The sequence below is a fragment of the Bidens hawaiensis genome, unplaced genomic scaffold, assembly GCF_021521415.1.
Source record: "Bidens hawaiensis isolate Kalapana, Puna unplaced genomic scaffold, B.hawaiensis_p1.1 tig00011791_1, whole genome shotgun sequence".
Classification (NCBI taxonomy): Eukaryota; Viridiplantae; Streptophyta; class Magnoliopsida; order Asterales; family Asteraceae; genus Bidens; species Bidens hawaiensis.
This window is the reverse complement of record NW_027491936.1, coordinates 7641-79729: the sequence shown is the minus strand read 5'-3', so window position 1 is coordinate 79729 and position 72089 is coordinate 7641. Positions and strand designations below refer to the sequence as shown.

Sequence of the window (72089 nt, the reverse complement as noted above, 5' to 3'; positions counted from 1 at the left end):
ATTTAAATAAAAAGCATACTAAGTATGCCTACCATAAATGAGTCTTTCTTATTATTTATGGAAAAGATTCGTACTTGACAAAAATTATTTTTTTTCATTAATGTCATCCAAAGGCTTTGTCTTAATCAATGGGTCACCAGCCCTATTAATGAAAATTATCCACTCATCTGTTTAAAATAAATAATTATAATGTGTAACAATTAAATTTGGATGCATTTGAACAACTTTCTTACATTTACATAATTACAACAACAGCCAAAAATCTATCAAATTTGATGAAAGTTATCTTCATTTTTTGTTTTTGGTTATTAAAAAAAATTATAGCATTTAAAAAATAAAGATTTTTTTTTAAAAACTAGAAAAGAAAACTTGTCTTCAAAAATAACAAGGATAACAAAAGATAACAAAATGATAAAATAAAAAGAAAAAAAAAAGTTTGAATCATGGTAGTGTAAATTTGAAGGTGATGCTACGTTGAGTAAAATTAAAAATAAAGGAGAATCGATACGTTTAACAACACCCTTTTTGATTCATTTAAAGAAAAAAGCATACTAACTATACATACAATAAACCAAACGTTTTTATTATTTATGAAAAAAGATTCATTTTTTTAAAAGTCATAATCGTTTACCACTAAACTAAGCCAGTGGTTACAGAAAAAGATTCATACTTGATGAAAATTATCTTCATTCTTTTTCTAAGGCTGAGGGGTGTGGGGGGCTCTAACGGGGGCGCGAGTGGGGGCTCCAGCCAATAATATTGTGACGTGTGGCAGAGAGAGAAACTGGATAAGATGGGTGATGGAGCCCCCGCTGGAGCCCCTGGCCCTGGTGTGGAGGGGCTCCAGCGGATTTTTTTTTTATTTTTTTATAAATATATTCAAAAAACGTATTATTAAAAAAACTCATAAATTATTAAAAAAAACACACATTAAAAAAAAACACATTAATATCTAAAAATAAAAAAAAATTAAAGTACTAAAAAACATTATTCTTATTCTTCGGCTTGGTCTTCTTCGATCAACCTCTTTCGGATACGTTCCTTTTGCTTTTCCATCAGCATTTGATCGACCGGATTTAGGTTGATTTTGGGTTTTTTTTTGAAGTTGTGGTAATTGTTTTATGTGATTTTAGGTGTGGTAATTGTTTTAGGTGATATTGGGTTTATATATAGGAAGAATAATTTTTTTTTTTATTAAATTAAAGAGCCCAACGGCTCATTTGTGTACTCCCAACGGTTATGTCACGTCTCCCAATGCTCCTTTACGCCACCTTTCTCCCGCGACCCACCTTGCGCCTGCTTTGAATTCCGTGCTCGCGCCCCTCTCGCGCCCCGGTGGTGCCAGGCGCGAGCGGAGGGGCTCTCGCGCCCCCGCTGAAGCCCCACACCCCTCAGCCTAATGTCATCTAAAACACTTAAAGTCTTGAACCCAAGACTTTAATAAATATAAAGATTTTGTCTTTATTAATAAGCCACCAACCGTTTAAAAATTATATACTAACTTCTTTAAAACAAATAATCATAATGTGTAATCATTAAATTTAGATACATTTAAACAACTTTACATCTACATAATTGCAACAACAACCAAAAATCCATCATTTTTCATTCCAAATAAATTAATCACCCAAAACAATATTATTTTAAAACAAATAAATAAATGCCCAAAAGACTAAAAATAAATAAATAATAATAATATTAATTATTATTATTATTATTATTATTATTATTATGAGTTAAGTGCCATTTTAGTACCCGTGGTTTGTCCAATTACGCAGCTTTAGTACCGTTTTTGAATTTATTGCAAATGACTACCTCACTTTTTTAAAACTTGCAATTTTAGTACTTTTTTCTAACCCCGTCTATTTTGTCCGTTAAGTCTGGGGCAAATTAGAAATTTCGATTATTTTATTTATTTTCTCTTCTGAGCTAAGTGTCATTTTCGTACCCGTGGTTTGTTCAATTATGCAACTTTGGTACCTTTTTTTGAAATTTTTGCAACTGGATACTTTGATTAGTTTTGGATATATAGATAAACCAAAAGAGATATTACATATTACAATTAATAAATCATCTCTAACCCTAAATGAACAAAATAACCCACCCCCCCGCGCGGCCGCGCTCATTGATCCTTCAAACCTTAACCGTTGTTCATCTTCAAGTTCAATGAATTACGATATGGTGTTTTGCCTATGTGATTCGTCAACCGTCGTTCATCCATAAGTTCAATTGATGTTATACAAAAAGGTGCGAAGTTGTGTTATTGTTATTTGGCTTGATTATCCGATGTATTAAAGAGCTACTGTTATCATGCCTGAACTTTCGAAAACAAATTAATGCACATAAAAATATGCAAGAAAAATGACTAAGATGAACTTGGATCTTGAGCTACTAGAAGTAAATTGACAATCAAGAATAAAAGGCTAAAACATATGTTATACATTTCATGGTTGTTTTTCATATTCTATCATGTATTTTAATTACCTTTTAATTGTAATACGTAATATGTAATCTCTTTTGGTTTGTCTATCTATCAAAAACTAATCAAAGTATCCAGTTGCAATAAATTAAAAAAAAAGGTACTAAAGTTGTATAATTGAGTAAACTACAGGTATGAAAATGACATTTAGCTCAAAAGAGAAAATAAATAAAATAATCAAAATTACTAATTTGGCCTTAACTTAACGGACAAAATAGACAGGGTCAGAAAAAAGTACTAAAATTGCAAGTTTTAGAAAAATGAGGTAGTCATTTACAATAAAATTTAAAAACGGTACTTAAGTTAAATTAGTTGGAAAAACCACGTTTTACTAAAATGGCAATTATTATTATAAATGCCTAAATAACTTGTCTTCTATCTTTCAATCTTTGACCATAAAGATCGAACACCTTTGTTGAGCTCATCTAATCTAATCTAATCTAATCAATCACCGTCTCCCATTTCATTTCATTTTCTATCTTCACGACCAAACCAAAACACCTAGGGTTTCAAATCACACCATGAGAGACTCCAATTTGGACCTGTTTGATCCACGAACAGCCGTGATGGACTCTTCAGACTACACTACGAAGCCGGCAGTGACTTCGGGTTTGCGTTCAACGACAGCAACTTCTCCGATCGGATACTTCGAATTGAGGTGGTTTCTGAGTCCACGGAGAGTACGGCCGATGGCGAAGGCTCGATTAGCTTAGCCGAGTGGGCGAGGAACCGGAAACGAAGGAGAGAAGATATTAAACGAGAAAATGGTATAATAATTATTATTAATGTTATAAGATATCAAAATTTTGTTGCTTATATTATAATAATTATTATTAATGTTATAATTGTTAATGTTATTAATGGTAAGATATCAGGGATTTGATAATTGTTTTGACTTACGAGAGCTGGAGCTGAAGCTCGGCTTGTTTGGAGCTCTTTTTCTAAAGTTTGAGCCGCTCATGAGTTGTTTTTTCAAGCTCGGGATTGGTTCGGGTTTATGTTAGGGAAATCCTTTGGATATATTTGTTATTCCTAGGGGTATAATGTAGAGGTGGCAAATAAACTGGTTAACCGAATCAACCCGAAAACCAAACCGAAACCGATCATGTAGAAACCGGTTTGGAACCGATTGAAACCGTAGGTTCAGAACCAGTTTGTATTTTTCTCCACCAAAACCGGTTTCAAACCGATTAACCGAGCCGAAACCGGCCAAAACCGAGCAAAAACCGGCCAAAACCCGAACCGAAACCGATCGTAACATGGTAAGAAACCGGTAACCGAAACCGATCATAAACCGGTTTTGACTTTTGTTGACCAAACCGAACAGGGTTTGAGTTTTAAACCGGTTTGTGCACCTCTAGTGTAATGTAAATGAGCCGAGCTGGAGGTCAAGCTCGACTCATACTGACTTGCGAGAGCTGGAGCTAGAGTTCAGCTCATTTCGATCTCTTTTTGTAAAGCCTGAGCTCGGCTTGTGAACTATTTCATCAAGCATGGGATCGGCTTGTTTATAATTTATTAATTAGTTTATATACGTTTTTAGTTTTTTTTTTTCTGGGAAAAACCTTCTCAGATCTAGCTTGTGTAGTACCTTAAACGAGCCAAAGCTCGGCTCGTTTCTAGTTTTTTTTATTGATTCGAACTCGAGTAACTTGCGAGCGGCTCAGCTTGTTTGCAACCCTAGTTAATCAAGTTTTGGTCTATGTGATTTAGTTAAGTTGTTATGACATGTCCGAAGTAAAGTAATATGATGATGATAGATTGAACCTGCATGTTAATTGTATGAGTGTTGGTTTATTGTAGACAATAATTATTTTTTCCATACGTGGTTGTTGATGTGTTATTAGAAATGTTAACTGACACAAAGGAAGTACTGTTTTACACTTGTGAGTGTAATTCTTGGTGCACTGGCGGTCTGCTGGCATTTGATGAACTGAATAAACTTGATAGATACTTAGTTGTTTGAAGTTTTACAAACTAGTAGGTTATCATTCATACAAGATCTGTTAGCCTGAGCAGCATTATGCAAATTTGGTTACTTTTAGAGAAAGCGTGTATCTGTTGTTATTGATAATGATATTTAAGCGTTTACAGCTGTAGACATGGCTGCTGCGGGTGCAGAGGAACAAATTCTGAATCAGCCTGATAGCATTCCCGATGACGTGGACACTGAAAATCAGGATGAGGAGCCTGCAGCAATGATTGAAGAAGCACCATCAGGTATGGTGATTTTTCCTACACATTTTGTAAATACTTCTTGATGTTTTATTCATGTCAAAGTTATTATTGCACTAAAATCTGTTGGATGTGCTACATTCTAAAGTCTATTCAATAACTCCTACCTTTTTTAATAAAGAGAAAATGTTGAGCGGTAGCCGACTTGAGATATTTTATTGAACAATAGTATCATATTAGATGCCTACATCATTTGATAATTTTTTGTAAATACATCTTGTCTTGTTTTGTTTGCTTGAGTGAAAAATCCAAAAAAGTTGTTGCTTGTCTTCTTATAGATACCGGAAAATCAAAATTTTATTAAAGAAGTAACATAGTTGGCCCAATTTCGAGAGGGGTTAATCTCCAACACAACAACCACTTGATAATCAAGACAAAACAAGACAAAGAAAACTAGAACGTGAAATGGAATACCTTTTAACATGATTTTGGCAGTTAATGCCTCCTAACAGTCAACCCCTAACAGTCAACCCCCCATTAGTTTAGCCCTAAACCTTTGCTCGTGATTGACCCGGTCAAGGTAACTGAACCGAGACCTGTTGGACCCAGATAGGTCGACCCGCTGATAGGGTGGAGTCGTATAAGGTGAATGGATAAATTTGAAAATACGTGTAGTGGTCAAACAAACAGCTATATTTTTTGCATATGAAACATGTAATCCATTATAGATTATATTATTATAATATTGTTTGGTCTACACTCTTCATAGATGAAATATGGAATCAAACTGTTAATTCCATTTTATCTCTTATTATACGATTTTAATCTTTCCTTTGGTAAGACCAAATGATGTTGCTTTGATTCTAATTCAAACAAGTTTTTATTGGTTTAATTAATTTCTCCACTCTTCATTTTGCGGTCCCATTTTCTTAATCCAAACTTCAAGTAACTATAACCCACTATTACATATTCTTTCTTATTACATCACATAAATGCAGTTATGGACCCCACAAATCAATCTCAAGTTACCAAAACAAGTTTTTATCTGTTTATATTTACTGTTTCTTTCATTTCACTTTACAGGAGATGAAGGCGCAAACGATGCTGATTCAAACTGGAGCATGGAGTGTTCAACCGTCGTGAGAGTAAAAACCCTACACATTAGTTCTCCAATTTTGGCTGCAAAAAGTCCCTTTTTCTACAAGGTGAATTATAATATCCAAACAAGTGTATTTTTCTATCACTGAATATCTTAATTTAATAAAATGCACTTCGATTTATCTTCAATCTAGCTCTTTTCCAATGGTATGCGGGAGTCAGAGCAACGGCATGTAACTTTACGGATCAATGCGTCAGGTACTTTTTTTTTCTACTTACTATAAGTCATTATGAGGAATGCTTTTAGATAAACCGTCATGTTTTCTTTATGGAACAGAGGAAGCTGCACTTATGGAACTCCTTAACTTCATGTATAGCAATACCTTAACAGTGACATCCGCACTTGGTTTATTGGATGTGTTAATGGCTGCTGATAAGTTTGAGGTGGCTTCATGCATGAGATATTGCAGCCGTGCATTGAGAAATTTGTCTCTGACACCTGAATCTGCACTATTGTATCTTGATCTTCCATCCAGTGTTTTAATGGCTGAAGCAGTTCAACCATTGACCGATGCAGCAAAACAGTTCCTTGCTGTTCGTTACAAAGATATAACCAAGTAAGCTCATTTTCCTTTATTAAAATTTCAGTTTCTGGTATCGAGTTATTAATCATGTAATCATCAGGTTTCAAGAAGAGGTTCTTAACTTACCTCTTGCGGGAGTGGAAGCAGTTTTAGCAAGCGATGATCTCCAGGTGGCATCAGAAGACGCAGTTTACGATTTTGTTCTCAAATGGTCAAGAATTCAGTACCCTAAAATAGAAGAACGCCGAGAAATCCTAACCACACGTCTTGCTCAGTACATTCGGTTCCCTTACATGACCTGCAGAAAGCTCAGAAAAGTTATGGCCTGCGATGATTTCGACCACGACTTTGCACAAAAAGTCGTGGTCGAAGCCCTCTTCTTCAAAGCCGAAGCCCCACACCGACAACGCACCCTAGCCGCTGATGAAAACCCGAGCCCAAACCGCCGGTTCATCGAACGGGCATACAAGTACCGGCCCGTTAAGGTAGTGGAATTCGAGCTGCCACGTCAGCAGTGCGTGGTGTACCTAGACTTGAAACGTGAAGAGTGTTTGAATCTATTTCCATCTGGTCGGGTCTATTCTCAAGCTTTTCATTTAGGCGGTCAAGGGTTTTTCTTATCGGCTCATTGTAATATGGACCAACAAAGCTCGTTTCATTGTTTCGGGCTTTTTCTAGGCATGCAGGAAAAAGGGTCGGTGACGTTTGCGGTCGACTATGAGTTTGCAGCGCGGTCAAAGCCGACTGAAGAGTATATTAGCAAGTATAAAGGGAATTATACTTTTACGGGTGGAAAGGCGGTCGGTTACAGGAACTTGTTTGCGATTCCATGGACTTCGTTTACAGCAGAGGATAGTCTTTACTTCATCAATGGTATTCTGCATCTTTGGGCTGAGCTTACGATTAGGCATTAAAGACTCGAATTCGGTTAGAATGTTTCTAACCTCATTTTATGTTTTCTAAATACAAAAACTGGAAATGTAAAGTGGTAATCTGGAACTCGAATATTTATTTTCTTTTGTGCGAATTCATATTTAAACCGGCATCTTCTACAAATAACTAAACAAATACATATACTGGATCATTTAATTCAATAAACGATTACAATATATAGAGTTAAACCGGGCCGTGAGGCTGATACTAAAACCTTAAATACTATATTCCCAATAGATATTTACATATACAAGATTAATGTTCTTGAAACCTTTTCACATATACTTATAAAAATAAATGTAGGTTGCAGGGGCTAAATAGTAACTTCAAAGATAAAATTAGTATGGCTTTTTTTTTCATCTTATTTATTTATATAAAGTCCAAGAGAAATATTATTCCTTCGGATAACATAACATGGAGCCTGCAGTGCCACCCAAACCCATCATCAAGGTTGCTGCCATTTGCGGTTCCCTTCGGAAATCTTCCTTCCACCACGGGATCATCCGCTCCGCCATCAATATAACCGATGAAATTCTCGACGGAATGTCGATCGAATACATTGACATATCATCATTGCCCATGTTGAACACTGATCTTGAAACTGATGACAAATTTCCACCAGAAGTAGAGGCTTTTCGTCACAAGATTCTTAACTCGGACTGCTTCTTATTCGCTTCTCCTGAGTTCAACTACAACGTCACTGTGCCTTTGAAGAATGCCATTGACTGGGCTTCTAGGCTACCGAACGTGTGGGCGGATAAGGCTGCGGCTATTTTTAGTGTTGGAGGGAGTTTTGGTGGAGGCTTGTCGCAGTATAGTCTTCGGCTAAGTGGTGTTTATTTAGATCTTCATTTTATTAATAAACCGGAGTTCTTTTTAAACGTGTTTGAAGGTCCGCCTAAGTTTGATGATGATGGAAATTTGATTGATGATGAAGCTAAAGAAAGGTTGAAATCTGTTCTTTTGGCACTGAAAGCTTTCAGTTTGAGACTCCAAGGTTGAGTGGTTGACAGAGCTTGTAAATGTGCAATCTGTCCTATCTGTTCGGATTCCGGCATGTAGGGTTGTAAGCGAACCGAATGTTTGGCGAGAAGTTCGTTTATGTGCGTTCGTTTAATAATTAATGAGCATGAATAAGGAATTTCGTTCGATTAATTAGATGAATGCACTCAAAACAGACGCCTTGCTTGTTCAATTGTGTTCGGGAATGTGTTTGTTTACGTCAAGTTATGTTTGATAATGTTTATATTAAAGGGTTTTATGTTTTTTAAATGACTTTTCTAATCTTATTATATAGATTTTAACTAAATTATTAACAACAAAAAAGTAAAAGTATTATGTGATTAATTAATATGTAAGTTCACAAATCTATATCTATCTATAAAAGATAGATTTAAGGTGGACAAAATATCGGCGGCGTCATTACATCTCCCTGTAACATACGATTAAAGCCTCTGTTCAATTATCTCCATGCCTTTCATCTTTCTGTAACCCCCAATTATACCATTAAATCCTATCTTCATTTGCACTAAAGGGCCTCCAAATCGCCTATCCTCTAATAAAGCCACCACAAGCAATTGCAATCAATATCATTTTTCATACAACTGTCTCAACCACTGTTTCGATTCACTGTGCTTCATCCACAATTGAAAGAGACGATCTATCAAACCCACCACCTACCAGGTAAGATTTTGGTCTCCTGTTCTAATTACTTCTTCTGCAATTGTTTGTCGTTACAGATTCATATTGTTTGTACCTATTTGGGGTGTTTGTTTGCTATTAAAAGATAGAACTATTTTAGTTTTTTCACAATTTCTGAAGAAATGGTTAACGTTACTCCGGTCCAAAGGCCTGTAACCGACCAAGAAACCCCGATAACAACCCCAGCAACTGGGGGGAACACCGGCGGTTATACAATCCTTACGAACACTACCCCGACTACCCAAGCCGGGGCAAGTGCAGTAAATATTCCACTGGGGTTCACCGATACCCAGCTGGAAAAACGAACGAGGGTCCCTCGCCAAACACTAGATCAAGTGAAGGCGTGGGCCGAAGCACGACAAAGAGAATTCAAAGCCGAATTGGATGAACGCTTGCGTTCAGCTCAACAGGCCGACGAATTCGGCAGTACTCGCCAACACCTCAATATGAGCAGTGACTGCGAGTACTCAGACGACGAGTTGGAGTCCGATACCGACGCGAACCCTCGCCATAAGGCGAAAGGGAAGCGTAAGGAAACGGACGTCCAACCAAAAAGGAATTTTGGGGAAGCTTTTAAACCAATCGCGGAGAGAAACCCGCGTGACTTCTCCAAGACCTTTAGACCAACTGCTACAAATGCAGGAAAGTCAAAATTCGCAAGGGACATTGCGGAAGCAATCGCCCCGAGAAGTGCCAAGCAAATGTCCAACATTGGCACTTATGATGGTCTATCCGACCCAGACGACCATTTGAACAGGTTCATTGCGGGGGCTACCGTCAGCAACTGGACGGAACCCACGTGGTGCTACATGTTCCAAATGACTCTGGTCGGAGAGGCCAGGGCATGGTTCGATCGTTTACCGATCCACCACATATATGACTGGGCGGACTTTCAGAACAAGTTCAGCCAGCACTTCAGCCAACAGAGGAAGTACACTGAAGAGCAGTGGACGATCCTCAACTGCGTGAGAGAGGAGGATGAATCTTTACTGGACTTCATCACTCGCTTCAACTCCAAAAAGCTTAGTCTCGGCAACATAAGTGAGGATCTGGTTCGCGCCGCCTTCATCCAAGGCGCCGAATACCCAGAACTTATCCGCACATTGACGGGTAAGGATGGCATGCCATCAACTTGGGATGCCATCATGACGGCGGCAAAGCGCTTTGCCGAGACGGAAAAGCAACTGGGAAGGGATCTTCCCCAGAGTACACACCTCTACACGCAGAGGACAAGAGAGAACAATGTCCGGATCGCCCGACAGAACAAAAAGAGGAGGCTAGGTATTTGGCAGTCAAGGGTAAACTTTGACACCTCATCCAGCTCTCGCCCTCTTGTTGGCGGAAGGGATAACACACACCCTTCAAACCGAAAACACCGGTGGACGCCACTCACGAAGAGCGTCACGGAGATATTTGCCACGGAAAAATTGCCATGGCCAAAAGCCCCATTGATCCGGCAGAAACCTAATGCGGATCAAAGCAAATCCTGTGATTTCCACGGAACAAAGGGTCATGGTACTGAAGAGTGCACATCCTTGAAGGATATTATTGAGACATTTGTCAAGGATGGAAGACTTGCACATCTCGTGGCATCAATCAGGAAGGGAGGAAGGAATGACAACCGGTACAGAGGTAACGGACGGAAGCCCGTCGACATCAGCATCAACATGGTTCATGTTAAGGTCAGAGGAAGAAAAAGGCGAGTGACAGAACCATGCGCGTGGAAGGAAGCTGAGGTGCGCTTCCCGCGAGTGCCAGGAGGCCCCAGCAAAGAAGGCCCCATCGTCATCAGAAGCCAGCTGGGGCATTACATCACTTCCCGCACTCTTGCTGACAACGGCGCTTCGTCGACAGTGATGTACAGGCAGTTCTTTGATAAGCTGGATGATGAAGATAAAGAACGCTTCGAAACGGTCTACGCTTCAATGGAAGGGTTTGACGGCAGTACAGAAACCCCCCTGGGTATCCTATCTTTCCCCGTTACTCTTACTGATGGGAATCATTCACGCACAGAAGACGTGGATTTTGTCGTGATGAAAAAGCCACACCACACGTACGACATCCTATTCGGAAGAGACGGGATGGCAAGATTCAATGCCGTGGTATCTTCAGTCCACGGCATGATGGGATGGCCAACAGCTGAGGGTGTAGCGATGATCTCTGGCATTCCCCAGGTATGCATTGCATCTGTCTCATCTAAACCCAAACCGAAAAAGGCTAAACCAACCATCACTGAACCGGAAAAATGGGCCTTCAATGGCAAATACCCCGACCAGGCCGTTACCATTGGACCAACAATCGTTGATCCCACCCGCACATTACTCAAACGCTTACTGCAGAAAAACGCTGACATCTTTGCGTGGGCACCAGCTGACATGACTGGTGTACCCCGAAGTAAGGCGGAGCATAAGCTCAAGTGCGATCCGGCTATTACGCCAGTCGTACAAAAGCGCAGAGTAATGGGGCCTGAACAAACTAACGCGTGTAGAACCCAAGTCAAGGAACTCCTTGACGCAGGCATCGTACGCGTTAGTCGATATCAAACATGGGTTGCAAATCCCGTAATGGTACCGAAGAATGACAAACAATGGCGCATGTGCATAGATTTCAAAGATTTGAACAAAGCATGCCCCAAAGATTGTTATCCGTTACCAGAAATTGATCTCAAGGTGGATTCGTTGGCACCATTTCGCCTTAAATGCTTCTTGGATGCGTATAAGGGGTACCATCAAATCCACATGGCCATAGATGACCAGGACAAAACCGCATTTCGGACGCCCGATTGTACATTTTGTTATAAAATGATGCCATTCGGACTTAAGAATGCAGGGTCCACGTACCAACGACTAATGGACAAAGAGTTTCATGCCCAAATCGGGAGAAACTTGGAAGTCTATATGGATGATTTGGTCATCAAAAGCCTCGAGCCAGAAGCGATGTTGAAAGACATTGAAGAAACTTTTAACACGCTCCGAAAAATAAACATGAAGCTCAACCCGAGCAAGTGTTCATTTGGGATGGAAGAAGGGAAGTTCTTGGGAGTCATTGTTACTAAAGATGGCTTCAGAGCGAACCCTGAAAAGGTCGAAGCCATTGTTAAAATGGAATCACCTACCACAATCAAACAGGCTCAGACACTGAATGGACGACTAGTCGCACTTAATCGCTTATTGGCAAACCATGCGGATAAGTCGTTTCCTTTCGTGTCAACATTGAGAAACTGCTTGAAGAAAACGCACTTCCGCTGGACACCAGAAGCGGAAGCAGCTTTTCAGGAGATTCGGTCACGCTTGATCGAACTTCCAACACTTACAGCACCACAAGCAGGAGAGGAGTTAATCCTATACCTTTCCGCAACAGATAGAGCAACCGGGGCAGTCCTGCTAGTAGAACGAAAGGGCATCCAGATGCCAATCTATTATGTTAGCCGTGTACTAACAGACGTAGAAACCCGGTACTCTACCCTCGAAAAATTAGTCTTAGCACTTATACACGCTTCACGCAGGTTAAGACGATATTTCCAGGGTCACCCAATTACCATTCTCACCAACTTCAAACTCTCAAACGTTCTAGGCAAACCCGAATTATCGGGACGTCTAGCCAAATGGGCAATTGAGTTGGGAGAATATGCAATTAAGTACAAGCCAAGACCAGCCATAAAAGGCCAGGTCCTGGCCGATTTTATTGCAGAAGTCCCCGCTTCGCGGGAGAAAGAGTGCCAGGAGGAGGCTCAACCCTCCCCAGCACAGGACATCAATGATGTCTGGCGACTCTACACTGATGGAGCCGCCAGTAACGAGGGTTCAGGCGCAGGGTTAAAATTAACCAACCCAGCAGGCCAAGAATATACTTACGCTATTCGGTTGGATTTTCCAAGTACGAATAACGAAGCCGAATACGAAGCATTCTTGGCCGGTTTGAGAATTGCGCGTAAGATGGGAGTGAAAAACTTGGAAGCCCACGTGGATTCCATGCTGGTGGCCAACCAAATAAATGGGACGTACACGGCTGTGAACGACACAATGGCCCTGTACCTCGCCCAGGCAAAAACCCTCATGCGTGATTTTAATGATTGTAAAGTCATACACGTCAAGCGCAGCGAAAACAAATCTGCGGATGCGTTAAGCAAGCTTGCGTCACTAGCCTTCACCCATTTGGGAAAGGACATCCGCATTGAACTCCTCGAAGCACCATCAGTCCCGCACAAGGAAATTTGTGTCATCCAAACCGGTACAGAAACGTGGATGACACCGATAATAAATTACCTTGCAGCAGGAACACTACCAGAGTCAAAAACACAGGCAAGAAAACTACGCTGTAAAGCACTAAATTATCAACTTATCAATGACATCCTTTACAGACGTAACTTTCTTGGCCCACTCTTAAGATGCGTGGACAACCAAGATGCTGATTACCTCCTAAGGGAAGTACACGAAGGCATCTGTGGGGTACACGCAGGTCCCCGCGCTGTTGTAGCCAAGCTAAACAACGCGGGATACTTTTGGCCGGGGATGCATACGGATGCACTGGCATACATCAGAAAATGCAGGTCTTGCCAGCTTTACGCACCCAACACGCACCGCCCGAAGAATGAACTTGTTCCAGTCACTTCTTCATGGCCATTTCAGAAATGGGCCATCGATGTGACAGGCCCATTTCCCACGGCAGCAGGAAATGTTCAGTTCCTAGTGGTAGCCATCGACTACTTCACCAAGTGGATAGAAGCAAAACCATTAGCCCAAACAACCGCAAAACATATCAAAAAATTTATTTGGGAATTTATTATTTGTCGTTTTGGACTTCCAAAGAATTTGGTGAGCGATAACGGCACCAACTTTGCTGACAAGAAGCTACAACAGTGGCTAAAAGAACTTCAAATCACCCACACCTTTACCTCAGTGGCACACCCGCAAGGTAATGGTGAGGTGGAAAGAGCAAACAAGAGCATCGTCGATGGCATAAAGAAAAGACTCTTGAAACACAGATCCGGCTGGGTGGACGAGCTTCCGCACGTCCTTTGGGCAAACAGAACGCTGAAGAAGGCCAGTACGGGAGAAACCCCGTTCAGTCTCACTTATGGCACTGAAGCCATGGTCCCAGTCGAAATTGGTTTACCCTCACCAAGGGCCTTGATCCAGCCAGAAGACAATGATGCGGAAAGACGGTTAGACCTTATGGTAGCCGAGGAACGCAGAGACTTAGCCGCAGTGCGTGAAGAGAACTACAAACGACAAATGCAAAAGTACTACAACACGCGGGTAAAACTCTGCAACTTCAAGATAGGAGACTACATACTGCGTAACAACGAGGCTTCAAACCAAGAGCGCCCGGGAAAGCTGGCCCCGGTTTGGGAAGGGCCATACATTATCAAAGAAGTCCTGGGAAAGGGCGCATACCGGCTCGAAAGGCTCGATGGCACTCCCATCCCAAGAACATGGAATGGAGCTCAATTACGCAAATGTTATATGTAGATCAATTCCAAAACTTGTAAAGAAAAGGCCTAGAGCCACTTCTAATGGAAATGATTCTCCTTTCATAAAGTGTTTACCTTTATCCTTATGAACTTCCCACTAGTGCCGGTATTTACCGCATAAACGGGGAGAAGTAAGTCGTTACGTGTGTAAGGCGGCAAAACCCGCATAAACACAACGTTAAGGGAAACCTACACGCATGTATGATGTAAGTAAAGTTTAGCCATCCTTGTAAGTGCAAGTGACGGTCCTACCCGCACAATCACGAACAAAGAAGCAAAACTTCAACCTATCATCTACCACGTTCAAAGGTTATCCTAAAAAAAAAAAAAAAAAAAAAAAAAAAAAGATGAGGAAAACCTACACGCAGGTCAGATATGGGTAAAGTTTAGCCATCCTAAGTGCAAGTGACGGTCATACCCGCACAATCACGAAAGAGGAAGCAAAACTTCACACCTATTATCTACCACGTTCAAAGGTTAACTTATCCTCAAATAAGGTAAACCTACACGCAGGTCAGATGGTAAAGTTTAGCCATCCTACTACGTGCAAGTGACGGTCCTACCCGCACAATCACGGAAGAGGAAGCAAAACTTCACACCTATCTACCACGTTCAAAGGTTAACTTATTCTAAACACTTGGAAAATTGCTAATTTAAACTTAAGTATGTAAGTCATATAACGTTTATAAAGCAAGGAATCCAATGAATCAAGCGGTCTTAGCCGCGCAAAGATTTACATTTCATAAATATTCGTTACAAGAATGGCCGGGTAACTACCCGCCTACAAGAAAGTAAATCTATACAAACTAAATCTATCCTAGTAGCGGGAAGGGATCTTCAGGATCAGGCTTCAGGGCCACTTCCACTTGGACCAGCGCCGTCAGTAGAGCGTGGCTGTTCAAGATAAGCCTTAAGGATAGGTAACCCGTCATCAGCAGCAGCAATTTCATTCACCTTCTCCACCACCGGATGCGGGAAGGCGGCGTATTGATTTACTGCTTGGTCATATATGGCTTCAGTATCTACATTGTACAAAGGGAAGTTGGATGGCGGGACGCCTTTCTCAACAAACCCTAGACCAAGCAGGAAGCCGACCCGTTCCCCATCCTCGTGAGAAGCGTTGAGGGCTGCGCTCATTGCATCGTCGTAAGACGTCTCTGAAAAGACCCGATGCACAACCTGCATAAGAAAATATACAAGTGTCAACACCCTATCTACAAAGAAAAGCGTGAAGACATGAAGATAGACTTACCTGACACAACGCTTCTCGAAGAAGCCATTCCTTGGCAACCAGAGCTTCTTTAAGGGCGGCTTGAGCTTGGGTGCAGGCGCGTTCGGCTTCGCTTTTGTTAAGGTTGGCAAGTAGCACTTCCTTTGCGGCAGCCTCTTCGACGCCCTTAAGCTTCCGCTCTGTATGGTCAAGCACGCCCCTCTGGTCCAAGATCTCCTGGAGCTTCTTGGCATCTTCCATCGCCAAGGCATCATGAGCGCGTTGGAGAGCCTCTAATTTGGCCTTGAGCTCCTCGTTCTCCACGCGTAAAGGCTCAGCAACGGCTTCAGCCTTGGTGGCCCTCTCGGTCGCGTTCCTCGCAGTCTCCTTAGCTAGCCGAAGCTGTTCGTTAACAGCTTGGGCAGCCTTGGAGCGGGCCTCGAGTCGCGCTTGAACCTCAACCTCGAGGGCCTTGAAGGCCTTCTCCTTCTCCGCAGCAGCTGCGGACAGCTTTTGGTTCTCCTCCCGAAGAGCCCGCGCTTGGGATACTTCCTTGGCGCGAGCTGCTTTCAACTTGTCATTTTCACGACAAAGCAGCTCGACGCGCGGCTGCATCCGGGCTTGGAGAACTCGAAGCTCGTTGGTTAGCCTACCCTCCTGGTAGCTAGCCATGGCTTCCCCCAACGCACCATGGGGAGCAGCGTGGCGAGCCCATTCCACGCACTCCACAGGGGTACGAAGGGTTGTTCCTCGGCGTATGTTCCATCGAGGAACATACACTTCATTGGAATCCGAAACTGCAGAAAACAAAAAGCAGTTAGGAAAAGATGATAAAATATATAAGTAAAAAAGGGCCAAAGGAACCCTACGCACCTGTAGGGTCAATTACAGGCCGATAGCCGCCGAACCCATCACCTGAACCCAATGGAAATCCATCCAAGAGGTCAGGCAGATGGGAAGGTGGCGGAAAGATGCGAGAAGCCCAACGCGTACCTGAAGGACCGGCCGTCGTTGCCGATGACGGGGGCATGGTAACAGCCGCCGTAGTCGCCGCCGCGGTCGCTGCCGCAGAATCCGCGGCAAAAGTAACCGCCGGCTCTGTGAAGGATGCTGTAAAAATTGCACTCACAGCCGGCGGTGACGTCATCTCGGCTGGAACAGTCGGCTCAGAATGAGCAACTGAACCAGCGGAAGCAGGCGCAGGCGCCTGGGTCGACGCCTCAGGTAGGCTGACCAAGCCTACCGTCATTGGCGGAGAGGTTGTACTCGGCCCCTCACCCTGGAATGCGCCAACATCCACACCTGCGTAAAGAAGAAAAGTGTTAAAAAGACTTGAAGATTAAACTATGAAGACAAAAGCTAAGAGAGTTGTACTTACAGGGTTTCTTCAGCTTGAACGTACGGACGGGCGGGGACGAACCCGATGGAGTCGGTCTCTTGATGCCGGTCACCGTCGTCGTCATTGGTTCTCCAGAGGTAACAGTCGTAGCCTCCGGAACAGTGGTCTTCTCACCACCGGGCTTCCCCCCGCCTCTTCACTATCTGACTCAGTGTCAGATAGGAGCACTGGATCGGCTGTGGAGGCCGCCTTCTCCTTCCCTTTCCCGCCGGCAGCCCGCTTCTTCCGCACTAACGAAGGACCATCTGCGGATTCCTCAGAAGAAGACAGGGTGTAAGGAATTCCAGCAGCGGGTACAGCACTGAGGGGTGGAGGAGAGAATAACGCCTTACCTGGCCGCCGGTGGCTCAGGATCTCGTGGCCCAGCGGATAAACCTCCACAAACCGATCCGCTGTTTGCTCCAGGATGGGCAACTTGTTCTCATCAAGAGCACGAGTACCCATCCGCGCAGGATCGTCAGCTTCCCGCGGGTACAGGAGCGACTCCAAATTGTTCCCCTCTGAAAGAAAAGAAACAGTTAGAAGACAAACTCATATCAGCAAGAAAGACAAAACATACCATAAGGAGTAGAGTTCAAACCGTATTCGAGAAGGATGGGAACCTGAGACGCCTCCTTCCACACCCGGCTCATCCCCAGCATCACCATCCCGGACTCCGCAAACCGGTAAACCGGAGATAGGACCAGGGATATCTTCGAGAACCATTCCGCCTCCTGGTAGTTGGGGGCGTGAAGGCTCGGAATTGCTTGGCCATTTTTAAACTTCATGGCAAGGGGGACGGCGCGGGCGGATATGTAGAAGAACTCCCGCTTCCACGATCGGAGACTGCGCTCGGTCGCACAAATCTTTAAACCCTTGATACGGGTTGTCAGGGTGTACCACCCCTGGATGCACCTCCAAGTATAGAAGGTCATCAGGCGGTCCACATGGGGCTCGATGCCCAGAATCCGGCACACCCACTCGAAGTGGCGAATCTTGGCGACCGCCATAGGGTGCAGCTCGGTCAAATTAACACCGTGCCTCTCAAGGACACGGTAAACAAACTTTGTCAATGGGAACCTAAGATTCCCATAGACAAAGAATGCTGCATAAACCCCGATCTTGCCTCTGGGGGCATTGTACACGGTCTGGTGGGATTCAGGAAACTCAGGCTCGAGAGGCTCGAGCATGAACTTCCTAACAACATACCGGTACTGATCGCCGGGCAGAGCACACTGGCACTCGCCAGCAGTACTCCTATCATCGGTCGTAGGCTCGAAATCATGTGAAGACATCTTGCAAAAGGAAGAAGAGAACGATTTCAGGGGAATGCTCGACTAATTAGAGTATTCACCGGAAATCGCTGTAAAGATGAAGAGAAAATGTGAAAGTATGAATTGGAAAGGATCCTCCACCCCCTTTATATACTAATCGCAATTAATGCGGTGAATTTAATGCGGAGGAGAGAGAAATTGAAGGTGCAATGAAACTATGACGCGTGGCAAAAAGCAACCTGGCAACAGCTGTCAAAAGGACGCGTGCCAGTAATTTCGCGGCCACGCGCCCGAAAAATCGCGCCAACGCGCCTGAAAAAGCGTCTGGAATGACCATGTACTGTCACGTCACCATAACTTCCTGCACGTCCTGACACAGTCAGAAGAAACCGTCGCACGACGTTTCAGATGTTTGGACTGTTCTTATCCTTACCAACCTTTCGAATTTCAAAATTCAAAATTCAAAAAGATTCAAAAGTAAGCGGGAAAATACCCCTTACCTTGGCAACCAAGTAACCATAAGACGGATGCGGGTACAGTGTTAAGGCAAAACCCTTCACATACCTAGCACCCGCAGGGAATTGAAGCCAAGAAAACCCCGGCAACAAAGTAACTATAAGGCGGGTGCGGGTACAGTGTTAAGGCAAAACCCTTCACATACCTAGCACCCGCAGGGAATTGACGCCAGGGGTACCTTGAAAGTAAAGTAACTGTAAGACGAGCGCGGGTACAGTGTTAAGGCAAAACCCTTCACATACCTAGCGCTCCGCAGGGAATTGAAACCAAGAAGGATCTTTTGGGCAATGCTTGTGGAAACGGAAATAACATCCCCGCATAGCGGGAACGTCGAGAACTACATTGTTTGAGGCTCCAGGATGGAATTGGTGGTTTAAACATAATTGATCACTATGTTCAAAACCACTAAAACCTCAAGGAGAATCCACACAAGTGAGACTCAACGCTCCTGACTTGCGAGAAGGTTACATACCTACCCGCATCATACCCAAAGATCAAGCAAAAAAATCGGGAATTTTTGCAAGTGACATTAGGAAATCCGCGGGAGGAATCCCCACGGAGAACCTTAAAACTAAAAACCTTTTCAAAACCCCTTGCATAAAGTCCAAAAGTTCACCTCACTTTATTGAACATTCATGAGAAGAACATTGGACTGGGGGGACTTGAAGAGGTAGGTCCCAGCAGAGCCCAGTTGGTCCCGCAAGACTAACCTTGAACAGGGACGTCTGCGCAAAGGCCATCTGCTCCCGCAGGACCCACCATGCTCAGAGAACCTTATGCGCAGTACGCAAGCTGTACACGCAGGGAAAGCCTCCCAATGGTAAAGTACCCCGCCTGTTCCCGCAGTTGCGGATACAAGCCATCAGGGAAGGCTACCCGCAGACAGCAGGGCTACACGCACAAGACACTAGATACTTCAGTAGTCACATGAAGGAATGAGCAAGGCGGGAACAATCCCGCCTAAATGAGCCAGTCTGTATGATTCTGAAAGATCTTTTGTACTATACCTACCAAGGTATGGATAGGACAGACGATCTGACCAGAACAGCCCATGAGCCAATCACAGGGTGACAGCTCACCGACAACAGTGCGAGGAGGAGCACCCTCTAGTACTGTTTGTCACTATTAGCCGCTGCCTACTCACCAACCCTTACTGTGGGGCATGCGCAGCCTACAGTTGGTGGAATAGTGTTACTGTTGGCCGTAACCTATTCACCAACCAGCATGGCCTGCGTACAATCCACAGTAGGTGGGACGTGCATAGTCTACAGTTGGTGGAATAGTGCAGCCGACTTTGTTACTGTTGGCCGTAACCTACCCACCAACCAGTATGGCCTGTGCATAGTCCACTGTTGGTAGAACAGGAATACTATTCAGCCGGCTGTACCTTCTAGGAAACCTACCTTCGGCTATAAATACTCCAACACCTTGGAATGGTAAGATCATCTGCTATCCAGTTATCTAGCAATCTCTTAATATACACTTATATTCAGAGCAACCTAGTCTGATTCTCACGCCGGAGGGTGGTCACAAGGAGGAACCCCCCCCTTCTCAGTGACGAGCTTACGGTGTTTGTTTTGCAGGTCTCCTGAAGAACAGCCTTCTCAGCTAGATCTCATCCGTGGGAAACATTACTTAACCCCCAGATTATCTATAATCTGTACCGGGTCACTTAGTGTTTCTTCACCTGTTCTAATTACTTCTTCTGCAATTGTTTGTCGTTACAGATTCATATTGTTTGTACCTATTTGGGGTGTTTGTTTGCTATTAAGATTGGATTTTTATCATTTTGGGTTTCAACATTCTTCATTTTTGGTCAACAAACTGGTAAATTTCTTTAAAAAGTCTTTTACCTTGAAGATTAATATCTACTGTTAAAGAGATTGGATTTTAATCATTTTCGGTTTCAACATTCTTGATTTTTTTTAAACAAACTGGTACATTCTTGAAGTACAGCCCAAATTAGGATGTCGGTTGAGGTCAATTTGTTCAAACAATCTTTTAGGTTGAAGATTCATGGTGGGCTTTTTGGGGTTTGATTTTATTGCCTATTTTTCGGTTTTTTTTAAATCTTTTGTTTGTTGATGATGATATGGGATATTGATGATTCTGGACCTGTTCTTTAATATTTTTGTTTCTAATCTTTATTCCATTTTAATTTTAACTTGCAAAAAAGGAAACAAATGCACATATTGCATAGGTTTCCTTGCTAACTTGTGCTTCAACATTGTTTTACATGTAAATTTAACCTGGAATTTGAAGGCTAATAATATTCATCTTATACAGAGCTTTATTAATTTTTTCTTTATCATATTATATTTCAGAATTGTGGATCTCTAATGCTTTATTATGTAACTTTTGTTTAATCTGATGAGATATTTTTATTTTCTATTGAATGTGATTGATTGCTGCATTTAATTGCTGTTACTAAAAATAAATTAAAGCTAATATGTCATAATCTTGTATTTCATTACCTCTGCACTATCAACCACACAAGTTTCACCTACTTTGATGTAACAAAGCAAAATTTAACAACTGCTGCAACAATGGCATCTTCTTTATATCTACTAACACCAACCTCTCTGGTTCAATTCATATTGCAGGATAACGCCTGCAACACGGATGTCAACTACTAGGCGTGTGCACCCCCTCGCTTCCTTAAACCCGTATCAAGGAGATTGGACCATTAAAGTTTGTGTAACGTCGAAAAGGCCATTGCGCTACTACAAAAACGCACGAGGCGAGGGTGTCTTTTTAATGTTGAACTAACTGACGAAGACGTAAGCTCCCATCCACTTAACTAGCATGTTAACTATTATATATTTTACACATGTCATTATTAAGAACACACACACATGAACATGTATATTACAGGGAACACAAATTCAAGCAACCATGTTTAATGACGGTGCAAGGATGTTTTTGGACGTGTTTGAGCTGGGAAAGGTGTACTACATATCCAACGGGTCACTAAAACTGGCCAAAAAGGAATACAAGACCGTGTCGAACGACTATGAGATGACTTTGAATGAATATTCTAAAGTAGAGGAGGCAGCAGGCGAACCAACTATCATTCCTGAAACCACCTTCAACTTTGTGCTAATCGATCAACTACAACAATATGCACAGCAGAAGGAACTTATTGGTATGACTTTTTGGTTGCACCCTACGGTATCTCAGTTTCACTATTAACTTTTGCTTCTTCTACTTTAATTAACTGCAGATGTTGTTGGCGTTGTCCTACATGTTTCGCCTACAAAGCCCATCAAAAGGAAGCTGGACAACGAGATGGTCATATTGAATGGACCAGTGTGGTAATTTGACACACTTGAGACGTTGGTAAAATTAAATACAGGAGACGCCGTTAAATTAAATGATGTTCATCGCCGGTGACCTTTCAATTTCTCTACGCAACCTTACGCATCATCTCCGCTGACTTCAATTACAATCAATATTAAGAGCATCCCAACAGAACCGTTTCAATTGAAACTCAGTAATCACTCTCCAATCAATCGAAACCTCTCTAATCTAATCACTGTGCAATTAATGGCCGGTGGTTATCTCATGTGGTATAAGCCAATACCATTCTCTTTCTTTGCTCCACAAAACCCACTGCTGCTCTCTCAATCCTAATTTCTTAATGGGATATGTTCTACTTTATCACTGAAGGCGTTATTGTTTCTACTTTCGTTAGCGGCTCAGGTTTTGTTCTTAATCAACCAATTGAGTTTTCTTTTCTTTTAAAATTGGGTTATTGGTTCGTATAACCCTACCTGTTAACATCATAACTATCTCTATATTTGCATGCTATGTTGATGTATGATTGATTGTTTACTTCCTTGCTCCCGATTCTCTTAACAGAACGTTTAATTAGCACTAATTGACGAGATTAGGGCTAGGTTAAGTGTTAATTTGCAATTCAAAGTGTTTTTTATTACAGTTAGGAGGTTATGTAAGGTTATGAAAATAATCAACATATGAGAGTGATGCATATAATATTCAGAAGGTTCAAATAAGAACCTTTAACAACTCAGTGATGAAGTTTATGAAACTTGGTTCTAAGCTTGATGTGTTTTCCTCACTTTTGCAGTTCAATTCACGTAACATAAGCGAAATTAAGCCGTTATTCTCTTGTTTTTGGGTTGAATTATTGTCATTCTTGTTCATTTATTTGGTTTCGGTCATTAGCATTGGACGGTAGGGATGAACTCGGTACCGTACCGGTACCGAAATGTTCGGTTTAGTGCCCTTGAAGGTGATAAGTAATAACACTATTATTTAATATTTGGCGGTGATCAAATAGTTAATGCAATGATCATCTTGTAGATATGGCCATGGAAGTTGAGGACGCATTGTATCCGATAACATAAGTAAACATTGGTATAGATTCGTACGAGATATTCAAAAATGCAGAACGGGCCTTTTGATTACTGCAAAGCCTAGAGGACCAGGAATTGAACGATCCGATTTGTTGGATATTAATGGCCAAATATTTGCTGAGCAGGTACTTTGATATGCTTACACTTTCTTAATATGATAATATTAATGAACCGAATCCATACCGATTGAATTAGTAAATTACTTTAAAACTACATACCCGCTACGGTCCCTAAATCATTCCATACTTAACCCGCTATAAATCAAACGCGTTTGTTTTATAGACGAATAGCTTAGTTCACCCTCTAAGTTTAAGATGAGCATACAACTAACATAGTTCATATATTTTACATTTAAAGATTTTTATACGGCTTTAAATCAGGTAAAAAAAATTCCGGTCCGACCGATCCAAGGATTTCTTAAATTACAGATACGTTTATGGGCTCGTTTTCACCCTATGATACACAAGTCTTCCATTATTTTGTAGGTGGCATTCAACACATAGGTTTTTCACCCAAATATCAACAGTAACGGGAGCATAAGTCTTGATATTTTAAACAAAAAATGGAGGCAGGCTGTTACATTTTTCAAGGTTAATACTTTTTACTATTTGTTGTAAATAGTCATGGTAAAAATGCATCAGCTGCCAGATGGAAGTGCTATCAAAGTTGGTATTGAATAGCTTCAGGCTCTTGAAGCTCTTTTTGCACCGGTGAGTCTAGGTATATTTTGAGTTAGTTCAATTTGGTTTTAAGTGTTTTCTCTTCATATACTGGATACATTCACATATCCATAATGTTGTATCTTACATTATAATGATATGCTCACCAAAATTTTAGTTTATATGTTGACGATGCAAATTGTTTTCCTTTTATTTGAGTGTATACTGATTTGTATGTGTTATTCTGGTTTAATTCAATTATTGAACTTTCTATGTTGCTAGCAGGGTAGTTTAATTTCATTGAATGGATTGCTCATTGCCGATATCCATTCATCAGTCGTCAGTCATTGAAGCTCAAAGGTAACTTTTTCTTATTTGTTGAGGTTATTTTTTTCTTTAGTTTTGTGAATTGTTGTTCAGTTTCCTGCTTATGGTTATGTAGTTATGTTAATTGGCCTAAATCATTAATCACTTTCTAAGGTCTTTAGTTGGCTCAAGATTCAATTTTGTAGTTGCAAATATATTTTATTCTTTTGACAATAATGGACAGACATGTACTCTGGTGCTGGAGGAAACTCTTGTGAATGCTGCTGGTAATAAACGTGTTCAACAACTAATTGTAAGATTACCATATTAATGTAGCCTCAACTTGCATGGCTACACTTATGGGTCATATGTTTTACATGGTGCAGTTTGACTTTTAAACGTCAAAATTCAGTTTATATTTTAAATCGGTCAAGTTTTGAATGGGCAGTTTGACTTTTGTTCACCCAATGACAAACTCTTACATAGTGGTTAATTATGGCTGGCTAAAATCAAAATTTGTTTACCATGTTTATTTGGTTGTTCTTTCATTCATTATCTGCATCTACTTTTGTTTCTTGATCAACTGTTATCAATTTCTTTATGTTACCTTTTGCCATATACACATTTATTTTATTATACTAACTATCAACTATAACCAGCATTCTACTACACAAATTAACAGTATCTGTATTTTAGGGGAAATAATCCCATGGGTCATATGTTTAACATGTGCAGTTTGACTTTTAAAAGTCAATTTATACAATTTTTAGTTTTATGGTTTTGGCAATCTGCATGACAAATTTTCATTTGAAGTGATGAATATTTGACAACAAATATCACTTTGTAGTCAATTCTCATTGAAAGTTGTTGTGAATTGCTACAACTATATTTGTAATTAGTAAATAGTAAATTATTTTAAAGAGCCAAATGCCCCCTGCGAATCTATACCAAGTTTGAGACAATTTTTTTGTGCATCCAAAGAATTCAGATAGCTCTAAATAATGGTGGATACATTGTAGCTGCACAATTACTCTATACCCATATGCAAAAAATTGTCACAAAAAACCATGTAAAAGCGACCAAGGCAATCATGAACTAAACAGTTATCAACCAAATTCCTGCTGCCTTCCCGCCGCAACGCGCGGGCTCTCCTACTAGTGAATGTAAATGTTTATAAAAAAGAGCACCACCACAAACTTGGTAGCCAGACCAAACTGTTGACACCAACTATTCTCGGTTAGCCAAATAAATAAAACATCGTCTGTGTTCCTTTGTGTTCGTGAACTATTCCCGAACAAACTCATTTCCTTAATGAACGAACACGAACAAGAAATTTTGTGCAGTTAGGCGTTCGTGAGCCGTTCGCTTGTCCGATAAAAACTTAACGGACAAACATGAACAGGGCCTTGCTCGATTTAGTTAGGTTCGTTTAGCCCAATGGTATGAAACATTTTTATTTTTTAATTTTCTAGTATAAACCAACACTGTTTTAGAACTCACACTTGGCAAGTTTTATAGGAAGCAAAACAAGATCAAGGCTACATACAAACTTCACATAAGATACTATACATTACAAGACCATATACGCCTCTTCTACATAAATTTCATAAAACACGATTCAAATTCAACAAAACAGGTAAATGCAAGATCACGGATGGTAACAACCATCTATTCGGTCCCTGAAATCTTCTTCTTTATGGACTCAATGTCTGTCGCTAGCTCTTTTCTGCTCGACTGCAGTACAAAAATGCATAATATCGTCAGTCGGCCATTTAAGACGAGGTCAGTAGTCAAGAGACCAGTCAAAGCTCTTACCTTGAAGAGCAGATATCGGTAGACAAACCATCCGGTATATCCGAGTCCTACCAACTCCAAGATCTTTGGAAGCTAAGATTTTCATTAAAAAAAGAAAAAGAAAAAAACAGATGAGGTTATAAGTATGGTACAAATGTAGAATCATATTTGTTACAATAATAATATTTAACTTACGATGCTACTTAATTACCAATGGTACTGCATTGATTGCACCAATAAGAATTGAGGATATCCATATTGCGACAACTCCTCCTCCTCCATAGATTATGACTGTGGATTTGTTCTCAAGAGCATCCCACTGCAAAAAAATAAAAAAAAATAATTAATTATAAAAATAAATAACAATAAGAGAAAAGATGTAAAAAAATCATCATAATGATATATGAAGCAGAGCATGTTGTGATGTTTTATTATCATATTCACCTTTTCTTTTAGGTCGTTGAACAACTCGGTGGCATCTGGTGCGGATGATGCATCTTCTGATGCCTTGATCCGGTAAAGAGATGATCGTTTTGACTCTAGTACGCAAAAGAACATAAAGTTGTTACACATTAAATATATTTGATAAATTACACATTAAAATGATGAAATTCAAAAATAATTTCATCTTGTGAATCATTCTTGTATCTTTAATTTTGTGTTCAATAATTTGGGGATAGGCCAATGATGCATGGGAACTTTAATAAGCAATCTTAAACTAACAAACTAAATAGAATTGGACTCACTATATGCATATTTCGTCGCTCGAATTCTAAAGCGATTAATCTAACAAAAGAAATAATGTATTAACAGTTTATATTTCATAACTTTTTGAAAGTACAAATTAAAAGACAAAAACACAAATACAAAAATCATTAGCTACACAATCCCAAAAAAAAAGTTGAAATATTTAGTAGTTTTTTTATATGATCATGATCTTATGGATCCATTGTTTACATAATAGCATTCAAATTCTCCAATTATGGACTACTCTACCCCTAAACAAACAAAGCATTCAAATCATCAAAACCTTCACATTCACTAATTGTTGGATGAAATGCTTCAAACAGACTAAAAGAGAAGTAACTAGCTAATCTATATCTGTACTATATAATCAAAAAATATTTTTTTACCACGTGTCACATTTAGTTGGATCCACCCTTTTTCTATTGCTTCTCTATCTCTTATTGATTATACAAATTTTGTTAATTCTTTTTTATTTCCTCGCATCTCTCCCCTTTTAAACAATAATAATGACTAGGATATAGCCCGTGTAATACCCGAATGGTTAAAAAAATATAAAAAAAAGTTAAACTGAATAATATGTATAATAACATACTTTATGAATTCATAAGATATAAATAATTTTCTAAAATACAAAGATTAGTAAGAACAATTTGTATTTGTATTAGAAAATAAAATGGAAGGTTGTGAATCTTTAACAATTAAGAAAAAGAGAAGTTTGGAATCAATTATTTTAGTTGAGTTGGTAAGCCACAAACATTTTAAAAGCAAGGTAATGAGTTCGATTCCAACCAACAACATATTTTTTTTTCATTTTATCATTCATAAAGTGAAAATTATAAAAATGAAAATTTATACACTTAGCAGTATTGTGTTGCTTTAATAATATAGGTAGATTTCTATAATTTCTTGAAAACATGCTTTTTATTTTTAAAAAAAAATTAATTTTGTTCATAAAACATTTTTATAATTTGGCAATTCTTTCATTGTTTAGCGCGTTTAGTTATATTACACTTTTTTATAAAAAGCATTTACAGATTTACGAATAATATCATTCTTTTTATTTTTAATATGTAACACACTGGTCTAGTGGTCAATAACCTAGTTTACTAATTTATGATGTAACATTACCTGAAACTCGTTTGATGGAAGTAGAAAACGAACGAACGGGGAGGTTAGGTAAGGCGGAGCAACGGGCAGTGGTGGTTATGGTTGGAACACGTGGTGACATGACGGCGGTGGCCGCCGCAAAAACCGTAGTTGCCATTTCAAATGTTGTCCGCACAAAGTTTTTAGGTTCGTCCTATCTTTGTATGTTTTATTAAATGTTTTCTAAAGCTTTTGTTGTTAAGAAACTGAAAGTAAAAGATTTTGTTGTGACACGTGGATTAATAAAGGTTTTTCATTGGTTGTTTGTCTATCTTCACAATCCACGTTATTTTGGTTTGAGCCATAAGTTATTGGGACCTTGCCCTTAACTTTGTAATTTTGTTTATATATGTTATTTTGAGATATGGGATAATTACATAAAAGTGTGACAAATGGATGGTATTTGTTTTAAGTTGCTACTGTTTATTATGCTAACTTTTGTTAATTGTTATTAATTATTATCCAATGTATTTACTAATTATAAGTAGAATGTCAAAGCAACATTACATTTACATTATCATAAAACCTACTGAGCTTCAAAACTACTAAATGACTTATCATGAAACTTTTTGAGATTCAACACTTCCAATTTTTATATCGAAACACATCATCGTTTCAAACGTTAATATCTCATTCATCGCAACTTCAATTTGATTACTCTCTTTTATGATTTTGAAGCTTTCATCAAAGTGAAAGTAAACCCTATGTCATTAATTATTTATATCAATATTATAATGGTAAATTAGATTATAATAATCCTAACTAACTGTTATTAGTCGACAATAATCCCAACTTAGTTTATTACCATTGGTGGCCCCAAATTTAAAAAGATTGGCTCTTAATGGTCACCCGTTAAAATAAACTTAATGTCGTTAAGCTTTTTCTGAATTTCAAGCTGATTTTTTAGGGCTTTTGATCGGAAGGGGGGGTACCAGTCGATTGATGTAAAACTTAGCTCGAAACGATGCTTTAAATGGCTTGATTAGTGCTTCAAATCGGGTGCTTGATCTTCAAATTAACAAAAAAATAAGTTGTTTGGAGCATCGTTTCGAGCTAAGTTTTACATCAATCGACTCGTATTCTCCTTTTGATTAAAAGCTCTAAAAAATCAATGAAATTCAGAAATAACTTAACGCCGTTAAGGTTTTTTTAACGGGAGATCATTGATAGCCAATTTTTTTAAATTTGGGATCACTAGTGACAATAAATTAAGTTGGGATTATTAATTATCGGCCAATAGCATTTAGTTGGGATTATTAAAATCCAATTTGCCTAATATTGGTTAAAACAAACTATTATATCTTTTTGTGTGTATTCCATTAACGATTAATAAAAAAAATGCATTTGTTTACACTAATTTCCTAGCGTAAATATAGCACAGTACAATTCTAAAATAGGTAAAAAAATAATAAAGTATTTGTGATGTGAGGTACATAAGGTGTGTATGAAGGATCTATTTTAAGAAGTGTCTTTTAAATGAGCAAAAGACTCGGTCGAACTGAACCTCACCCTCTCAAACTCTACTAGACATTTCATTTCCATATTTTCCCCAATCATAGGAACAACACAAAACATCTTGGACAATCCTAAGAAAAACATCAAAACATTCATTTCTCATTTCATTGTGTTTTGTCTTTTAAGAATTGTGTTTCAATCACTTTACAAGAATTCATAAGATCAAAACCAACATTTTGTTCACTCATTTTCGGATTCCATTTCAAGATTTGCGTGAAAAAGAAAAAGATGTCCATATGACGGACTTTGGGAAAACAACGATTGGTATTGATGTTGATGGGGTCTAAAACATACTTCATCATCAAGTTTGTGATTTTTTATTATTTATGTTCGTTTCTTGTAACACAAGCGATGACTAATGACGATCAATCATTGGATGATTTTCGTCGATCATTGGATGATTTTCTTCAAGATCATGCGAAGAAATCAATGCCCGAAGATCCAAAAGTGGGTAAGTTGTATAACGTATCTCTACCCTCGAACTTCACAGGAATGCAAGTTTCGGTTGTCCACCTTCGCAGCTCGACTGTTTGGGCTACTGGAGCTAATTTGGGTCATTTTCGGGTACCTCCAAGGATAGTCCCCAAGCCGAATGTTACATCACTAGATATAGTCTTTTCAAATTTAGGAAATTGGTCATCTTATTATTACAATATACCAAATTACGCTTTTGTTACCCCAATTCTCGGTTTCAGTGCCTACGGTGAAACCTACGTGAGAGGTCAAGACGGTCATCTCACATCTTCAGTTACACAAATAGAGTTAACTCTCTTCAAACCGATTATGGTTAATTTTCCTTCGATGTGGCTCCCTCATGGGAAATGCGTCAAGTTCTACTCTAATGGGATGACTAAAATAACCAACATGTCATTGTCTCGCACATGTGAAGTGTGGGGCCAAGGGTACTTCGCGATCATGGTACAGGCCCCACATTCTTCACACCAGATATGGAAGCTTTGGGTGGTTGGAATTGGGGTCGGGAGCATTGGATTCTTCTTGTGCGGATTAGTTTTATTTAAAGTAATTAGATTTGTCAAAAAGAGAAAAATTCAGAACATGGAGAAAGAATCCGAAAAAAGCGAGGTTTTGGATACAAAATATGTTGGTCATAGTAGAATGCCTTGTGCTTTTGGGATAAGAACACAACCTGTTCTTGAAAATGATTACTTTCCTTAGAACTTTTGTAACCTTTTACTATTAAAAACACCTATAGTGTAACTTGTTACTAGCATACTCTCAAAAAATGAACAATTTCATTATTGAATTTACTCATTGCCTTAATTGTCTCGGTTTATTTACCCGAGTAAATTAACCAAAATTGACCTATGAACAATTGATCTCGAAAGGTGGATCGGTGAAGTCGCCAGTAAGGATGGCATCGGCGACTATCTTGTTTGCAGCCTCGGTGGCGTGGATTCCATCCCAACTAACATAGTTTTCAGGGTCTTCACAAGCTGACGCGGTCACATTTTGACCGTCTATAACTTTTGTGTTCCCGCAAAACACTTGTGGATTAAAGTTATAGGGATCGCTGCCATTTCCACAACATGCTAATGGACCATACTTCAAACCTACATTTAGGTACACGTTTTAAAAATTTGTTCCATGAGAAATAATGTTGGAATTTGGAAATTTTAGCAACAATTTATAAGAGTTATATGCTACATGTACATTCCTGTTTTTTTTTACTGAATTAGTCACATCATCTCGCTACTTTTACTCATAAAGAATATGTTTAATGGTATACAAAGGGTAAAAGTGCAAGATTTTGAATTAAAAGAAAAGGTATGCGCCACCAATGGGCGTCCCCACCGACCAGTTCCACAGTCAACATGAGAGAGGTAAATCAAATTTTGATGTTTAAGGTACGTCTACTAATGCTAGGCTCTAGGTCTCAAGCCAACCTGACCCGACCCATTTTAAGTTGGACAATAAACACTATTTTGAAATGTTACCCAACCCGTTGACCCGGCCCATTGTAGTGAACTAGTCGTACCATGAGATGTGGGATGCTGAAAAAGCTCTAGCAACACTTTGTGAGAATCAGCATAGATGACTTGGGCGTCAGAGAGTTCTTGTCTCGCTTGGTTAAGGGCGTCATGGAGCATATTATTGTAGTCAAATACAGCGTTATTGTACGAGATCAAACACCCGAATTCATCAATATCATCGTCGCCATGAGGGAGTTGAACCAAAAATGAAGGGTAGCATCCAATGGGTGCCAAATTTAGTACAAAAAACGTACGCCCTCCTAACGCGTACAAATCCTGAATAAAAAATTTTCAACAAAAATGTTTTCATAACATGTTAAAACTTAAAACACAATAATTGTATATAAAAATAGATCTTGTTATCCCAACTAGGCTCAATACCCTTATTATCTAGGATAAAGTCTATCTATGCAATTGTTAACAGTAATACTTGCCATAATCGAGTTAACGATCCCAGAAATGATTTCCGGAAGTCTCTCTTTGACTCCAGTGATGCCAATCTTTTCTAAATCGGACGTGAAATCATTCTGACCGATGTAAAATGTATAGAGTGATTTCCCAAACACATCAGGTGGAGGAAGATTAGTTTGCCCTATAAATGTAAGTTATGTAACGAAAGCACATCATGTGACAATAATATTGTTTTAAAACTTAACTTTTGAACATTTATATTAATACCTTGGGAGTAAAGATCATCTACTTGAGCCTTAAAAGTGTTTCAATTGGTTTACTTGAATTGGCAATGCAAATGGGCTGAGTCCAGATACAAACAATGATGTTTGCGGTAGTCGAACCGTAGAGGCCAGTGTTGCGAAACTTGCCCCGTGCGTGTAATCCGACCCGATGGATTTCAAATACGGGCTTAGAAATGGAATTCCTATTCTTTCAGCTTCATCAAAATAATAATAACATCAACTTAACAAAAGTTTTAAATAGTAACAGTTTTAATAACAATTAATTAGTTTACTGGACAGTTTTTTTATAATATAGTTATCATTCTAATATATATATATATATATGAAATACAAAAGTTTTAGTAACAAATTAATTAGTTTCTTAATGAACAGTTTTTTTATAATATAGCTGTCATTTTAAAAGAATATATACCTATGAAATACAAAAGTTTTAAAAAGTAACAGTTTTAGTAACAAATTAATTAGTTTCTTACTGGACAGTTTTTTTTATAATATAGCTGTCGTTTTATATACATATGAAATACAAAAGTTTTAAATAGTAACAGTTTTAATAACAAATTAATTAGTTTCTTAGTGGACAGTTTTTCTACAATATAGCTGTCGTTCTAAAAGAATATATATATACCTATGAAATCAATGATGAGGCGGCCATCGGAAGCACCAACAGGGTGTTTAAAATATGTCATGCCATTAGGGGGTGGAGCCTCAGGAAATACAGCCCAAAAACCGCCGGTGTCAGAATTCGAGTCACCGAAGTTGAAGATAGCATCATATCCGCATCCTGCTTCACACAATGTTGCCAACAACAATATTGTCACCACCGGAACCACCCAAAACTGTGGTGACATTATATATAAATGTGTGTTTCAGAGCTAGTGTTTGTGGTGGAGGATGGGGGACAAAGATAGTAAGACAAGGATGTGTTTAAATTTTAAGGTGTGTAATAACATAGAGCTATAGACAAAGTGAAAAGCATGTCGGTGATTAAATGATGAAACTCCCTACAACCACCTAAAAACAGGACCATATACTTTTTACACCTTTAAATGGTTGTTACGCGCTAGGTGATACTCGGACGGTCAAAAATTAGCATTTAGTCGCCAGGATAATTAGGATTACTCGGGATTAATCAGATTGAAACTCTTTATGTAATTTGTCAAATATACATAAACACGCATATATATACCAAATTTTATATATAAAATTTTCAATTTTGACCAATCATGACCATATAACGATTAACCGACAACTATTTGGTAGGGTACCGACTAGCGATTAATCTCGGCACCAAGACGCCATTTTTACAACCATGTCGTTTACTGATGACTCAAACGGTTGTTTCGAAGTAGACGGTCAAAATGGTCATCCTAAAAAACCCCGACAAACGTTCTAAACGCAGGTGTATCAAACTCTAAAATTTATTTGTCAAAACGACCGTTTGAGAAATACCCGAATGGCCGTTCTGAAAGTATAGGGTCATAACTTTGAAAACAATTGATTAAAATAACTGTTTACAAATATCCCGATGGCTTTTTGAGACCATTTAAGATTAGATGTCAGACAATGTGTGTATACCAAGTCCAAAAAAATATGATAAAAGGTTATTTTTATTAAAAAAAAATACGCCGTAATATTATTCTGACGCGTGTGTTCTTTAATCATAATTAATTAATCTAAACTTTCCAAATATAGACTATTAAACTCACGATTTATGATTTTAAAACTTACCATAATGAGTTTTACATGTAGAAACGCCTTACTCAACACAAATAATGAAATTTGAATTTGAAAAATATATGATGTTTACACGTGCACGCATCTACGTAAGACAAATTAATGTGCCAGGTTGTGAGCTGAATGTTGGATGTTGGCATTATGAGTCAACTGCTTGGTTTAGAGTTTACACGTCCACACGACAATGGCATATGTGTGACTTGAGATGAAATCTTTAATTAGTCAACTAGAGATGAAGTAGTACAAATTCATATGTAATGACTTAATGTGTATTAGTGAAGATTTAATTCATTAGTACAAACTTAATGATATGATGAAAGTCGATTTGATGACGTGTGAGTCTAGATATGTTAGCTGGATCTTCATTGCCTATCACTGGACACGTCTATGGCCTGGACCATGAATTAAACCGACATTAGCAACCGTGGGTTTCACCAAGATGTCATTACATTTCAAGTGTGTGTCATAATAGTTGCATTTTGAAAAATTTTGCCACGTAAAAGAACCGTGTTCCGTTGGTAAAATGATTAAACAAGAAAGTTAAAACGAATATGCCATTCTATCAAAGTAGTTTTTTAAAAAATAATTTGTTTTGCAATTCAAAGAACTAAAAAGGGTAGCGGCGTAGATTCTTTCCGTTTGGCTTCTGTTTCAGTGTAAACATTACTTTACGTCAATGAAAAATTATTATTATAGAGAGAAAGATAATAGAGAATTTATTTCCCTTGACAAGCCAACAATATCAAATACATATAAGTCACTATGGTTATTAACTTATTGTAGAGATCCATTGATGAATTGGCCAACAATAAATAGCAACATGCGATGATACAAGATATACACGAGTAGAAATAGGAAGGCTTACAAGTTACAACACTTTGACTAAAACCATATCTACGTCTATTCGAATTACATGAATATAGCTAATGTTAATATTATCGCTTATCCATATCATGTCCTGCAAAATGGAGGATCCATTAGAGACTCCGATCTTGGACCAAAACTAGAAAACGAGATGGCAGCCCAGAGGCTTAGTGAGGGCATTAGCCGGTTGATCATTCGAGTTGATATGTAAGACACCTAAAGAGCAAGCGGTGCAAGTTTCATTCAAGAGCGACAAACATGATTAGCACATAAGTAACCATTGAATGGTGATGTAGGTAAAAGTGTTTTTTTAAAGGGATTTCTGTATAGATGATGGGATTATAGCGCCCATAAAAGAAATATAGAGGCGGTCGGAAAAGAAATTTAGGGGTGCCGGACGGTGGTTTGGATCAAAAATTTTCTCGTTGGAGATATGAGCTGTAATACCATATTAACGTTTTGAATATATTATGAAACCACAGATTCTACAATTACAATGAGAAATATAAATACAATACAATGACTAATATATATATATATATATATATATATATATATATATATATAGGGATAGGGATAGGGATACTATTAAATACAAATTATATGCAAGCTAATTGTGTGAAGACTCCAACATATTGACCAAACATGATTTGCTCTTCAATAATCAATTGATTTGATCACATTCCTTGATAGATGATCGCCACCGTTATATAGACATCGAAGTATCGAACCCATGTGTTCGTAAACATTGTAAATATACTTACACATAGTTTTGGAAGTTACCAAGTTTGTTTCTTGACACTCTAGACTTGCATACATACAAACATACATACATACATATATACATACATAGTTTGAACTAATTACACTACAACCCTTGTACTTTGTACGAGAGTGATTAACTCCACATTCACCCACTTAATCACGATCATTAATTTGTCGTAGATCTTGAACTCTGAGCATTTGTTTGAACTCTAAGCATTTGTTTTATTGTGACAAACTTATGTCTTTCGAGTGCCTTTGTTAGAATATCCGCCTTTTGTAGTTTATCACTGATATGCTCCATATTAATGTGATCATTCTCCACACATTTCTGATAAAGTGGTTTGAAAGTTGTTGATTTATGTAATCCAACGGTTGAATCATGTATACATCCTCATCTAAAGTGTCATGCAATATGGCATTATTAACGCCAAGTTGATGAAGGGGTCGTGATTTTAAAGTGCCACTGAAAGAACAAGACGAATTATGGCCGCTTTAGTCACCAGACAATAGGTGTAAAAGTTGTCTTTACCATGTTGTTGATGAAACCCTTTGACGACAAGACGAGCATTTGGAATGTTGACTTTGAGTCAAGGAGAGGTGTTGGAAGACGATTAAATGATACAACTGTTCGACAGGCATGCGACCAAAAAACGGGTCGGCAGCCCAGCAAAGTGGAGAAGGGCAAACCGCATTTCCTCAAAATGACGGTGGTGTTGCTTTGTGGTTTCATTCTGTTAAGGCAGGAGAGTGGTGAAGTGTGAAATGCCAGGAGATTGAAATCTTGGGTTAAACATAATTGCTAATTTTTAAAGAAACCTAACTTCTATATCAATTCATGTTCTACTAAGTTGAACATTTGACAAAAGACTTGATAAAACCTTTGTCTTAAAATCAGGGCCGGCAAAACCGTTTTGGAGGTTTAAAACGAAATGAGAATTCGAGGCCTTTTTCGAATTTATTGTTACAAAACAAAACAACTAACCACGACTATGTTCATCTTCTTAAGTAACTTAAGGGCGTGCTCGTTTCACATAATGAAATGGAATTGGAATTGGAATTGGAATTTGCTTAAAATTTGGAATTGAAAGGAATTGAATTTGGAATCTGAACATTCCAATAGGAATTGGAATTTGAAGGAATTGAAATCCAATTCCATTCTTAATGTGTTCGTTTGACAAATGAATTGGAATTGAATTTTTTTTAACAAGGATAACGGCGGAAACATTTTAGTGTTTTTGTTTTTTATTTATATTTTGCGCTATGGTTTTTTTATTATTATTATTATTTTTTTGAATTTTTTAGGGGTTTTCTATTAAGATCAAAAACCCCTAAAAAAATCAAAAATAATAATAAAAAATTCATAACTCAAAATATAAATCGAAACCAAAAAAAATAAAAAAATACTAAAATATTTTATTCGTTGTTCTCATTTAAAAAAAAACTGGAGAAAAGATTTGAACAAATTTACTTGAAATCCTCCGTATTTTGAAAGGATCTAAATCCCTCTATTTAAAGGAATTTGAAGGAATTGAATTTCAATTCCTTGACAACCTAACACACCAAAATGGAATTAAGATTCCAATTTCAATGAAATAAACACACCATGCCATGAGATTTTAATTCCAATTCCTTTAAAATCCTACGAATTCTGTAAAACGAACACGCCCTAAATATTATTTTCACTATTTAACATGTTTTTATTCAAATGAAGGCCTAAACCCTTATGTTGAACTTACTCTCCCCTAAAGATATGTGTGCTTAAAATATTTGGTTATCATATCAGGCCATAAATAACGTGTGCCTATGCAATTCAATAACCCTTTTCTTTATGGGCTATTCTGTTAATATCTTAAAAGGTGGTGGCAAAATTATAAAAACAAAAATGTGAAAATTCCAAATCTCTATCTATTGTACCTTCTGCATTGAACATTGTACCTTTCTCTGGCTTCAGATAAAATCACTAAAAGATTATCAAACCAAAGCCCTCATCTTTAAACCCAAAGAAGGGGTTCAGTATCCATGAAATGGTGGCTTTGAGGTTCAATTCTTGAAAACCCAAAGCTTTGTTTTCTTTAAAAATGGCATCTTTACCTTCTTTTACACAATTTTGTTCTTTACCCAGGTTCTATTTCTCTCTATATATCTATATCTATATCTTTATGCATACACAGTCACAGTTACATGTAAATTGGATTATAAATGATGGGATTATGAAAATTGAGTTATAAGTTTTGTGGGTTTTGCTTAAATTGGATTATTATGTGGTATGGGATAGAAAGGACGGATAAGGTTATGATATGATGCAAAAAGATTGTAGCTTGATTATATGTTTTTCACTTGCAGCATTTTATCCTATATATAATTCACATTAAATGTACTTTGAAACTGTGGTTGCCATCACTTGTTCACAAATCACAAACTTGAAGTTTGAATCAAACATTAGGGCTGTAAAGAACCGAACTTTTGGCGAGAAGTTCGTTTATTTTCGTTCGTTTAATAAATGAACAAACATGAACAAGGCTTTCGTTCGATTAACTAAATTAATGAACAGGAACGGAGGCCGTGTTCGTTCAGTTGTGTTTGTGAGCGTTTGATAATGTGTTCGTTTACGCCCGTTGATGTTCGATAATGTTTATTTGTTTATGTTTGTTCATAAAGTTTTTTTTATAATGTTTTTAGGGGGTGTTTGGCCTAGCTTTTATTTTTTGGCTTATGCTTATATTTTAAATTGGCTTATAGCTTATTTTCTATTATTTGATAAGCTTCTTTTAAGTGTTTGGATTAGCTTATATTCTACAAGTTGATAATATGTTGTTAAATCCACAATTTTTTAATTTGTTATAGTAATAAGTTGCTTCAATAATTATTAATCCACCATCATTTGAGGGCAAATGAGTAACTTACACCCTAACACAAATAAGTTTCTTCAAATAAGCTAAAAAACCATCTTCAAATAAGCTTCTTCAAATTAGCTTATATAAGCTTATAAGCATAAGCTTAAAAAGCTAAAACAAACACCAAACTAAGCTTATTTTGTAAAAAAAGCTAAAAAAGCTATGAGCATGGTTAAATAAGCTAGGCCAAACACCCCCTTAATGACTTTTCTAATCTTATTATATAGATTTAAACAAAACTTATAAACTATGAAAAATATATGAGTATTATATGATTAATTTATACGTAAATTAACATATGAATATAAATGTTTATAAAAAAAAATACCGACACAAATTTGGTAGCCGGACTGGACTGTTGGCACCGACCATTCTCGGTTAACCAAATAAAATAAAGCATTGTTTGCGTTCATTTGTGTTTGTGAACCCTTCACGAATAAGTTCATTTCCTTAATGAACAAACACGAACAAAATTTTTTGTGCGGTTAGATGTTCGTAAACCGTTCTCTTGTCTGATAAAAGCTTAACAGACGAACATGAACAAGGCCTTGTTCAGTTAGTTCGGTTTGTTCACAGCCCTATCAAATGTAGTTCAAGTGCTTAAGTAGTTTTATATCAGTTGATTCTCAATCTCACAAGTCCTGTTTTTGTATGTATAGGTGGCAGTCCAATTTGCCTTCACTGTCTTCTATAAACTTTGTACAATTTTCCCAAGTTAGACTGCATAGTAGATTTGTAGTTACAGCCGTTCCTAGGAAAAAACAGGCGGGAAACACATCCGATGGAGAAGAAGATGAACCCGAAAAGAAAACAGCGCGTAAACGAGCTCCAACTAGAAGAAGGAAAAAAACAGAACCAGAAGCTACCGAGGAGACCCCGGTTTCCGAGAGTGATATTATTAGTAACATGAATGATGAAACATATTTGCCTTTGGAGTCAGCAAAGCCCAAGAAACCTCAAAGAAGAACTCGTAAAAAAGGTAAGTTTTTTTTCATGAAAATTTAGTCATATGATTAGTACAGTTAAATTATGTTGCTTTTTTTGTGTGATTAACCTTATAAACTTGCAAAATGTTTTTTTTACTGCGTGTTTTTCGTTTCTGGAAAGAGTAGTTACCGCTGCTTCAAGTGAGTTAACTGAAGAACCGGAGAAAAAGGTGACAAGGCGAAGACGCACCAAGAAAAATGTTGAAGACACATTAAACGAAGGTAGTGAAACCGAGCTTAGTGAAACCAAAGACGAAACCGATAATGAAAAAGATTTAGAATTTGATGCAAGTGGTGGAGAAGATATTAGCTTCACATACGCATGGCCTCCATTAATTTGTTGTTTCGGACCGATTCAACATGCGTTTGTGCCATCCGGAAGACGGGCTAATAGACTTATAGACCACGAATCACATGAACGCATGAAGGATGCGTTGTGGGCCCCAGAGAAGTTTGTTAGGGCACCGGGAGGTTGTGCAGCCAATGTGGCTTTGTGTCTTGCTAGATTTGGGAGTAATGCAGCTGTTATGGGTAAAATCGGGGATGACGATTTTGGACAAGCGTTGTTGTATTATTTAAACGAGAGTCGGGTGCAAACTCGAGCGGTGCGGATTGACCCAAAACGGACAACCGCGGTGTCACGGATGAAAATGAGTAAAAGGGGTAGTTTAAGAATGACATGTATCGGCCCGTGTGCAGAGGATGCGTTAAGGAAAACCGAAATCAACATCGATGTGCTCAAAGAGGTGAGAACTTTATAATTTACTTTAAAGAATTGAGTTTTTGAGAACTTTATAAACAAATGAAGTTTTTGTCACAAAAAAAACAAAAAAAGAAAAGAAAAAAGAAAAGTTGGCTCAAAATAATGAATTTGGCCTAAATATTTTATTAATTAATTATTCATTCATTAATTGTATTATACATTTGGGCTAAAATATATTTGGGTTACATTATTATTAGTTATTAATTGTATTATACTTAGATGCGGTTCGTTTGGTTTTTCAATTTTAATTACATGCAAAATCAATGCCAAACTGAAAGTTTGGTTTTTACTAAAACATAAAACCAAACCGTCGTTTTTTTGTTTGGGTTCAGTTTTTCCAGTTTTATGCACACCCCTAACAGTTCGGGCAACATATTAAAGTATATTTAGGTTATAGGTGTTTGTCGGTTTTGGTTGACCGTCAACACTCTCCTTGTCTTTGCAGGCAAAGATGTTTTACTTCAATTCGTTTTCACTTCTCGACCGCAAAACAAAAACAAGTGCTTTACAAGCCATCAAGATCTCAAAGCAGTTTGGAGGGCTTATAGTTTTTGACCTCAATCTGCCATTGCCACTGTGGCACTCTGCAGAAGAAACCCGGTCCGTTATTCAAGAGGCGTTAGAACTTGCGGATATAATTGAGGTTACAAAACAAGAACTTGAGTTTTTGTGTGGGATCGAGTCCACCGAGAGATTTGACACCAAAGACAACAATAGGTCCAAGTTTGTACACTACAGCCCGGATACTATCTATCCGGTATTACATGATAATCTGCAACTTCTGTTTGTTACGAACGGGACTTCTAAGGTTCATTACTACACGAAGGAACATAACGGGTCGGTTCTTGGAATGGAGGACCCGCCCATCACTCCTTTCACTTCTGATATGTCTGCAGCCGGAGATGGGCTTGTTGCAGGTAAACAGTACGTGTTTAGGATTTGTCTGTGTGTGCTGATACGGGTCGGTTTTGGGCTCAAACCAAACCAAAATCCAAAAATTCAGTTTCTGGGATTTTGAAAAGCGTTTAGTTTTGGGTTTTCAGTTTTTACAATGGGTTAGGTTCAATTTCAATTTTTCGGTTTTAACATTTGTGTTTGAAAATTTGGGCCGAAAAAAACCCCAAAATAATGAAATTGGACCTGAAAGTGTGGGCATATATTTTTTTCATTAACTAAAATTAACTGGTTATTACACAATCGGATCTAAAGTCACCATAAATTATTTAAAATTGTTTTTTTCTGTTTTATCGTTTGGGTTTGAAAATTTGGGCCGTAAAAAAATAGCCCAAAATAATGAATTCATACCTGAAACTTAGGGCTTAATATTTTTGTTAATTAATAATCTATTGATTGTTACACAACAGGACCTAAAGTTTTTGGGCTATGCCATTTATTAATTTCTTATAAGTTAATTAAAACCGTTTTTTATCGTTTATTTCGGTCTAGTTTTTTCGGTTTTTGGTTGATAGCAAAACCGAAACCGAACTGAAAAATCGGTTTTTGAATAAAATATAAAACCAAACCTTTGGTTTTTTATTGGGTTCGATTATTTTGGATCAGTTTTTTGGTTTTTGGTTGATTGAGAAAACCGAACCGAAAAATCGATTTTTTAACAAACATAAAACCAAATTTTCGGCTTTTTTATTGGTTTTGGTTGTTTCGGTTCGGTTTTTGGTTGCTAGCAAAACCGAACCGAAAAATCATTTTTTTTAACCATAAACCAACCCGTCGATTTTTTGTTGGGTTCTGTTATTTAGTTCCGGTTTTTGGTTGATAGCAAAACAAGCCGAACCAAAAATCGGGTGTTTAAAAACATAAAACCAAACCGTCGGTTTTTTACTGAGGTCGTTTATTTAAGTTTTGTGCACACCATAATTCTAATGTCGTTTTTGAAATGATCGATACAGGGCTTTTGAGTAAGTTGATAGTTCAACCACACCTAATGACTGATAAAGAATATTTGGTGCATAGTATAACCTATGCTATCAACCGTGGGGTGACCGAGCAATGGCTGCAGGCCCGAACACGTGGCTACCCGCCTAAACCGGGCATGAAAGATGACCTCTTTTTCCCAGAACCAAACGGGTTCAGAACCATCACGGAAAAGGCTTTCCGTACGCTCTTCCCCGTAAGTTCACTTTTCAACTGGAACCGACCCGACCACCCGTTACATTAAATAATAATAACTTTTGCTTGTTATTGAATGCACAGGTCAATGGTGATGATGAAGATTCAGAAGAGTTGGGTGTTACGGTCAATAGACGAGATGATGATGAAGAAGACGAAGGTGACGACGTGGAAAGGCATAATGATTATGATTCAGAGGATATTAGTGACATGGAGTTAGATGACGAGGAGCCCGTACGCAAAGTGAATCAGTCGGTTCGTGCTTAAATTGGTAAGTTTCGTTTATGTTTGTTTGACTAGGACCAAATGCAATTTTGTAGTTCTGTCTAGTTGTTATGTGCCTTTCATCATTGGTTTCAAAATTTGTAATGCTAAAAGATGATATGAGTATAGCATGTTTATTATCACGATTCTTCGATGTAGATTGTGTAACACGTTTGGCCTAGTGACGACATGTACCCAAGCATGTCGTACGTCTTGGAAGTTAGGGTGTTAACGAGTGTTGGTTTTAAAAAGTGAGAGGTGCACAAAAGCGGCATGTTCTAAACTGAGACGCAAAACGCGAAGTACAAAAGCACAAGCTTTTCGTACACGAGGTACAAGGTGCTTACATTTTTTTTTTTTTTTGAATTGTAAATTTCATTACAATGAGCCAAAAGCCCCCCGCCAACAAGCTGCTAGTAGGAGCCGGCAATAACAACACAACAAAAACCGATTACAAAGCCAAAATTTTCTATCTGGTCCAATCTAAATCCAACCTTCTAGCTCTACTTTTAATTCACAAGTAGCTTAACACCTTAATGTCATCCAAAATCATCTCAATCTTAACCCGAATATTAAAAAAATATATATAGTTGTTTATGGCTTTCCATATACACCAACACGTCACCATGACGATTGATTACACCAATTTTTTTTTATGCTCAATGTAAGGAACATGTTTATGAAGATCAAACGCATTTTGGATCGAAAACACATATATCAGGGGCATGTCACATCACATGACCACAAACTAATGTTATGTCAAACCCTAGAAGCAGCATAACAATAAGTAAACACATGGTCCACTGTGTCACCCAATGCAAAGCAACACCTACAATTGTCCGGCCCTGTAATAACCTTTCTTTTTATCAAATTATCATTCGTCGGGAGTCGGTTGAGGAGAGCTCGGTGTGCAACCACATTCACTTTTAAAGGTACCCAAGAATTCCATTCTAAAATATTATTATGATACAAGGTGCTTACATAAGTATTTATATATATCCCATAGGTCTTTAACATCTCATACCCAAAATCTAGCTATAAATAAGCTTTATGTATGATTTGTTACAAGAATTTGGTACAACCTAAAAGGCGTATTGACAACTGAAGAGCCTACCCATAAGGTGGCCTCATGAGCATGCCCTAGCCCAATAATTCGAACGAGGCCCAATGAAAGCAAGCCCAATAGCACAAGATATTCTAGAAGACGGCTTGGAGGGAAACCATTTGCGAGGGAAACTCCACACAGCACATCCGATCTAGTGGGTGGCCTGAGGCACGCATGACCCGGGAAAGGAGGCAATAACCAGGAGATAAAGATCTTCGGACGGACAAAGCCTAAGGAAAAGAGGATCGGACCAAAGGACTCGGCCTGAAGACATAAACCATTAGACCATATGTATAAACACTCTCTTCTATAAATAGAGTGAGGATAAACATTGTAAGATATACACAATCAATACAAAACACTTTCACTCTTCACTACTCTTTGATCTCCATTCTTGTGATTGTTAGAAACTTTCTCCATTTACTCGGAATAGGTTCCAACAACAACATTAGAATGCTAAGTTAAACGTGAATATGAGGTGTGCGCTTCACCTACGCAGACATCTGCAATCATGAGGATGATCGGCATGTTTGGATCATATGCCATTGTTAAAAATCGAGCTCAAGAACAACAAACGAACACAGATTTTTGATCATTTGACTTGACGAAAATAACGAGATTACAATTCTTTATAAAGACCTACAGGGAACTAGAGTACATTTTGAAACAAACTCAAAGAAATTGAGTTGATGATAATTGGGTTATTTGTTCTTGAAAGAGGGATGCCAAGTTATCCAAGACTTGAAGCAAGAAAGTTATACCAATTCAATACATGAGTTCAATAAATTTCTACATTAAGAAATTTGCAAAATGTACAACAAAACTAATTGTGGTTATCTAGATCCTGATTAACCAAGTTTATATGTTGATGGACCTAACGTGAAGTATTGAATTCATGGCTGTGTATATGGTGCTATTCTGGAACTTCAATTTATGTTAGTTGGTTATGGTGCTATTCTTATATTAAGTGCATAGAAACATGGCTAATCGCTTCGGGGTGTGAATTTTTGTCATGAATTTAACATGAAATTTGCGGTTTTGGGTTTAGTCTAAACAGGTTGGGTCATTTCGGGTGACTAACAGGTTTACTTAAAAAGGGCATGGTTCAATTCAACTTCATGGGTTTCACGGGTTAACTCGTTAAAAAATTGAAGTAGCAGGCATAATCATAATAAATCACCTACTTGAAGTACATTAGTCAATCTCAAAGGTCTAACAAATAAAAATTAATGGAATGTTCATTAATTAGTTGTGTTTCTTATTTTGCTGCTTCAAAAAAAACTTCATCATCATCGTACTCAGTATATCCCACCAATAGCAATGCTATGGTAGGGTCTGAGGAGGGTAAGATGTAGACAGCCTTACCTCTATCCCATAGGGATAGAGAGGCTGCTTCCGGTGAGACCCCCGGCTCGATAGTAGTTTTGCATCAAGCCTTGGACATAAGGCACATAGCACTCAATCATCGGGACACCGGCTGATCGGTGCATGTGCCCTTGTCTTTCGGCTATCAACGCCACCACATGATGCCTGATTAACCTTCCGCCACTTTTAACGTTATTTTCACGAGATTAGTAAAATAACGTCAAAATTAGTGCAATTTTACTTTTGTCCACCCGAGGGTTCACACATATATACATTATATGCGCGCACCGCAAGCAGGGCATTGTTTCAAAAAAAACTTATGTTACTTATTTGAACAAGAAGATTGTAGAGTATACGTACCCGCATCATCCCTGATTATTTATCAATGTCTACCAAAATACCACTGTTTGTTAGGGATGAGCTCGGTACCGTACACCAGTACTGACCGGTTTCGGTACCGAAAATACCGATCCCGAAAATCGCCAAATCTTGGTACCGGTACCGAAATATTCGGTTCGGTACCGGTACCGGTATTTAAGGTAAAATTCAGGAAATACCGGTACCGTACCGATTCCAAAAACTCAAAACCTTGGTACCGATTCAGTACCGACAATCCAAATATTCAATCCCTATCCAAATATTCAATCCCTCATGCAAGAGCTTTAAGAGAGAACAAGAAACTTATGTTATTATCATCAATATTAACATAACTTTATATGGTCAAGTTATTCTATAAAGGAAGACAAAAATGAGAAGGATTAGAAGGATTTATAGCCACACAAAAAAAGCCTTTAAAAAAATAATAAATAAAAAATCATAATTCAAAATTTAATAAAAAAACAAAAAAAATAAAAACACAAAAATGTTTCCACCGCCTTCCTCGTTCTAAAAAAAACTCGAAAAAGACACAATGTTGAATGAAAAAGACATTGTGTCTTTTTGTTTATCATTGTGTTTTGAGTTTATTTTTGTTATTGATTGTGTCTTTTTTCTTAACATTGTGTCTTTTTTCTTAATATTGTGTTATATTACTCAATATTGTGTTATATTTTGTTCGGCATTGTGTTATATTTTGCGATTTAATAATATCTTTTTTAGTTATAATTGTGTTTTTTGTTCATTTTCGTCATTGTATATTTTGTCTCTGCATTGTGTCTTTTCGGAGTTCTTTTTTAACGAGAATGACGAGGGAAACATTTTTGGTTTTTAAACTTTTTCATTTTTTATTTATATTTTAATTTATGATTTTTTTTATTAATTTTTTAAATTTTTTTTAAAGAGGTTTTCTGTATAATTACAAATTCTTCTCACATTTCTTATTTCTATCTCCCTTTATATTTTAACTTTTCCCTCACTTTATATATTTGTGCTACACATATAAAAGTTGTATTGGACTATGTGTTACCTAGTTGGTTTAACACCTACACTATATACACATGGGCAAAGCCCTATACTTCAACGTATCAGAAACAGGCACGTAACCTGTCACCACGTGATATATCTACGTGCCACATGGGCCCACATGAACATCCGAGGAAAGTCACACTGATGACGTGTACGTCTGGATCTGTGAGCTGGATTTTGGTGATGGGTTGTAGGCCCATATTGCTCTCTTTTATTTAGTGTGACCCGGTTATTCAGTGGACACGTCAATGGGCTGGACCACATATTAAACCGACATCAGCACTGGTGGGGCCCACATTATGCTTTTCTTTCGTGGCTAAATCTTGGCTGTCGATCTTATTATCTAGACAAGGTCCCACGTGAACATGAAGACAATGCTTGGTTGTTGCAAATGTTTATTTACTGGTTTGTCCTTGTTTGTTTTAACTTTTAAGTTTTACATATGTAATCTTTGCATCTAAAGTAAACAAACACCAGCTAAGACAGACAGGTCGTTATGGGCGGGTTTAGGGGCAGAGTTGGGGGCGCCTTCGGGCTGGTACAGCGCCGAGGGGGCTCTCGAAGGGGGCGTCCAAGAGGGGGGAGGGTGCACACTAAGACCGGCGTCATAGTGGGGGGATTGTGGGCCGTTATGGAGAAGGGCTTCGAAGCCCCGTTTTCTACATGACGATGAAGTAGAGGGGCTTTGGAGTCCCTTCATAGTGAACAGCCTAACAACATATGTTTTGGTTATTTTTTTATTTAAGCATGAGAGGGTCCCTTCATCACAACTCCTCATAGCCAGACTGAAACTCCTCCAGACGATCTCACGTTCCAAAATCTTACCGGCGCGAAACAAAAAGGACCAATGGGTCCAGAAGATGAAACCAATGACCCTAAAGAATGGCTCATAAAAGAGCAACGACGTCTAATGGACAAGTACAATGAGCTGGTCAAACACAAAAAGTTAGCCGACCTAACACAAAGGCTCGCGTTTGATAAGCAAACCGTTCAAGGAACAACAAAAAGGGCGCGCGCGCCGGAAGATGGTCACTCTGTTCACACTGAACACGCTGAGTTTAGTGATGAAGAAGTGCACAACATGAGGAAGACGCGAGATACTCATGCAGGAGGCTCACAGCTCCGCGCGCACATGAACATGGCGCCTGGAGCCAAAGCCGATCTGGATCTGTACACACCATACAGCCCACCAATGAGAGGGCAAGTGGACGTAACCACACCGTACAGGCCAGCCATCTTGGTGAAGCATTCAAAATTCACTGAGCGCATCGCGAAGGCTCCCATTCAGCACAAAACCAAGATGCCAAGTGGTTTGGGCAAATATGACGGCACAACAGATCCAGACGATTTCTTACAAGGTTTTTATAACACTGGAAACCTAGAAAGCTGAACGATGCCAACATGGTGTCACATGTTTGCTCGCTGCCTTACGGGCGCGGCGCGTGTCTGGTTCGAAAGCTTGCCGACTGGGCAAATCGATGGGTTCGAAAAGCTGTTGGAAAAGTTCCAAGCTCACTTCGTACAGCAGCGCAGACACACGCGCGACCCTGATGACATCATGCACTGCGTGCGCAGGAATGATGAAACGATTGAAGACTACATAACTCGTTTCAATCAGGAATCTCTTGCCATCGGAGGTATCACTGAGCAACTCTTGCGCGTTGCCTTTATACAAGGTGCGTGTGACACCCGGTAAATTCCCAATCCCTTAAACTAAGTAATCAACCTGATAATTAGGTGATTGTAAATATTATGCGCGCCATATAGAATCAGCGCGGACATTTGTTATGTTCGCCCTGCGCGAGCGCGCTATGTTAGAGTCAGCGCGTGCATTTGTTATGTGCGCCCTGCGCGGGGCGCGCCATGTTAGTCAGCGCGTGCATTTGTTATGTGCAACCTGCGCGAGCGCACCATGTTAAGAACCAGCGTGAGCATATGTTATATGCGCCATGCGCGAATGTTTTGGCTTTATGTTTTCATGTAACTTAATGTTATGTTGTCTATGGGTTGACCATCCCGCATGATGCTAAGGCGGGTGCATCCTAAATCGTTTATGCGCGTGCGGAAGGGAACTAACCTCCCCGCATGGCGGGAACATTGAGAGCTAGTTTGCCTGAAGCTCCAAGATGGAATTGACTTCAACATGACTGATCACTATGTTGAAATACCAAGACCACCTGGAGAATCTACAAATGAAACTCAATATCCCTAACTGCGAGAAGGTTACGCACCTACCCGTAGCAAAGAAATGTCCTTCACGCAGAAAGCTATGCGCACAAAGTGATGCGCACAGAACACTTAGTCTATTCTCCAGTCATAAGGAGATTACTCCCGCCCAAAAGGAAACAGTAGCGTGTTTCAGAGATTTTCCACTTTTTACTGAACACTGACAAAAGTACCTGAAAAAGCACACTGTAACATGAAAAGTCAACTGTCAGCCACCCTATTCTCACCAACCCCAGACCTGCATGCCCTGTCCAAATCAAATCAAGATCTTTTGTCCACTCCTCCACTTTTAAATAAACAATAAACAATAATAATTTCCATACTTTATCATCATTACACCTAGATATGAAAAGATTACAATCCCCTAAAGCAAGGGATTGTGTTCCCTTGAGTTTGCCTATAAATATGTAACCTAAATTATCACTCAAAACACACTCCAAAGAACTGCAAACTTGCACTAATCATCTCCCGAGCATCCGTTATTTTCGATTCCGTTCCAGTTACTAGGTAAGCCGAGGTTATAAACTTGAGATCTACTTTCCAAACCTTATATTCTCCTGTTTCTTGATCTTAATATATATACTTCTTGTTATTTAATCGTATTCTAGACCTTCGATTCCGGGGCCAACACCAAGAAAACCCGAATCTCGATTAATCCCTTAACAAGAACCACATGTGAGTCTCACAGCCCCTATTTTCACTGTTTTCACTATTTTTAAACTGTTTTCGGGGCGAGGGACACGTACTTAAATAATGTTTTATCATGGTATACTTACAAGCTATGCAAGCGATTATGTGTTTAAGTTATGTTTCATGATGAGCAATGCAAACGGTTATCTAAGGTTTTCGATGTATGTGCGCAAGAACTCGAGTAAGTGATCACTTTACCATTGGAACTCTAAGGGTAGGGACTGCTGGTTTGATCCACCCACTCGTAGGGGTCGCACCTCTTTGCATGGACGAGTGCCTAGTATGGTCATGGGGCAGTACTATGGGTTTGAGCCCGCTCGTAGGGGTCGCGCCTCTTTGCATGGACGAGCGCCTTGTTTTCCGGCACAACGTCCGCGCGTAACCCGCGGGACGGAATTATTGATTAGCTCGTAGTGGCAGCGCCACTTTGCATGGACGAGCACATTTTCCTGAAACGTTCGCGCGTAACCCGCGGGACGGTATTACTTATTTTAGCTCGTAGTGGCAGCGCCACTTTGCATAGACGAGCACAGTTCCCAGAAATGTTCGCGCGTAACCCGCGGAACGATTTTATCAGAATATGTTAATAGAACTATGTTTTACCAAGCATGTGTTTTAATGATGCTATCAGAATTATGTTTCAGAATGATTTGTATCAAGATTATGATGCAATACGATTTATCAAGTTACTAAAACTTGTGAACTCACTCAGTTTATACTGATTCAAATGTTTTTACGTGTCTTTCAGGAGATAACTAGGTAGCGCATGGAGTCACACTTAGAGCACCTCACGCTGAACATCTAAAACTAGCTTTTTGGAAGATTTTAGTTCTATCCCTTCGATGCGCGTGGTTGTTCCCGCCGCGCAAGGGGATATGGCGTGGAAATCTTCAACAGTTTTTATACTTGGATGTTTTTATGTAATTTTTAATCAATGTAATGTATTTGTATTAAACTTTTCATGCGCAATGAAAATCTTTGAATGTTTGAAATGGCCCGTGCTTAATTATCAATCCCCACTCGTGCGCGCCCGGCTGTTTCCGCCGTTCAGGGCCGGGTGTGACAGATTGGTATCAGAGCACTGGTTATAGCGAACTAGGAAAAGAAGTTTTAACCTAGACTATAACCGTTGGGGAATGGCATGAAATATTTTTCAAAGAATATTTTCGAAAGAAACTATACACACACTTAGGAACACGGGTCACACTGTCTAGTAAATAATGATAACATTATGTGCTCAGAATACATGCGCTAAGTCTGATATATTTTCACTCTTTTAAAGCGAGAATGCCTCCAACTAAAGCCAAAGGAATTACCATGACACCCGAGGAACTCGCGGAAATAATCGCGCAAGCAATCGCAACACATGAGGCCAGCAAGGCCGAATCAAGTCAGGGTCGTCAGAATGAGACCCCAGAACCCGAATCAGGAGCCTTGGACAAATGATGCTCCTATAAGACATTCATGGCCTGTAAGCCTTGGCCATTCAAGGGAACCGAAGGGGCCATTGGGCTCTACAACTGGATTGACAAGATGGAGACAGTTCTCTCCATTAGCGGATGTAGTGAGAACCAGAAGGTCCTTTACGCGACCTGCATGTTCCAAGAGGCAGCTTCGTCTTGGTGGAAGCTTCAAACGAAAACATTGGGACGAGAAGTTGCTCTCCACAAGACCTGGGAGGAACTGAAGGAGATGATGATGAGAAAGTTCTGCTCTCGCGCAGAAATCCAGAGTCTACAACAGGAATTCTGGAACCACACCATGGTAGGAACGGATATCGACGCCTACGACAACCGGTTCAACGAACTTTGCCAGTTGGTACCAGACATGGCAAACACGGAGGAAAAGAAGATCGAGAGGTATATTTTTGGGTTACCTCCTGTTGTTAGGGTTCCGCTCAACGCCGCAGCGCCTCCAACCTTTGATGAGGCGGTAGCGCGGGCCATCACCCTTACAAGGGATACGGTCCGTGCGGGTATGTTGACTACGCGCGGAATCGAGCAGCGAACCTCTGATCCCAAGAGGAAATGGAACTCTCACCACCGAGGGTCCGACTCCAAGCAGCCACCGTTCAAGAAGCAGGAAAGCGCAAGGGTTTACGCGATTCAGGCCGCGGAGCCACCACGAAAAGGATACAGCGGGCCTCGCCCATGGTGCAGCAAATGCAAGTATCACCACGAGGGTGAATGCGCAAGAATCGAATGTGCCAAATGTGGCAGACCAGGGCACAAGACGATGAATTGCCCGTGTCAGAGAAGCTGGAGCAAGCGACAACTGCTACGCATGCGGGAAGCCAGGGCATTTTAGTCGGGATTGCCCGCAAAAGGGGAACCAAGCTCGCGGGAGAGCTTTTGTGATCGGCGCAGGCGAAGCTAAAGAAGAGCCGAATGTGGTAACCGGTACGTTTTTGCTTAACGGATATTTTGCATCTGTCTTATTTGATACTGGCGCTGACCTAAGTTTTATATCCGCTGAGTTTAAAGACTCCCTAGGCCTAGCAACCAGTAGGCTAGACACGCCTTATACTATAGAACTAGCCAATGGTAGGCAGTTATGCGCGAACGAAAGAACTGAACAATGTGTTATAGTCATGGGAGGTCACGGGTTCAATATTAACTTGTTGCCAATAGACTTGGGAAGTTTTGACATTGTGGTAGGTATGGATTGGTTAGTCGAGAACCGCGCGGAAGTTATTTGCCATGAGAAGCAGGTTCGGATCCCACTGTTGAACGGAGAAACCTTGGTAATTCAAGGGGAAAGAAGGGGAGTTGCGACGAAACTGATTTCGTGCCTAAAGGCGCGAAAGTGCCTAAGGAAAGGGTGCTACGCCTTCCTGGCGCATGTCGTAGAGAAGAAAGGAGATGAGCGAAGAATTGAAGACTTACCAGTAGTGCGCGAATTTCCAGAAGTTTTTCCTGAAGATTTGCCCGGATTACCGCCGCCGCGACAAGTCGAGTTTCGTATTGATTTAGTCCCAGGAGCTGCGCCAGTAGCTCGAGCGCCTTATCGATTAGCTCCATCTGAGATGCAAGAGCTATCCAATCAGTTACAGGAACTATTGGATAAGGGTTTCATACGCCCAAGCTTTTCACCTTGGGGAGCTCCAGTACTGTTTGTTAAGAAGAAGGATGGTTCGTTCAGAATGTGTATTGACTACAGGGAGCTGAACAAGCTGACAGTCAAGAATCGGTACCCCTTACCGAGGATTGACGACTTATTTGACCAGTTGCAGGGATCCAGTTATTATTCGAAGATAGATCTACGGTCAGGATACCACCAACTTAGGGTCCATGAGGAAGATGTGCCGAAAACAGCCTTCCGAACTAGGTACGGCCATTATGAGTTCTTAGTGATGCCTTTCGGGCTAACTAATGCGCCGGCTGTGTTCATGGATCTGATGAACCGCGTGTGCAAACCATACTTGGACAAGTTCGTGATTGTGTTTATAGATGATATTCTGATTTACTCACGGACCAAGGCCGAGCATGAGCAACACCTGAGATTGATTTTGGAATTGTTGAGGAAAGAAAAGTTGTATGCGAAGTTTTCCAAGTGCGAGTTTTGGCTTAGAGAAGTTCACTTTCTCGGTCACGTTGTAAACGAGAAAGGAATACACGTTGATCCTTCCAAAGTCAAGGCCATCGAAAACTGGGAAGCGCCAAAAACCCCAACTGAGGTGAGGCAATTCCTAGGACTAGCTGGCTACTATCGACGCTTCATTGAGAACTTCTCCAAAATAGCTCTACCTCTGACCGCGCTAACTCAGAAAGACAAGAAGTTTGTTTGGGGCGAAAATCAGGAAACAGCATTTCAAATGTTGAAACAGAAGTTATGTAGTGCGCCAATTTTGTCTTTGCCCGAGGGGATGGATGACATTGTGGTTTACTGCGACGCTTCACATCAGGGACTTGGATGTGTCCTTATGCAGCGAGACAAAGTCATAGCGTATGCCTCACGCCAACTCAAGACCAATGAAAAGAACTACACAACGCATGATTTAGAACTTGGAGCGGTTGTCTTCGCGCTAAAGATTTGGCGCCATTACCTCTATGGTACAAAGTGTATAATCTTTACGGATCACAAGAGCCTTCAACATATATTTGATCAAAAGGATTTAAACATGAGGCAACGAAGATGGGTGGAGTTGTTGAATGATTATGATTGTGAAATTAAGTACCACCCTGGAAAGGCGAATGTGGTAGCAGACGCGCTAAGTAGGAAGGAGCGAATAAAAACGCTACGAGTCAAGGCTCTAAGGTTGACCATTCACGCAGATCTCTCTACCCGCATCCGAGACGCTCAGCAAGAAGCCTTGAAACCAGAGTTTGTTAAAAACGAATGCCTTGGGGGTATGGTTAAGAATTTGGAACTTAAAGAGAACGGCAATCTATATTTCGCTAACCGCATATGGGTCCCTCTCAAGGGAGGATTGCGCGAGCAAGTATTAAACGAAGCTCACAAGACGCGGTATTCCGTACATCCTGGCGCAGACAAGATGTACCAAGATGTTAAAACGCTGTATTGGTGGCCCAATCTTAAAGGCGACATCGCGACGTATGTCAGTAAGTGCCTGACGTGTTCGAAAGTGAAGGCTGAATACCAGAAACCATCAGGGTTGCTTCAGCAGCCAGAAATTCCCATGTGGAAGTGGGAACAAATCTCTATGGACTTCATCACCAAACTGCCAAGGACACCTGGGGGTTATGACACAATATGGGTTATTGTGGATCGGCTAACTAAGTCAGCGCACTTCCTGCCGATCAAGGAAACCGATAAGATGGAAAAGTTAGCCCGACTGTATATTCGAGAAGTAGTTTCAAAACATGGAGTCCCAGTGTCCATCATTTCTGATAGAGATAGTCGGTTCACATCAAGGTTTTGGAGATCGTTACAAGGGGCTTTAGGTACTCGTCTTGACATGAGTACGGCATATCATCCTCAAACGGATGGGCAAAGCGAGCGAACAATCCAGACATTGGAAGATATGCTACGCGCGTGCGCAATCGATTTCGAAGGTAGCTGGGATACTCATCTCCCATTGGTTGAATTTTCTTACAACAACAGCTATCACACAAGCATTAAGGCTGCGCCGTTCGAAGCTTTGTATGGGCGCAAGTGTAGATCCCCACTGTGCTGGGCTGAAGTAGGTGACAAGCAAATGACTGGTCCAGAATTGATCCAAGAAACAACAGACAAGATTTTTCAGATAAGGGATCGCCTTAAGACAGCGCGCGACAGACAGAAGAGCTACGCAGATGTGCGAAGGAAACCATTGGAATTTCAAGTAGGGGATAAAGTACTTTTGAAAGTCTCTCCATGGAAAGGAGTCCCCCGTTTCGGCAAGCGAGGAAAGTTGAATCCGCGCTTCATTGGACCATTTGAGATCCTGGAAAGGATCGGTCCGGTTGCTTATAAACTCCGTTTACCCGCCGAACTCAGTGGAGTTCATGATACGTTTCATGTGTCCAACCTCAAAAAGTGCTTATCTGACGAAACGTTGATTTTGCCGTTAGAAGAGATTCACATCGACAAACGGCTGCACTTCGTAGAAGAACCTATAGCAGTAACCGATTGGAAAGAACAAAAGTTACGCAGGAGCAAAATCAAGTTAGTAAAGGTTCAATGGAACTCGAGGCGTGGGCCTGAATTCACTTGGGAAAGAGAAGACCAAATACGCAAGAAATACCCACACCTCTTTCAGAGCATGGCTTCTGCCAGCAACGTCTCCTAAATTTCGGGACGAAATTAGTTTAACGAGGGGAGAATGTGACACCCGGTAAATTCCCAATCCCTTAAACTAAGTAATCAACCTGATAATTAGGTGATTGTAAATATTATGCGCGCCATATAGAATCAGCGCGGACATTTGTTATGTTCGCCCTGCGCGAGCGCGCTATGTTAGAGTCAGCGCGTGCATTTGTTATGTGCGCCCTGCGCGAGCGCGCCATGTTAGTCAGCGCGTGCATTTGTTATGTGCAACCTGCGCGAGCGCACCATGTTAAGAACCAGCGTGAGCATATGTTATATGCGCCATGCGCGAATGTTTTGGCTTTATGTTTTCATGTAACTTAATGTTATGTTGTCTATGGGTTGACCATCCCGCATGATGCTAAGGCGGGTGCATCCTAAATCGTTTATGCGCGTGCGGAAGGGAACTAACCTCCCCGCATGGCGGGAACATTGAGAGCTAGTTTGCCTGAAGCTCCAAGATGGAATTGACTTCAACATGACTGATCACTATGTTGAAATACCAAGACCACCTGGAGAATCTACAAATGAAACTCAATATCCCTAACTGCGAGAAGGTTACGCACCTACCCGCAGCAAAGAAATGTCCTTCACGCAGAAAGCTATGCGCACAAAGTGATGCGCACATAACACTTAGTCTATTCTCCAGTCATAAGGAGATTACTCCCGCCCAAAAGGAAACAGTAGCGTGTTTCAGAGATTTTCCACTTTTTACTGAACACTGACAAAAGTACCTGAAAAAGCACACTGTAACATGAAAAGTCAACTGTCAGCCACCCTATTCTCACCAACCCCAGACCTGCATGCCTTGTCCAAATCAAATCAAGATCTTTTGTCCACTCCTCCACTTTTAAATAAACAATAAACAATAATAATTTCCATACTTTATCATCATTACACCTAGATATTAAAAGATTACAATCCCCTAAAGCAAGGGATTGTGTTCCCTTGAGTTTGCCTATAAATATGTAACCTAAATTATCACTCAAAACACACTCCAAAGAACTGCAAACTTGCACTAATCATCTCCCGAGCATCCGTTATTTTCGATTCCGTTCCAGTTACTAGGTAAGCCGAGGTTATAAACTTGAGATCTACTTTCCAAACCTTATATTCTCCTGTTTCTTGATCTTAATATATATACTTCTTGTTATTTAATCGTATTCTAGACCTTCGATTCCGGGGCCAACACCAAGAAAACCCGAATCTCGATTAATCCCTTAACAAGAACCACAGGTGAGTCTCACAGCCCCTATTTTCACTGTTTTCACTATTTTTAAACTGTTTTCGGGGCGAGGGACACGTACTTAAATAATGTTTTATCATGGTATACTTACAAGCTATGCAAGCGATTATGTGTTTAAGTTATGTTTCATGATGAGCAATGCAAACGGTTATCTAAGGTTTTCGATGTATGTGCGCAAGAACTCGAGTAAGTGATCACTTTACCATTGGAACTCTAAGGGTAGGGACTGCTGGTTTGATCCACCCACTCGTAGGGGGTCGCACCTCTTTGCATGGACGAGTGCCTAGTATGGTCATGGGGCAGTACTATGGGTTTGAGCCCGCTCGTAGGGGTCGCGCCTCTTTGCATGGACGAGCGCCTTGTTTTCCGGCACAACGTCCGCGCGTAACCCGCGGGACGGAATTATTGATTAGCTCGTAGTGGCAGCGCCACTTTGCATGGACGAGCACATTTTCCTGAAACGTTCGCGCGTAACCCGCGGGACGGTATTACTTATTTTAGCTCGTAGTGGCAGCGCCACTTTGCATAGACGAGCACAGTTCCCAGAAATGTTCGCGCGTAACCCGCGGAACGATTTTATCAGAATATGTTAATAGAACTATGTTTTACCAAGCATGTGTTTTAATGATGCTATCAGAATTATGTTTCAGAATGATTTGTATCAAGATTATGATGCAATACGATTTATCAAGTTACTAAAACTTGTGAACTCACTCAGTTTATACTGATTCAAATGTTTTTACGTGTCTTTCAGGAGATAACTAGGTAGCGCATGGAGTCACACTTAGAGCACCTCACGCTGAACATCTAAAACTAGCTTTTTGGAAGATTTTAGTTCTATCCCTTCGATGCGCGTGGTTGTTCCCGCCGCGCAAGGGGATATGGCGTGGAAATCTTCAACAGTTTTTATACTTGGATGTTTTTATGTAATTTTTAATCAATGTAATGTATTTGTATTAAACTTTTCATGCGCAATGAAAATCTTTGAATGTTTGAAATGGCCCGTGCTTAATTATCAATCCCCACTCGTGCGCGCCCGGCTGTTTCCGCCGTTCAGGGCCGGGTGTGACAGTGCGCGCAGTGATCAGCTCCGCAGAGCTCTCGTGAGCAGAGATGGCATGCCAACCACTTGGGCTAAGCTAATGGAAGCATCGCGAGTCTTCGCGCGAAATGAAAAACAAATTGCCCAAGATAGAGCAAGAGAAAGAGGGCATCAAGCAGAGGCACCGCGCAACAACGAAAGAAGGGGCAAACAAAACTCTGTATGGTCCAGGTTGCAACAAAACAGTTTTTCTCCCGCAGAAAAGCAGGCGCAACCAAGCTCACCCCAGCCCCAAAAAGACATTCGTAATCGCGGAGAGGGTGACATGAGGGAAGGTGGCAGAGATCCTAACAGACCTCTACCAAGAATATGGACCCCCCTCACTAAAACGCCTTCACAAGTGTTAAGCACTGAGAATGTCCAGTTCAAAAGCCCCAAGCCACTACACTATAAGGGACCTTCAAACAGTGGCAAGTATTGTGAGTTTCACAAGTCCACAGGGCACAACACTGATGCATGCCACCATTTGAAGGATGCAATTGAAAAAGATGTGAAATCAGGCAAGTTGGCTCACCTGGTGAAAAACCTAAGACCAGAAAATGAACAACCAGAAGGAGCCCCAGCCAACAAAAAGTTCAAAAGAATCTGTGTAGCCGAGGGAGGAAGGCAAGGGCAACGATCGAGAAAGAGAAGCGCGCAAGTCCAAGGAGATTGGCGCGAGCAACAAGTAATCTTCCCAAGAATCAGGGGAGGCCCTTCTATCAGCAGTCCTCTAGTCATCACTACACACATTGCTCATTATGAAGTGTCAAAAGTCCTGGTGGACACTGGCAGTGAATCAGACATCATGTATGAGCAATGTTTCAGGAAGTTGGATCCGGCAGACCAAGCAAGGCTCGAAATTGTGAATGCACCAATCTCTGGTGTTTCAAACGAAATCATTCACCCCCTAGGTCAAATACAATTTGAACTAACTATGGGGGATGAGAAACACAAGCGAGCCGAAATTGTCAACTTCTTGGTCTTGCCCACCACTTCATGCCACAATATGATCTTGGGTAGAGGAACGATTGCCCAATTCAACGCCATACCGTCGCCAGCGCACGGCGCGTTGGGGTTCCCAACACCAACAGGTGTAACGTTCGTATACCGAGATCATTTGTGCGCAGTGACAAGTACACCGCGGGAAGGGAGAATGAAACTTCCAATGGCAGACAACGCGCCAGAGGAATGGATTCTCAACCCAAAATTCCCGGAGCAAACAATCACAATTGGAGCTACGATATCAGACGAAACGAAGTTGAGAATGAAAAGATTGCTCACAACATATATGTCGGTCTTCGCGTGGCAACACTCTGATATGACTGGGGTTCCGCGAGACCTGGCGCAACATTCTCTCAACACGTTCAAGTCTGTAGAGCCAATTGCTCAAAAGAAGAGAGTCATGGGGGATGAGAAGGCGAAGGCCATGAATGAGCAAGTAGAGGATCTACTGCGCGCAAACATCATCCGCCCAATACGATACCAGACATGGGTAGCCAATCCTGTGATGGTAAAGAAGAGCAACGGGTCATGGAGGATGTGCATTGACTTCAAAGACCTCAACAAAGCATGTCCAAAGGATTGTTACCCCCTCCCAAACATTGACGCGAAGGTGGACTCCGTGGCGCCATTTAAGCTCAAATGTTTTCTGGATGCCTATAAGGGCTATCACCAAATACAAATGGCGCCACAAGACGAGGACAAGACTGCCTTCAGAACCGACAAGGGTGTTTTTTGTTACACAAAAATGCCCTTTGGTTTGAAGAATGCAGGAGCCACCTACCAAAGACTTATGGATGCTGTTTTCAACGAGCAAATTGGATGAAACCTAGAAGTCTACGTGGATGATTTGGTGATTAAAAGCAGGGAGGAAAAACAAATGCTCAAAGACATCGAAGAAACCCTTTCGCGCCTAAAGGAAGTAAACATGAAGCTCAACCCGAGAAAATGCACTTTCGGCGTACAAGAGGGGAAATTTCTAGGTGTAATGGTCACCAAGGATGGGTTCAAGGTGAACCCAGAGAAGGTGGAGGCCATCCTTGACATGCCCTCGCCATCCACCATGAAAGAAGTTCAAAAGTTGAATGGTAGATTGGTATCAATCAACAGGTTCCTAGCGAACCATGCAAGCAAATCTACCCCATTCGTTAACACATTGAGAAATTGCCTAAAGAAAAGCCAATTCAAGTGGACGCCTGAGGCTGAGCAAGCTTTCAATGAGATAAAAGAATGTCTGATAAATCTGCCCGCGCTCACAGCTCCACTTCCTGGCGAAACTCTAACGCTGTACCTGTCAACAGGAGAACGCGCCATCGGCGCAGTGTTGTTGGTGGATCGCAAGGGAATCCAAACACCGATATATTATGTGAGTCGGGTGCTGACAGATCCTGAGACGCGCTACTCCATCATGGAAAAGTTAGTTTTGTCACTAACACACGCGTCGCGCAAGCTTCATAGGTATTTCAATGGTCATCCTATTGAAGTTCTGACTGGTTACAACATCCAGCAAGTCTTGCGGCGTCCCGCGCTCTCAGGAAGGCTGACAAAATGGGCGCTGGAATTAGGAGAGCACACGATCGCCTATAAGCCCCGTCCAGCAATAAAGGGACAAGTCTTAGCTGACTTCATCGCAGAAATCCCTGAAGGAAAAATTGAAGAGGCTCAGCGCGAGGTAGATCCTCCGCGAGCCAATGATGAAGAGAATGTTTGGAGATTATTCACTGATGGAGCTTCAAACAACGAAGGGTCCGGCGCAGGCCTCAAACTGGTGGATCCAGAAAATCATGAGTATACTTATGCAATCAGGTTGGATTTCAAGAGCACCAACAATGAAGCTGAGTATGAAGCCCTGCTGGCTGGCCTGCGCATCGCGCACAAATTCGGAGTTAAAAAGCTAGAGGCCCATGTTGATTCATACTTGGTAGCAGCACAGGTCAATGGCCTTTATGATGCCAAGGAGAACACCTTGCCTCTGTATCTAGAGCAGGCAAAAAAGCTCATTGAGCAATTTGACTTCTTCAGAATCATACATATTCCGCGCAGTGAAAACAAGTCTGCCGACGCGCTGAGCAAGATGGCATCAACCAGCTTTGATCATTTTGGCAAAGATGTCAGGGTAGAAGTAATGAGCAACCCGTCGGTGGGAGCGAAGTCTGTCCTTGTAATTCATACAACACCTTCATCATGGATAACTCCAATAATGGAATTCTTGAAGGAGGGAAAGGTACCAGACGATCGCGCACAGGCGAGGAAGATAAGACACAAGTCGCAGAACTATGAACTGCTTGATGGTACATTATATCGACGCTCTTATCTTGGACCACTCATGAAATGCCTAGATGCCGAGGAAGCAAGCTATGTGATCAGAGAGATACACGAAGGAATCTGTGGAATACATGCTGGCCCGCGCATGGTGGTTGCCAAGGCAATGAGCGCAGGTTACTATTGGCCAGGCATGTACTTGGACGCGTTAAAAGAGATCCAAAAATGCAAAGCGTGTCAGAGCTATGCGCCAAACACCATGCGGCCAAAGAACAACTTGATTCCGGTGACCTCCGCATGGCCTTTCCACAAATGGGCAATCGATATTGTGGGTCCCCTACCGCAAGCGCAAGGGCGAGTAAAATTTTTGGTAGTGGCAGTAGACTATTTCACAAAATGGGTTGAAGCCAAGCCACTAGCAAAAATCACAGCCGAGGCGATGAAGCAATTTATTTGGAGCCACATCATATGCCGTTTTGGCCTGCCCATGGAAATTGTGAGCGACAATGGCAAACAATTCACCGACAGGAAGATATCCAGCTGGCTCAAGGAATTGCGCATCAACCAAATCTTCACTTCAGTATACCACCCTCAGGGGAATGGCCAAGTGGAGCGCGCGAACCAAAGCTTGCTAAATGGGCTGAAGAAAAGGTTGGAGGGAGAATCCCATTCATGGGTCGAGGAGCTACCTAATGTCCTGTGGGCGCACAGGACATTAAGCAAAACCAGCAATGGCGAATCCCCGTTCAGCCTAACCTATGGAACGGAGGCTATGATTCCAGCAGAAATTGGATGCCCATCCCATAGAGTGCTCATGATGAACAAGATTGATAACGAGCGCGAAAGGAGGTTGGATCTCAACTTGCTTGAAGGGCGCAGAGAGACGGCTATCATCAGTGAAGCCAACTACAAGAAAAAACTGGAAAAATATTACAATCAGCGCGTGAAAGAATGCCACTTCAAGAAGAATGATTTTGTCCTTCGAAACAATGAAGCTAGCCGCGCGATACCCCCGGGAAAGATGTCCCCCAATTGGGAAGGACCTTATCAAGTCTCGGAAGAATTGGGAAAAGGCGCATACGCTTTAAAAGATTTGAATGGAAAGAAGATCCCGCGCGCATGGAACGCAACACAGCTTAGAAAATGTTTCATGTAAAAATTGTCAAGTTTGTAATCAAGGCTTTTTAAGCCATTATGAATAATGATACGCGCTATCTTCTCTTAATGTGTGTTCTATTACTTTTTGCATACATGTTTCACACTTCCCTTTATTAATTTTGAGCAATATGACAACATTGTATTGACATCAAAACAAAAATAAAACGAAGTAAAACATACATGCGCGAGCTTCAAGCTCAAACGCGTTAACGAGTTTTAACTCTAAAACGTCAGGGCCTTAGCCCAATAATATGAGCCTTAGCTCAGGGCCTTAGCCCAATAATGTGAGCCTTAGCTCAAATCACTCAAAACATCCATCCTACATGCTGCGCAGCCTGACCATAAAAATACCTAAGCACAACTAAGGCAAAGCACATGCCAAAACATAGTTGTTAAGGTCTCAGGTCGAGGTCGCGCATGGAATTGTAATGGATATCAGAGTAACACACTGACACGTAAAGGCTAAAAAAACTCATAATTCCCTATAATAAATGCGCGATAACGTCGCGCAAAAGAGGAATAATGAAACGCCAAAGCACGTGTCAACATAGTCAGGATATTGCAAAATCACTTACAATATGACAAGGATTAAGTAAAATAATTTCCTTACAACCTTGTTCTGATTTCAACGTGCAAGCATATCTTATATTCAATAAGCAAACATGCAATATAAAGAGATGAATGGGGAATGCGCAAGATGCGAATAAGGGAAAAACAAATTTCATTCCAAAGCATTGAAGTTTACAAGTTTACAAGATGATGAGATACAAACTACAAATAAAAAAAAAACATGAAGGGCTTCTCAAGTCTCCACGTCGACGTCAGCCTCTTCATCGCCCTCCTCATCACCGCCCTCAGCATCTGGCGCAGCCCGCTCCTCGTCATCTCCAAACTGACCATAGTCAAGATGTTCGTCCTGAATGGAGTCGTCTTCTATCACAATAGTGTCAGGAGCGGGTCCTTTGGCCACGCCAGAGCCGCTATCAGGGGCAGCATTCCCCGCGCCATCATCGCCGCCACCAGCCCCTTCGCACTCGTCAAGTAATTTCTTTAGCGCGCCGAGATCGGGCTGGTCAGCAAGCGCGGATATCTGCAAATCATAAGGAAAAATATGAGTACAAAAAGACTAGGAAAATAAGTCAAGGTAAACTCATTAAGGTTAAAATACCTGCTCAAGGATGGGAATGGGAGTATTCAAATACTTCTCCCCCATCTCGGCCATGTCCGCGCAGACAACGTCGAGCTAATAAGGGTAGTCGGATGGGTTCTTCTTCAGCATGCTATATTCACAGCCATCCTTAAACCCTTCAGCTCGACCCACCAAGCGCGAGGCAGCGTTGCAATCCATCACAAGGGTCTGAAACTCGTCTGAGTATTTCATCGCATAAGCGCAACGAGTCATACCCTGTGAGATTAGCCATTGGCGATCCTGCGCGAGGGAAGAAACAGACGTCTCAAGAGCAGGAATCTGAGAGTTTAACAACTCAACGGTTTCCTTGGTCTGTTTCAGCTCCTCTCTGTCGGACGCTGCTGCCGCCAAGGCCTCTTCCCTTTCCGCTCGCGCAGCATCGAGCGCTTCTTCGCTAGACGCTGCCGTCGCCAGGGCTTCGTTCTTCTCTGCCCGCGCGGCCTCTTGCTCCTTCTTCAGGTGCGCAACCTCACTCTCTAATGAAGATTTGTCGGTGATAGATTGAACAAGAGCTTGGTCACGCGCCTCTGCGTCCAGCTCCAAGTCGCACACTCGTCGCGCGTACTTGGCCGCGTCCGCCTCGGCCGCCTGCAGCTTCTCCCGCGCAGCCTGTAGCTCATGCCCGCGCTTCACGAAAGCAGCGTTGGCACTTGCTCGATTCTCGCTGAGCTCTGCTTGGAGTTTCTCAGCTCTCTCTCGAGCATCAGAAAGATTCCAAGCAGATACTTTAGTCTCTTGCTTGGCTTCCGCAAGAGCATCACGTACCTTTACGTAATCATAGCGAAGCTCTTGGGAGGCAGCAAAGAAAGCCGACCCAGCGAAAAGATGGTCATTGAGCAAGTCCACGCGGGCGCGCTCCTCCTGAAACCTCCTTTCAGCTGGAGGCACGGAGTGAGCCCAGAAGTCTTCACACACCCCCATGGACTGAAAAGAGCTATCCTCAGTAATATTCCATCTCGGGCGGTAGATGTGATCGGCTTCCTGCAAACACAAAGTAATGTTCTAAGTCATCTAAACACTAATATGGAAGTCCGCACAGCGGAGCAAAACGAACTTATACCTGCGGGGAGCAAGCAGAAAAGTCAGCGCCAGCCCCACGAGAAGACTGCGCCGCGAAATCTCGTGGCGCTACAGGGCTTGCGCGGCCGCCGTCGGTGTCTTCAAAATGGACCTCCTCATCTTCCTCTGTAACAGGCCTTTTCTCCTGCGACCTGGAAAAATCAAAATCAGCCTCGCGAGGGCTGCGCGCAGGAGGAGGTGAGGGAGGTCTCGACGCCGCCAGATCAGCGCGTAAAACGGCCTCCTGCTCCTTAGTAATCCCGATGAGGGGAGATTCAGTGCTTGTAGGAGTAGGAGCAGAACCAACGGCGCTGGCGCCGGCGCCAGCAGCGCCGCCAGCAGCTTGTACGCCAGCTATGATTCCTATGAAAAAATCAACAAAGAGAAATGGTTCATGACTTGATCTAAAAGGAAAAAGTCAGAAAATAAAAGCGCAATACATACCTTGGCGCACCGCCGTTCGCGAATTAAACATCGCCATGAAGTCCATTCTCCCCTTTTTTGAGGGAAAAACGGGGGACTTCGAAGCAACCTCCGGCGCAGCCTCGGTACCTGGTTGTGCCTGAGGTTGACCCACCAAGGTCGCCGGCTCTACAAACATTTGAGTGAGCAAAGATTCATTAATTATTCTATCCGAATCGCGCTCATAAAACATAAAGTATAAACAAAGTATACCTGTTGAAGAGAAAACAGCAGGCGCAGCGCCGCTTCCCTTTTCCGCCGCGCGAAGAGAGGAGGTGGCGGCACCATACCTCGTGTGGACAGGAGGACTGCCCACACCTTGAGGCAAAGAAGACAAAGAAACCTTGGAGGTAAACCCCTTGGTTTTCTTAAGTCCCTTCCCCTGAATAGGAGGATCCTGAGCAACAGGGGCATCATTTTTCTTCTGTTTTTTACTGGCCCCTGCGCCAGTTTGCCCTTTAGCTTTACGCTTCAGCTGTGGCACCTCAGCCTCCTCCTCCTCTTCTTCCGCGAGCTCCAGCTCGTAGTTCTCGAGCGCATCTACAATACGTGCAACAGAAATGTTAACCAAATTTGGTATTCTAAAGGCATAAGCATAAGTACAAGGGCTTACCAGGCGCGTCGCTGTCAAAGCAAAATCCCAGATCAACAGGGATGAACATGTCATCGAAGCGATCGGGAAAGCCAACTTCCCCAGCGCCCAGCGCGACAGAGCCACCCTCCATATGCTCATCATAGGCGGCGTGGACATACTCCTTGCTTACTGCACAAAACAAGACAAATGATATCAGCAAAACGAATTATGTTCGCGCAGAAGTAATGCAATGAGTTAATAACTTACACAAGCCGTCAACTTGGATAACAGGCTCAGTCGCGCTGTCGGCCCACCTCCTGCTCATGCCAACCCCCACCAGCGCCTCCTCGCAAATATTCTTGGCGGGGGATGGTTCAGCAGTCAACTTTTTAACCCATGCGCCAGTTGGGTTCTTAAAAACATTCACATCCGCGGGTGCAGAAGTGATCGCGCGCATGGTCATGCGGATGGGAATCACACCAGCCTTAATATAGAAAAATCTCTCAGACCAGTCATGAAGGCTTTTGAAAGAGACAGTGCAGCACTTGACCTTCTGACTGCGAGGAACGAATGAGAACCAAGAATCTTTGATTTTTGGCTTATAAAAATACTGAAAGCGCCGAGGGGTGGGCTCCTCGCGCTGAGATTTGCACATGAACTCAAAATGAGTCATGCGCACAAGTCCAAACGGATGGACTTGGGATATGTGAATCCCATAGAATCGAAGCAGCGCACCCACAAACCTTGTCATCGGGAGACGAAGGTTGCAGTGGGTGAAAAAATGGCAATACAGGGAGATATAGCCGGTGGGCGGATCCGCCGCCGTTTGCCCGGCCGCCGGCAGCATGCAGCCATACTCAGGGAGAAAACCCTGAGAGGCGATAAGACTGTCAAAATCGGACTGTCTCAATTTACAGGGGATCTCATCCCACCTCTTCACTACCTTGGCCTTCCCCACCTCCTCCGATGAGGCCTCGGCAGCCCGTTTCCCCTTGCCGGTCTTCTTCAAATTAGACATCACTAGTGACTTTACACGGCGTTCGCTGGGGGAGATTGTGGTGTCTGGGCTATCAGACATACAACTGGGAATCAGACAGAGGTTACTTCAACAATGGAAATCTGGAAGCAGAAGACAGGCCCTAATCGGAAATCGGAATAAAAAGGGAAGGAAAGGAAAGCTCTGAAATAACAAGGAAGATGAAGAATAATAACTCAAAGGGCTTGCTTTTATAGGCCCAGGAGAGAGAGAAACAGGTACTGATCAGAGTCCACGCGCCCCCACTCGCAGGTGTAGACCAACGCGAGCGCGACACGTGTCCCTGACACTGTGTGAGGGGACATGAAAGGGAACGAAACAGGCACTGATCAGAGTTCACGCGCCCCCACTCGCAGGTGCAGGCCAACACGAGCGCGACACGTGTTCCTGACACTGTGTGAGGGGACATGAAAGGCAACTGTAGCACCTCGAGCACACGAAAAGTCTGACACATGCCTCCATCTCTGACGCATGTCAGCACCAACCAACCACGTACATGGACGATTCGTTTCAACCAAAAGGATAGAATTTCGCGCAACGATGAGAAATAAAAAGAAAAGACAAACCCTATCAAAAGAGCAAACTATTAAGTCTAATATCTATCTTACCTCGCTCGCGCGAGACAAGACACACATTAGACTAGGGGGGCTTGAAGAGGTATGTACCCGCCTCAACATCGAGCGAGGCGGGTCAACCCACAAGATATACAAGAGGCTTGAAATCAAGATATTATGAAGGCACAAAGCCAAAACCTATGCGCATGGCGCATATCACATATGCTCACGCATATCACATATGCTCATGCATCACATATACTCACGCATCACATATGCTCACGCGTATCACATGCTCACGCACCATATATGCTCACGCATATCACATCTGCGCGTGGCGCATCCGCGCATGGCGCATATCACATGCTCACGCATCATACATGCTCACGCATATCACATCTGCGCGTGGCGCATCCGCGCGTGACGCATATTACATGCTTGTGCATATCACATCTGCGCATGAAACATCTGCGCGTGAGAATAAAGAGAAGACTTCGCGCATCCTCAGGATATGCGCATATCACACGTGCACATAATCAATCTCGTCCTTATCCAAATCAGGATAAGGACAACCTTGATTGTGCTCGTCAGCAAACCTTCCAGAAGGTATCCTTCAAGGAATAAGAATATTCTGATGTTGACAGCTACCAATGAAAGGTGGACAACTCAGCAAAACCCATGTGCTACCACGTGATTGCACATGGGTCAGGTGAAATACCTGGGTCAGAGAATAATCAATGAAAAAGCACCAGGTGTCCCAAGGACACGTGGCGCAAAGCAACAGGAGGAGGCCAAAAAGGCCCTAATGGGATCTGAGTCCAATCATTGGAAACCCTAGCACTATAAATACCACACCACCTCCACAAGGAGGAGGGACGAAAAATAGTAAGCAAGAAAATACATTCCAATTCATTACTCACTCTCAGATTATTATTATCTTCTCCTACAAACTCTTATTCTCACACCGGAGGGTTACCCCAAAGAGGACCCCTCTGTCCCTTTCTGAGGGGTAAGTTCACGGTGCTGCTCGTTTTGTAGGTGGAAGAACTCATACTCCGGAGAACCATCGGTGAAATAGCATAATCATACCCGAGGAAAGTTGATCGTCTACCAGTGAGCCGATCCACGTTTCTTCAAATTGCAACATTAGTGGTAGTTTGTATGTCGCTCTTAGTTGGTCTAGGTGCGTACTAACGTCTATACATTTGAGTAATATCATCATAGAAGATATATAGACTTCCATGTGAAGTTCTTGTAGAGATACACAAGTATTCATCATATGCGTCTAAAACTATCTCGTACTTTCGTATGTTGATTGACGTATTGCCAATGTGAACTTAAAAAATGAGATTATAGGCCTTGCCTCTCAAGACACTCAAAAAAATGAAAATTATCTTTCTATATTAACAATTCGCATTAAATGAAAATTGCCACTCAAGATACTTTAAAGATGAATCTTGCGTTGTATGTCTCGGCACTACATTGAGCATTTTCAAGACGGTTATGTGAGCTTCTTAATCTTTATAAATGTGACATTCGTCAATTTCGGGTCTTGTTTGTATTCGTTTTTGTATTTGTTTATTACGTAAACCGACCCGATTTGTAAACCGAAGCTTTTGTTATAATCAAAATGATGGATTTATGTTACAATATTGTTTCACACTTGTTGGGTCTTGAAAAAACATCCTATTTTTATTTTTATTTTTATTTATCTATTTTTTTGTTGTTTTGTGTTTTTGTCTTGATCCATTTTGCATGAAATCTCTTGTGTCTCACACCCATATTTAACCACCAACATTACCCTATATATACACCACCTTTCCTCTTCATTTTCCCTTGCTACAACTCCAAAAAAAAAAAACTCTCTCAAACATCAAAGATTCAAGGTTATCTTCTTAAGTGTTCTTGAAGGTTTTTAGTCTTTCATCTTAATTAGTTTATGTAGCCTTATTAATACTTGTTTATGGTTGTGCAACATATATATAATATACACCCCTTGTTTACCTTTGGTAGTTACTTCTCCGATTCCGGTCGGTGAGGTTTCGGACCTCATAAGGCAAGACTTCATGGAGGACTTCGTGTCCTTGATATATATACATCTATATAACTTGTTCATACATATTAATCTTGCTTATTTTAGTTTGTTGGTCATGTTTACAAGTTCCATGGTTATGGGTTTTTAAGAGTCTATGCTTCGGTTTAACCATAAATAGCTCTAAACCGTAAACCGAACTTTGTTACTAGTTTTGTTAAATAATTGTTTAAACACACTTATTGTTAGATCTAAGTTTCTAAAATCATTTTTACAAATTCTATGGTTATGGGTTTGTAGAATCTTACCTCGGTCTTAACCCGAAACACGATCCGAACCGAAAACCGAACTTTTGTTTAAAGACTTTATTGTTAACTTTTGGTATTTTTTATTTGTACATTATTATACAAGTTCTTTAGTGTTTGGACATGTGGAAACCATCTATGAACTTGTTGTGAGATAGAAACCGAACCAAACCGATTCTTACTCACTTAAGACACACAAGTGTGTTTTTTTAGCCATCAAGACTTGTATATTTCTTTAAAAATAGTTAAAAATTGATTTTTAAATATTTTCTTAAGTACTTGGAAATGTTGGATCCAACTTGATCTCATAACAAAGTTTGGACCGACAAAACCGAACACTCTCTTAACGTGCGTTGTTAGTTCTAAAACAATGGAACTACATACTTGGTTAAGTCTTATTAAATTTTATTGAGTTATCTCATAACATTCAATATTTTGGAAAGTTGACTTTGGGTTTGACCAATTATCAAGACCCGAACAAACAACCCGAACACTCGATAAAAAAAACCGTTTTAGTATCCTTATTCCAAAGGGATTTGCATTCTTGCATTTTATCCACCTTATTACTTAACATAGGTTGAGTAAATATTAAGGTTAGATACTTTAACCCGGTTTCGAGCAAACTTACATTTTTAAAGGGTTATTATTATAAATTCTTAAATAGTTACATTTTAAAACCTTGAACTTTAATTATTTACATTTCTCAACATTTATTTTGTTTAAAGACTTTCAAGACAACCTTTCTAAATTCAAGACTTCTTTTCTTTTTAGGCATTGTGCGTTAAACTCGTCGTTCCGACAAATCTCCAAATTATCATCTTTCAAGTTTACTACTTGAAGGTGAGTACTTCATACCCCATTTTCCATCTTTTATTTTGGGGGTGACATTTCATACTTATTCAACAAAATGCTTTATATTTGAATCTTAAACCACAAACGTAGTTGTATACTTTACCTAAATAATTGCTCGATTTGGTGTTCTATGCTTATATGCCTATGTGTTTATCGCTTTTGGTTGGTGGAATTATAAAATCCTAGACTATTTGGCATCCCCTTATAGCAAGGTGTCGTTAACGTAATGCAATTAACGATAACTATAAAATCCTAGACTATTTGGCATCCCCTTATAGCTAGGTGTCGCTAATGTGTTTAGCGATATCTATTTATCCAAATTACCACTTTTATTTATCGTTTCGTATGCAAGTTTTGTGGCTATCTTTATTATATACTAATATGATTAAACTTATGAATTGCTCACCAACCTTTGTGTTGACAAACTTTATTTTATGAAACGTTGCAGGTTTGCATCTTGGTTGATTTATGATTGTGAAGAAAACGACATCAAAGACCTTAGGATATTAGTAAAAATGAACAATATCAAATTTGCCATATTTTATGATATATTGTTTATGGTTATTTTATGGATAATTGTTATGTGACATTTTCGATGTGAAATGAAATGAGTTTATTAAATACTGTCACTTTAATTAGTGTCATGTGCTTATGGACAATCGTTACACCTCGGCATGTTCCGCCGCCTTTGGTCGGGGTGTGACAATCAAAGACATGTTTTTTCTAGTTTCTAAACTAACCATATCAGTTAAAACACACACACACACACACACACACACACACTGAGACCTCTTTACTAAAAAAGCAAGTGTGACGCTCCCTAATACTATTTGAAAACTCAAATGAGCTTGATGACAGGCGTTTGATTAATCTATGTTTGATAAGTTAGAGAACAGGTCGGGTGTAGTTTGTATGAAAAAACGCTACATATAAAAGTTGTATAAAATTATTGGTTTTAAAGAAAAATAGCGTTTCTTCTGTAAAATTTATCGCATCCTCTCTCTTTCACATAAAAGCATTAAATAGTCCCTAAATTCCAAAAATTCATTTATGTAAATATCAACAATGAATTTCTATACTAATAAAAAAAAAGAGAGTTTGAAAAGAAGAAACATTTCATTATTTAGGAAAAAAAAACATAAATAAACTAAAAAATTTAAATAAAGTTTATTTGAAATAAAGACAAATAATGTTTATTTTATAGAACTTTTTAATATATATTTTTATACCATTAAATTATAACAAAGTTTGTGTAAAATAAATATAAAAATATAATAGTTAAAGAAGTAGATAATATTTTTATATATGCTGAGTTGTATTATATTAGCTAAACGAGTTCTACATCACTCATATGTTTCATTATTTCCTTCAAATGAGAATCATTCGACTTCAACTCTATTAGAGCTGAAATCGAGACCTTGGGGCGGTGTTTTCGAACGGCTGTTTTAGCCTCGTCACTCTCCACAACCTTCGCTCTCCCCCTCTCCGACGCCGAGACAACACCCATTACCCGAAAGGCCCCGTCCTTGTTGGCACCGAGGTGTCACAACTCACATCCCTTTACCTATGCGGCTATGCCCATACCAAAGCATATCCCTCCAATTTTTTTTATATATTCAAATTGCCCACGTGGGCATGAACTTAAATTTGATATCCACTGATTGAAAATCAATTAAAATTAGTGAGGTCATCTATCTGGACTCCCTCTTTATCATTTGATTAATATTCATATCCTTCTTTATATTATAAAGTAACTCATAAATCTACTTTGTGTTATGTCATAACTCATGAATAAGTGTGTAACATGAAGGTTGGAAGAAAGAAAAAAGAATCTCGTCTGCTAAGAACAAATTCCTCCTAAATACGTCTCTCAAGATGAGATTTCAAAATCTCTTTTTCCAATAATTTGAAAATATGGACGGGAAAGGTAGGAAACATAAAAAAACAGTCTCTCAAGACGGTTTTTTGAATAAAAAAGATTTGGAAAAATTTGAACTTTTGCTCCAAGATTACGTACAAAATAATTTAGACTTTACCTTCATTATTTTTCGAAACCTCGTCTCCTACCTGACTTTCTTTCAAAATTTGGTCTGCTCCCTCTTCATTTTTATATTTTCCCAAAGCGTCTTGTTAGTCCAAATTCTAAAAAGTTTGGACTCTCTTAAGGAAAAAAAAGCTATTTTGAGAATTTTCCCTTATTGTTATCTTCCACACTTTTTTGCCACTGGTTCAAGTTAAATGACCAAAATAATTTAAAAACAGGAGCACAGATATGTATGCAATCGCTTG

General features: G+C 40.5%; 3 protein-coding genes and 3 pseudogenes across 6 annotated transcripts; 4 read left to right on the top strand and 2 right to left on the bottom strand.

Annotated features, from left to right (window-relative positions):
• The first annotated feature begins 3000 nt into the window (after positions 1–3000).
• Positions 3001–7250, top strand: LOC143539023 (BTB/POZ domain-containing protein POB1-like; annotated as a pseudogene). Its single transcript, XR_013136357.1, has 6 exons — positions 3001–3246; positions 4574–4699; positions 5738–5859; positions 5947–6010; positions 6090–6369; positions 6437–7250. The product of XR_013136357.1 is annotated as a BTB/POZ domain-containing protein POB1-like (transcript).
• A 433-nt stretch (positions 7251–7683) lies between these two features.
• On the top strand, positions 7684–8271 carry LOC143538979 (NADPH:quinone oxidoreductase pseudogene; annotated as a pseudogene).
• Positions 8272–25661: 17390 nt separating this feature from the next.
• Positions 25662–28009, bottom strand: LOC143538978 (protein CURVATURE THYLAKOID 1A, chloroplastic-like). The gene is made up of 5 exons (XM_077032412.1): positions 27835–28009; positions 26404–26498; positions 26171–26278; positions 25981–26052; positions 25662–25899 (listed from the first exon to the last, which is right to left on the bottom strand). Exons 1-5 carry the CDS (start codon positions 27968–27970, stop codon positions 25834–25836), a joined length of 477 nt encoding a protein of 158 aa, XP_076888527.1. The 5' UTR covers positions 27971–28009; the 3' UTR covers positions 25662–25833.
• A 1709-nt stretch (positions 28010–29718) lies between these two features.
• On the top strand, positions 29719–30543 carry LOC143539030 (uncharacterized). The gene has a single exon (XM_077032454.1). It carries the CDS (start codon positions 29719–29721, stop codon positions 30541–30543), a length of 825 nt encoding a protein of 274 aa, XP_076888569.1.
• A 147-nt stretch (positions 30544–30690) lies between these two features.
• On the bottom strand, positions 30691–32951 carry LOC143538977 (GDSL esterase/lipase At4g01130-like; annotated as a pseudogene). Its single transcript, XR_013136352.1, has 5 exons — positions 32679–32951; positions 32037–32247; positions 31793–31950; positions 31364–31634; positions 30691–30938 (listed from the first exon to the last, which is right to left on the bottom strand). The product of XR_013136352.1 is annotated as a GDSL esterase/lipase At4g01130-like (transcript).
• A 4473-nt stretch (positions 32952–37424) lies between these two features.
• On the top strand, positions 37425–42598 carry LOC143539021 (fructokinase-like 2, chloroplastic). 2 transcript variants are annotated; one of them, XM_077032446.1, is made up of 6 exons: positions 37425–37538; positions 38970–39289; positions 39423–40042; positions 40505–40976; positions 41967–42187; positions 42271–42598. In XM_077032446.1, the coding sequence occupies exons 1-6, from the start codon at positions 37495–37497 to the stop codon at positions 42451–42453; spliced, it is 1860 nt and encodes a 619-aa protein (XP_076888561.1). In that variant the 5' UTR covers positions 37425–37494; the 3' UTR covers positions 42454–42598. The 2 variants fall into 2 exon arrangements, with proteins under 2 accessions (XP_076888561.1, XP_076888560.1); XM_077032445.1 differs by having other exon boundaries at positions 38970–39293; positions 39418–40042.
• The last annotated feature ends 29491 nt before the right edge of the window (positions 42599–72089 follow it).

Coding starts and splice junctions, on each gene's coding strand:
- LOC143539030 (XM_077032454.1), top strand. CDS start 29,719: ATGACTAATGACGATCAATCATTGGATGATTTTCGTCGATCATTGGAT.
- LOC143538978 (XM_077032412.1), bottom strand. CDS start 27,970: ATGGCAACTACGGTTTTTGCGGCGGCCACCGCCGTCATGTCACCACGT. Junction 26,053..26,170: donor CAATCAATGCAGTACCATTG/GTAATTAAGTAG, acceptor TGAAAATCTTAG/CTTCCAAAGATCTTGGAGTT. Junction 25,900..25,980: donor ACCGATATCTGCTCTTCAAG/GTAAGAGCTTTG, acceptor TTTGTACTGCAG/TCGAGCAGAAAAGAGCTAGC.
- LOC143539021 (XM_077032445.1), top strand. CDS start 37,495: ATGGCATCTTTACCTTCTTTTACACAATTTTGTTCTTTACCCAG. Junction 37,539..38,969: donor CAATTTTGTTCTTTACCCAG/GTTCTATTTCTC, acceptor TTGTATGTATAG/GTGGCAGTCCAATTTGCCTT. Junction 40,977..41,966: donor CGGAGATGGGCTTGTTGCAG/GTAAACAGTACG, acceptor TGATCGATACAG/GGCTTTTGAGTAAGTTGATA.